Below are 72,089 nucleotides of genomic sequence, written 5' to 3'. Positions count from 1 at the left end.
TTACACTTTAACTTCTTTTCCTCGTTTGGATGTGAGCTTAAAGAAGAATCATTTATTCGACTACCTTTTCAATCTTAATTATATACGACTCATATACACGAGACTGTGATTGATGAAGCATGTATGACTTGTAATATGAACTTCAGGACGGAGACTGCCCAAGACTACGAGTAATCACATCGACATGCGAACAAACTTAGAACCCAATACTACTCCTGTAACCAGATCGCCCTACAGTCTAACACCCACGGAGATACAAGAACCATTCGGACAACTTAACGACTGCTCAGCAATGGAATTAGAAGACCAAGCTCCTCACCCTGGAGAGCTTCGGTCTTATTCTTCAAGAAGGTAGACGGATTGTTTCGTTGGAGCATCAACTAACGGAGACCTCGACAAGATTTCCATTAGAAATCATTACCCTCTGCCTCGCATAGATTAATTGGTTGACCAACCGCAAGGAACAAATTACCTTTTAGAAATGAACCTGAGATCCGAATATCACCAGTTGCGAGTGTTAGAGAAGGATGTCTCGAGGACAATCTTCCAAACTCGATGCGGACGCTACGAGTCCGTAGTGATACCCCTCGGATAAGACGAATGCACCTGTAGTATTCATAAACTTAATGAATAGGGTATGCCATCCTTACTTGGATCAGTTCGTCATTGTCTTTGTAACTGAATTACTTATCTACCCTCGTAGTAAGAAGGAAATCATAAAAAGCATCTACAACAAACTATGGAAACATTACGATCAGAGAAGCTCTACGCGAAGTTCTCTAAATACGAGTTTTGGAATTGAAGAGTCAAATTCCTAAGACACACTATTAGTGATGTGGGAATTCCTGAGGACCCTTCCAAAATCAAAACCGTTAAGAATTGGTCAGCACTGAAGACGCCTACGGGAATTCGCCAAATTCTAGGTCTCGCTGACTACTGTCGTAAGTTTGTTCAAAACTCCTCTCGAATTACGGAACCTCTTACGACTTTAACTCAGAAGGGAGTGGCCCTTGACTGGGAAGAGAAGCAAGAGGAACAAAACCTTTGGAATTCCAAGTGAGAGACCAAATTATTTTGGAAGTCTCACCCTGGGAAGGCTTGATACGCTTCGAAAAGCGTGGAAAGCTAAATCCAGGATTGTTAGGACCTCAGATATTCTTGCCAGAATCGGCCCTGTAACTCACAAATCCAACCTACCCCGCGAACTCAGTAATGTACATTTTACCCTCCACGTCTCGAACTTGAAAACTGTAACATCCCGATTATTGAATAAATAAATAAAGATTTATAGCTCCAAAATAAATAACATTTAGCGGAGTAAGGGTGTCAGGGAGCCAATTGATGTAATTTTGGATTTTTGGGGGTTAAAAGTGTAAATTCATGATTTAAATTGTAAAGATTTCGGAGGGCTGGGGCTATTTGGTAAGTTTTGGACCTTAATTGTAATGAATTTATGGAATCAGGGGCTGCAAGGTAACTATTGCGATTTAAATTGAAGAGAATTATGGAAGTATGGGCTAAAAAGGTAAATATTAGTTTATAGTTGAAGAAGGTTTTGTGGGGGAGGGCTGAAATTATCAAAAGGTCCAAAGTTTCAAATGTCACGGGATTAATTCCGTGTTTCTTTTCCATCTCACTTGGAGGAGGGTAACCCTAAACCTAAAGTAGAAATCACCGCAACCATCATGTAACCTCTCTTCAGCCGCCGCCGTGAGAGGCTCCAAGACCGTCGATTGCTGCCTCATCGTTGAAGCGTCGTTGAGCACCATCTCCTTTCTGCTGCTGGAGACGTAAAGGAACCCAAGGAGTTACCGAGACCGGCGGCTTTAGCCGTGTTCGTCACTGCACACGTCTGGCGTGACCTGAAGGCCCTCGGTAAGACCACCAGCCACCCACCTTCTTTCTTCTTCTTCGTTTCTACCGGATGGACGTCGTGGGACGTCGCCACTTGCTGTCGGTGACCTTATGGTTATGTTTCTGCTCATTCCGATTATGGCAGCCGCCGGTGAGGGTGGTTGAGCTATGTATGGTCGAGTACATGAGTTATTCTTGACATTTGTGGTGTTATATGAGAATTAATTGACTGGAAAATTGACAACCACCACCTCAAGGTGGTGGCTGCCACCTAGCTTTGCCTTCTGCCACCACCAGCCACCATGGGAGGTGTCTGTGTGCATGTATATTTTATGTTTGAGGTTGTTTATACACTCGTTGGGCCGGAACCACCACCACCACCGTTGCAAATGGTGGCTGCCGCCGGGAGCCGCCGCCGACCACCACTGCCCGAGGTGGCAGTGGGTGGTGTTGACCTAGTGGAACCCTAATTAGCCCAATTACTTAATATTGGGCCGGGTTGGCTCGTTCTCGGGTTAAAAACTCTAATTAGGGTTTAGAAAACCCTAATTTTGGGTTTGTTGATTTGGGCCTATTGGGACCCGCGTTTGGACTAGTGGACTGAAGATAAAACCCATGACAATTTTATTATATGATCTATTAGGGGAATAATGGACTTAATGGGTTAAGATCTTAATGTGTTAAGTGAGAAATACTTAACCATAATCGTCATTTTATGTGAAAACCCTAATTTTTTTACTTGGGCCTTGTGATTGGGCCTGCTTATTGGGTTTTAGTATTTGGGCCATTGATCGGCCATCCAAGAGCAGTCATGTGGACTATAATATTTAGATGGGCTTTAGGGTAAGGCCCATATAAGGGTTTGGGCCCAATTTGGAAAATTGGGCCATGGTGGGCCCAATGGACTCGAGTCATATATGGATGAGGTTGGTGGACCATGTTTAGACCTAATAATGTGAAGGTTGGTCATAGATGCTAATGGGTTTATTTGTGGGTTTGGCTTAGTGATAGAAGCCGGAGTGTAGCAGCAGCATTTATAGGATCTATTCGCCACCCGAGGTGAGTCTTCTCACTATACTTATCCGTGTGGTAATTTATGTGTGACCGGAGGGTCTTATTCGTGTTATTGACCGAAGGGTCTTAATTACCTTATTGACCGGAGGGTCCCAAAGTTAGGACCGGAGGGTCCACCAGAGTTGTGGGACTGGAGGGTCCCACTGAGACACATTGACCAAGAGGGTCTTACATAGTTATAGCCTCGAGTGGCTAATGAGTTGTATGAGGTATTTTAGGGAACTCACTAAGCTTCGTGCTTACCGTGTTATGTGTTATGTGTTTCAGGTGTTTCTCAGGATCACGGGAAGGCGACGGTTCGATTGTACACACGAGATAAAGAGTTATCTTTTGGAGGATCCTGGATTATTAATTTAACTATTATGGAATTGTGTTTTGTTAATTGATTATTAGGATTTTTGTGAAATGTATTATCGGAATGTTTGTAAATTAAAATGAAAAAAAAATGTTTGAAAAATCACGGTGTTACAAGTTGGTATCAGAGCCTTGGTTTGAGGGATTCGGATGCGCCTTCGGATATGTCTGGACTCAAACTGAGGATTTGAAAAAAAAAATTTCAAAAGAAACAATTTTTCTAAAAATGAGTAAGAGATTATAAGAGAAAACGAGGAAGAGCAGTGTGTACAATTAGCTAGAGCCCGAACGGTGATTTCCCAAAATACCCTTACTTTTTAGTATGAGATATTTATGAGATATGTTATGAGATATTATGCATGCTAGAGATAGGCTAGGTATTTCATATTTTCGGACTAGAGTGGCCTGATTTGTGATGCCTTAGCCTAGGAGTTGTTGTTAACTGTGATGCACTTTCGAGTATATGCTGAGTGAGAGTATCTAGCAGGAATCCTTTTATAGAGGGATTTGAGTAGAGGAGTAATCTAGGAGAGATACTTAGATGAGCAATTGTGGAGCCTATCGAGAGGGTAGTTAGATACCCACGAGGGGTAGAGTTGCAGGGTTCGGTGATATCTTTTAAGTATGAGTAGAGCAAGTGGAGTTATCACTTAGAGTGGGTTTTATGTGTTTATTCGATGCCCGAATGTTGCTTGCTTCGTGCTTTGTGGAACTCTCAATGATGGGAGTCAGCTACCAAATGAATGTGACGATATTTAGGAGGTAGATGACGGGCATCATGAGGAGTTTCTCAGCAGCTGATGGCGGAGAAGTGTGAGAACCTAGGAAGAGCCTAGGAAATGACCTTAGTCAGATGAGTACGCTGACAGAGTAGGGCATTTCGATGGGAAGCGAGCACGCGTGTGAGGAATGGTAATTGAGAAGGTTGAACAGCTACTTAGGGACTCAAGGATGGTCTGTGTAGAGAGTATGGGTAGATGTGGCAGGTAGTATGGGCCCGTACTACTGAAAGCAGAGGACCCATACTCGATGCAGGGAGTATTCATGAGGATCTAAGTAGCAGAATAAGAGGAGATGTCATGGTTCGAGTACCATGATAAGTAGCAGATCGAGAAAAGAGAACCTGGTTCGAGTACCATGATCCATAGCAGATTGAGAGGTGATCACGTAGTTTGAGTACCATGATTCATACTGATTGGTGCTTTAGAGTTTACCAGCTATTCCGTTGCGATTGGTTAGACCAAGAATAGGTACGATAGAATGTGGGTACAGAGGGCCATGGCGGACGAGTTTCAATGGGGTATACCTTGAGAGGGATATCGGCTTAGTTCCTGCGGTAACCCATTTTCGTTAATAGAACATTTTATTTTATTACTGTTATTAAGATTTCCGTTAACATCAGGGTTAGACAAATCAACTAATGATTTATTTTATTTTAGTGTCGAAATGAAATATATAAAAACACGTGTAATACCCTCAAATTTATTTGGGAAAAATTTTAGTTTGCAACTAAGTCGGGTTAGAACCATTTAATCGGGTAAAAATTTAAATTTCGTTTAACGTTGGTATGGGGTGGATCCCCATCTGGCCGCCAACCCAAGCCCTATATAAGGGATGAGTGGCTTTCCCCCCATGAACTTTTTCTCACTCTAGAAGCTTTCTCTCTACTTTCTCTCTCTACAAGTGGGTCTAGCCAAGAAACACCTCATTCAAGCTCCAAATCTGTAAGTAATCATTCCTAGCTTGTTTTGCTTTGTATTCATGCAAATTAGGGATTTAATCACCCAAATACCCCCAAAAACTAGAGTTTACGGTTGAGGAACACCTCCCAAAACCATAAACTCCCATAAAGGGGTTTTAAGGCCCCAAAATCCCACCAAACCCTTCTAATGCTTGTCTATGACTTGGAATCTTGCATGCATGAAATTAGAAACCCAAAACCATGCCTTTGGGGGGGGGGGGGTAAACATGAGTTTACGGTCCATGAAAATTCATGAACCGTAAACACCCAACAAAGGGGTTTTGATGCCCCAAAACCCTCCCAATGCTTTGATACTGACCTAGAAACTTGCATAAATGACCTAAGGACCCCAAATCACGAAATGGATGGAGTAACCATGAGTTTACTGCCGAAAAATCATGGGTTTATGGTAGTAAACTCCCAAGAACCATTCAAGAACCGTAAACACCCCAAAAGGGTGTTTTGATGACCCAACTCCGTATCTAGAATGACTTATGGACTAGGAACTTGCTTGGATGATCTAGGAACCCCAAAATTCAAAGTGGATGGATAAACCATGAGTTTACTACCATAAACTCATGGGTTTACGGTAGTAAACTCCCCAAAAAGGGTCCCAGGAGCATAAACTCCAAAACGTGGGCAATTCATGCCCTAACCACTTCCTAAACCCTTGAAATCAACCCTAGACCCTTCCTTGGTAAGGCATGAAGCTTAAAGGCACACAAATACACCCCTCCCATGAGTTTACGGCCGTAAACTCATGGGGGAATGGGTCCCTCAACCGCAAACTCACCTAAGGTGAGTAATTGAGGAGTAAACTCCATAGTGGGGCCTTACACTCCTTTCTTGCAACCTAATAGCCTCCTAGCACTTGACCAAAGAGTTTTTCTTCACATTAGGATGTCTATATGTGTTTAATTAGTGTCTTAATCACTAATTATATGTAAACATATGTCTTCATATGTTACTAGGGTCATAAAGTGTGTTCAAGTCTTCACTTGACACCAAGCACTCAACCGACACTTACACCCGATCCACTCGCTACAGGTGAGTTCATACCCCTTAATTAACCTTCCTAATATTTATTTTAAATGTTTTATGAGGGGATACAAGTTAAATACAACAAGTTATAGTATCAAATCATATGTGATTTATAACTTGAAATCAAAAAGGATTTTTCTATACTTTTAGCTACTTGTCAACAAAACTGTTTTAAATAATTATCAACGCACTTTCTACGTTAAATTGATGTTAAACTATTTTCAAACTATTTTTATACTACTTTTCTTTTAAACTATATCTACACCAATATGTTTATATAAGTAAGACTTGAAGGACTTAGGATCGATAGCTCGCCTTACTTCCTGTTCTAGTTTGATTGGGGTCTTAAGGTATACTGTTATCCGTCCGAATGTCGTTGAGTTCTTAGTTATATATCATATATATTTATGTTAGATATGAAAGTCTTCATATTATTCATTACCTTTGTAAATCAAAGGCACGCAATCCCACATTCTATTTAACTATAATAGGTATAGTTAAGACTACTGCTCATTTCCGCTATCACTATGATACTATAATTACTACTATTACGAGTAATGCACGTTAAAGAGAACACTCTATATACTATACTGGAAATTTCATTATACTATGATACAAGAGAATACAATAATCCAGAATGTGACACACTATCCCTCTATACGGCACTCTACTGTGCAAACACCGTGTAACCAGAGCTTCCCGAAGGGAAAGCAACCACTACATGTATAGATCTATACAGGACAGACACTATTACATCCCGACAGCTAAGTACAGTTCGAGCCGACTAGGCCCAGGGATGACGAAACTTCACTACGCTACGTATGACCGAAAAGGTCATCGGATACTCTACTATCACTAAGATTGGTTACATGGGAAACTACATTCATACCTAAATTAACACACTAAGAATTGAAGGCTAAACTAACTTCCCGAAGTGAATATATATACATATATTACTAAATTGAAGTTTGTAACACTACTATATCCAGCCGGCAGTAAAACTGCTAAAATAAGACATTATCTTTTCTCATTTACTTTACATGAATGAAGTCTATAATCTTATTTTCATGATTAACAGTCTCAATGGGAAAACTTTTACACACTCAAAGGATCAAACTTACAAATATGCACATCTGGAAAATATAGGATTTTCAAGGGATTTTACTATTTTCTAACATTAATCACAGCTTTACACTACAAGATTGTAAACACGTTTATACAAGCAACGACACTAAATTCTTATGAACTCACCAGCTTTATGCTGATACTCGTTTTCAAAATAATTTGTATTCTCAAGTCGGCAATAGACAGGTACAGATGCAGTTTTTGAGAAGACGGAGCGTATACAAGACTCGTCTTTATTTTTTATTATACTTTTGGTGTCTAACAAACTGTACAGAACACACTTGTATTACAATTACTATATTAATGCAATGGATGTTGTTGCTTGTTTTTACTATTATGCATTGTTATGATACTATACATGACGTCCTCCACCCCAGAACGTATTCCGCCGTTCTCGGTTTTGGGGTGTGAAAGATTGGTATCAGAGCATTGTTTATAGTGAATCAAGTATATCAACCCATAAAAGATATACGAACTATAAACACTTCGGGACTAAAACACTCTGACCAAGAATATATACTTTTAAATGCTAAAAGATTTAATTAAGTATATATATACATTCACCAATAGAAAGGGTCAGTATCATACTAGAACAGAACAAAAGTATTAAGATTGTTGAACAGCACAATTAGGCTTAGATACATATAGTCACATTTGGGTGGATGTAGCCTGATCAACTACATTTTTCTAGAAGTGACTAGCATGTTCCTAAGACTAATTGTGGTGTTGCAACAAGTCTAAAAACTTACCAACACTACCATAAGAACGTTAGAACAAGAATACTATAGGAGTATTCTACATTCTACTAACTACATATGTGATAACTAAAAGGGTCGTTACTAGTAGGGAAAGAGTTGCTAAGTGGATACACCACGGTTACATGTGAATAAGGCGTTGTAGACTTAGAATCTTTGACCTTTGCTTCATTTCCTGTTCTTGTTTGATTGGCGATCTGGAGTTAGGGTCGCTTATTCGAAGGACTATCTTGCTTCGGTTACATGTAATTGGTATGCACTATGCAAGTATTGGGTCGACTAATAACGAACATCTTATAAGTATCCTAGATTAGTACGACTATTAACCTTTCTTATCCTATCCTCGTGTAGATAGCATGGCTGGCTTCCACCTTCCTGTCGACCTGTATTATCCGAACCAAGGCAATGGAGGATGGCTCGATGAGGAGCCAGAAGATGATCACTCGATCCCTTTGGATGATCACCGTGCTGAAGGCTTTTCAGATGACTCCGACTCGGAGCCAGAAGTCAACAACCTTCCCCCAGTAGCTCCAAACCCTAACCCCCGTCCGGCATTTCAAGGTCCCACTCCCATGTGGGCAATAACCTTGAACCGATGGAGCGATGAACAGGGTCAGCCTTTACCTTTTAATGGAGACCGAAGCTTCTACAACATAAGCAAGGGAAGTTAAGCGGACCGAGTCTTGCCCATCATGGTCCGAAGGATTTCCAAGAACGTCGAGCAAGGTCAAGCAGCTATTTGCCAAGTTGTGGAAGTTGATGCCAACTCTAACCTCAACACTATTCGCATCCGCCAACTGGAAGAAGCTATGGATAGGACGAGGAGGACCAGTGAGGCTCTACAGCAACAGCTAGCTGCATCCCGAGCCGAAGTGAGGGAACTCCGGGCGCGTCAGAGAGCACAAGAAAGACATCTTCAAGAAGTTGTGCGCCAACTGGCTGATCTTAGGGTTCACCCAAGGGATACCCGTCGCCAGTAGAAGATGTCCACTTATCTCCCTCTTTTGTTTAAGGAGTAGTCTTTTCTTTTCTATGCTCGGTAAAGAACTTGTCTGTAAACATTCCTAACTTTGAAAGTACTTTACCTAGGCTCCTAGACTGCCAACATTTTCCCTTATGGTTTGATGTAAGGCCTACTGTTAGGTCACTTCTCCCGAACTTATATTACATCATTAATACCAGTAAAATTGGCAGTTACCTACTCTGTTACTATGACTCTCTCTGATTATTAGGCTATGTTGATTTAGCCCATGAAACACTCTTATCATACTTGCAATAGACTCTTACTATTGTCATCACCTCTATGAACTTTCAGTAAAAGATGCCTCCTCGCAAGCGCCCGAACAGAGGCAGACCTGCGACTCAAACCCCACCTCCTCCTCCACAATTCGATCCAGTGTTGTTTCAGACAGCTGTGACGGCAGCCATGGCCCAAATGAATTCGGCCGATGCTAGTGGAGCCGGAATGGGCACCAACTCCATACATGGCGAAATCCATACACGTACGCAGGGGTGTACTTATAAGGATTTCATGAACTGTAAACCAACATTTTTCAATGGGACCGGAGGAATCCTTGCTCTGTCCCAATGGATCGAAAGGACTGAAGCTATCTTCGAAATGTGCTCATGCCCCGAAGAAAGCAAAATAAAGTTCGTTGTTTCCACTTTCATTGAGAGGGCCTTGATATGGTGGAATGGCCATGTCAAATCACTCTCCTTGGTAACAGCCAACACCATGGGCTGGGACACACTGAAGGACCTACTGTTGAATGAGTACTGTCCTAGGGGCGAAGTTCAGAAACTCGAAGAAGAACTTTGGAATCTCAAGATGAAGGGGACAGACATAATAGCTTATACTGCCAGGTTCTGCGACCTGGTATCTATGTGTCCTAACATGATCCCTTCTGAAAGCAAGAAGGTAGAACGATACATCTGGGGTTTAGTGCCCCCGTATAGAGGGAACGTGTTAGCATCACGCCCTGCGACCTTTGACAGCGCCAAGGAATTGGCCCACAGGTTGATCGATCATGAAACTCCTTCCACTCCATCAACAGCAACAACAACTGCCACTGCACAGCCCAAGACATCCGACAACAAGAGGAAGCGGTGGGACAAAAAGAAGGATAAGAAAGCTCAACCCTTTTCCAAAAACCAACAGATAGTGGCTGTCCATGCTGCCACCACTCCTGCTACCCCTATACCAGCAAAAACCTATGTTGGAAACCTGCCCAAGTGCCCCAAGTGCCCCTTCCATCACAACGGCCCCTGCCGTGAATTGCACTGCACCAACTGCGATCGGAAGGGCCACATCGTCCGGTTTTGCAGATCCCAACCCAAACCTATCTCTCAAGTCCCCAACTCGGGAGTGAGCCAGGCCTGCTATGGTTGCGGTGAGGTAGGTCATTTCAAGAAAAATTGTCCGAAGGCCGAGAACACAGGAGGAACGGGAAGATTACTCGCTATTGGCCACAATGAAGCAGTAGCGGAACCCACAGTAGTCACGGGTACATTTCTTCTCAACAACTCTTATGCTTGTGTCTTATTCGATAGTGGCGCAGAAAGAAGCTTCATAAACCAAAACTGTAAACACTTACTTAAGCAATCCCTACAACCACTAACAGAAACATTCGTCGTAGAAATGGCTAAAGGAAAGACGGAGAGCTCTAACGAAATCTACATAGGTTGCACCCTCACGCTAGATGATCATTCATTCCCAATCGACCTCATACCAGTATCAATCAAGAGTTTCGATGTCATTGTGGGCATGGACTGGTTGAGTCTCCATCGTGCTGATATTTTGTGCTTCGATAAAGCAATCCGTCTAAATCTACTGAATAACAAAACTCTGTTAATCTACGGAGACAAACCTAGTACGAGCCTTCTCATCATCTCGAGTATCCAAGCCCAGAAGTACTTGCGTAAGGAATATCACACCTTCCTTGCACACGTTGTCGACACGAGCCAGAAAGCGAAAGATCTGAAAGACTTCCCCGTCATATGCGACTTCCCCGACGTCTTTCCAGAGGAGCTCCCAGGTTTACCTCCCAAACGTCAGGTTGAGATCAGAATCGACCTAATCCCAGGGGCTACCCCCATAGCTAAATCGCCCTACCGTCTAGCGCCTGTTGAGATGCAAGAACTGTTCGGTCAACTTAATGAGCTGCTCAGCAAGGGCTTTATAAGACCAAGCTTCTCACCCTGGGGAGCACCGGTCTTGTTTGTAAAGAAGAAGGACAGATCATTCTGTATGGGCATCGATTATAGAGAACTCAACAAGCTGACGGTTAAAAATCGCTACCCTCTTCCCCGTATAGACGACCTATTCGACCAACTGCAAGGGACGAGTTACATTTCCAAAATTGATCTTAGGTCGGGGTACCACCAGTTACAAGTGCTTGAGGAGGATGTTCCGAAAACAGCCTTCCGAACTCGTTACGAACACTACGAGTTCGTAGTAATGCTGTTCGGACTGACCAATGCGCCCACAGTATTCATGGATTTAATGAATAGGGTGTGCCTTCCTTACTTGGATCAGTTCGTCATCGAACTGATCCTGTCCTAAGGCCTCGCCTGTCTCTGGGCCTCGCCCTTGTCCTGCTACTGATGAGTCATGGAACCCCATCCATACTCCTGCTGATAGTGAGGTACGGGCCCAGCCCACCCTCACTCTTTCCCTAACTTGGGCCTCGCCCCTGATCTGCTGCTAATGAGATGTGGAACACCATCCACACTCTGCTATTGGTGAGTTATGGGACCTCGCCCACACTCACCTCCCTACCAGGCACATACAAGTATCACACAGACAACAAGTATAAACTATCACATAAACCGTTCCTTGGGCACCCGCCCGCTATCATTAGACCTCGTCCTGAATATCATACTAGCATGCTGCGCCTAGGGCTAACCCCCGGGTCTTCTACTCATAACTACATGGGTCGGCATTGTGGCCGTAGACCCATTCACACAAAAGGAAAACTCACTTGCACTGGATGAACTTGTTGATGATCCCACTAGCTGCTGCCTGGTAACTCTCTGAACTCCTGCTCCGCTCGCTCCCGGAGCTACCAATATCAATGCAACAATGAGTCTAACTGATTCCCGAAAGACAATCAAGTCAACTCTGGTCAAAGTCAAAGTCCTGGTCTAGGTAAACCCTACTGACTCGCCGAGTTCATATGTTCAGCGTCCTTCCATTCGCGACTCGACTCGCCGAGTCAGTCCATGACTCGCCGAGTCTACCGATTCCCGAGTCCTGGCCTGTCCAACTCAACGAGTCTCCATTCGACTCACCGATTCGAGTCTCAACGCAGAGAGTTTGGGGTTTCGCGACCTGACTCGCTGAGTCCAAGAACAGACTCGCCGAGTCCAAGACAACCTTCAACAGACTCGCCGAGTTGTTCTTCCAACTCGCCAAGTTCCTACCCAACTTCATCCGACTCGACGAGCTGTTCATCCCACTCGTCGAGTTCCTCCAAATCTTAATGCTACTCGCCGAGTCCACTCAAAGGACTCGCCAAGTTCATTCAGATCTTCATACATGCAGAGGACTTTTGAGTCATGTATGGACTCCAAACTGTAGATCTACCCTTCCCAAGCCTATTCCTCACGTAAAGTTGCAAACTTTACGTGTAGAGAAGGAGATCTAGGCTAAAACCATAAACTAGGGTTTAAGGCAAGGAGGCTCCATAGTCAACTCAAGGACAGATACTTTATGCTTCTCAAGACCATAATATCCTTAGATCCGAAGTAGCAACTTCAGATCTAGCTTCTAACTCAAAAGGATAGCAAATCATGGCTAAAAAGCCCCCAAAACTCACAACCATAATAGATCTAAAGGAGAGAAACGACTTATTACCTTCAATAACTCATAAAGTTTCCCTAATCTTCAGATCTAAGGCCAATCCTTGAAGCTTCAATGATTCCCCTCCTTCTTCTTCCTTCAAATCACCCAAAAATAGCTTGGAAGCTTGAATGAGCAACAATGGGGCTTAGGGTTCGATGTTTTGGGTGAAAGAGGCAGTAAAGGAACCCTAGGGGAGAGAATGAGACATTTAAATAGGCTCCAAGTCCCGGATTTAGGGTTTTCCTCGCCCAGACCAGACTCGCCGAGTCTCCTTGGCCGACTCACCGAGTCGGTCACTTACTCCTCAACCCGGATCCCGCTCGGACTCGCCGAGTTCCTCCTTGGACTCGCCGAGTCGTCCCTTAAAATTAGGGTTTTCTCCTTTCTTGGCCTTCCTGACTTTGGGTGTTACAACTCTCCCCCACTTAAACTAAGCTTCGTCCTCGATGTTTGCTATGGCCCACCGCCTGCGATCTGCCTCCAATACCCCACCAATTATTCCAACACTAGCTGCCTACCTTCGCTGGTCTTCTGCCCGGTCATTCTGACTAACATTAATCCTTGCGGATAATCATCTTAGGTCAACCCTGACCCTGAACATTCTGGAAACGCAACTTACTCAACTGACAATCCTTCTGGTACTCACCAAGTACTGCACTGAACCCATATGGGTTCACCCCTTCTTTCCTTGCGCGATTTCCTTGCCTCCCCAAGGCAATGCTCCATAACCAACTATTTCCTCTATCACTGTGAAGATCCTATCTTCACCAATCCATTACTCCTGCTACCTCCAGTACGGGTCATTATCGCCAGTATCCACTGGGCATATCTTTCTACTATAATTTGGTGTCGAGCACCCCACGATCAACTAACTGAATTTCACCATAGACTGCTTACCCGCACTGCTACTGACTGAAAATTCTACCATTCCTCTTCTGACTTCCAGATGAACGGTGACCACCCTGGTCCCTATCAACCTATCAATATCTGGATTACCAGCTCCCACCGGTAACTAGACCCAACACAACTCCTAGTCGCTCCCAGCGACTTCAAAGAAACTTCGACCACCTATAACTGCTCAATCTATTCCACCATACAGGCATTACAATTCCTGGGATCCTCGATCCCCTATCTTGACACTAAGGTCGCTACCAGGTCCCACCTGTGCTGCTAAAACTCACAGGCCTCGCCCACGGGTCTCACTCGCCCCTATCCTTCTAGTCCTACTTGTCTAGCCATTCTCACTCGGGCCTCGCCCATGGGTCTCACCCAACCATACTACTGAGCAACCCTGCTCTCAGGTCTCACCTATACTGCTATTTTTATACGGGCCTCGCCCACGGATCTCACCCAACTATATCCTGGAGCGGCCTCTCCCAAGGTCTCACCTCTCTAGGGCTATACATGCAAACTCCCTATCATTCTCATCCACTGCCCATTCCTGATCTCTATCTGATCACTAGGAGATAAAGGCCTCGCCCCAATTCCGCCAATCAAAGCTGCTAAGGAATGTTATGGCTTACCCACAGTCTTACATCACCTTCTATCACCGTCTACTAGTGAATGCTACGGATGCCCCGTAGTCTGACAACACATCCCACCACTGACTGCTAGTGAATGCTACGGCTTCCCCGTAGTCTTACAACACCTTCCACCACTTACTGCTAATACGGAAACACCCTGTGCTATCAGTTCTCAAGATCCTCCTTCTGGCTCGCTCGAGTCCTACAGGCGATCCTCCAACCTGAATTCCCAACCACATACTAACCATCACCAGTACACGCACTGGCTGAGGGGGAGTTTCTCAAACTCCTAACCCTGAACTCCTCAATCCATCAACGTTGTACCACTTCTTTTCCTTCTCGGAGGTTGCGCACTCATTCTGGATCTGCGTGCTCTTACCTTTGCACGCTCAGAGGATTCTCCCCCACTTCGATCCTGCTTAACCCTTGTTGCTCAATGCTCGAAAAGAAATCCCAATCCTCGATACCATTCCATAACCAACCTGCTGAGAAACCCCAAGCTTACCATTGCTAGGGATCTAACCAATCCATTTCCAAAATTTTACGGCTCCAAACTAGCGAGACATACCAAGTTCCTCCCAGGCATGCTACAGTTACTGCATCCTAAGCAACCTTCCCCAATAGAGCACATCCCTTAACTATCATTCAAATATCCAAGGTATGCAGATGGCATATAACTCGATCACGATCAAGCCGCACAAAATAAAATACTCATACCGATAATGATGCAGAACCATAACAATATAATCATGCACGAATAAAAGAACTGAAAATGGAAATCGCATACTTGCAACGTCCGATGCTGCTCGTGCCTCCAAGGTAGTCATCTGAAAAGCCCTGCCTCCTACCGCAGACGCCTCTGCACGGCCCTGACGGCCGTCTGTGATCCTCAAAGTTGCAGGGGCAGGTGCCATCACCCGTCCTGCTGAAAACAAACTGAGGCACTGGGCCTTCTTGTGGCCCCATTGATTGTAGTGAAAACATATCAAGTCTGATCCCTGTGTGGTGGTAGCAGTACAATCCCTGTTGAAATGACCAGTCCAACCGCACTTGAAGCAGCCAGACTCACCACCGCTACCACTCCGGCACGCGCCCCCGTGCGCCCTGCCACACTTCCCGCATCAGCTGCGGTCCTGAAAATCCCTCGATCTCGAATCCGATCCCTTGGGCCTTTTGCCCGAACTTGCGGCTACCTAAACCTCATCCGGCTTCCTCTTCCGGATCTGCTCCAAATCAATTTCCCTCTCTCTCTGGCCCGAGAAATCATATCTTCCAGCGTCTTACAGCCGGACCTGCTCACGAACTCCCTGATGTCAGCCCTCAACATCTCGTGATATCGGGCCTTCTTCATCTCCTCATCTGCGACATATTGCGGTACAAGAAGAGGCCTCTCCCTGAACTTGGTGGTGATCTCCGCCACAGTCTCAGTGGTCTGCGTCAAATCCTGATACTCTCGTGCCAACTGTTGCACCTCAATAATTGGCAAAAACTCCGCCCTGAACCTGGCCGAGAAATCGCTCCAAGTCATCGCGTCCAACGCGGCATCATCCCCCAGAGCATGACCAATCTCCTCCCACCAATCCCTCGCGCTGTCCTTCAGAAGACAGGAAGCGAGTCTGACCTTGTCCTCCTCGAGACACCAGCTCGTACGGAACGCGTTGGCAACATCAGCCAACCATCTGTTGCTAGCGATGGGGTCCCTAGCCCCATGATAATATGGTGCCCCGCAAGCCCTGAACTCTCGAAATGTCAAGGTACGCGCTCCCATCAAAGCCATCATCTCGGTACGGAAGGCTCCGAGCCTCTCATCCAAAATCTCCAATATACCCTCCTTGACCGTGCCAAAGATCACAGGAGTCTGGTCTAGTATGTTGCGCGTAACCTCAGCTGATATCAACTCCCTCATCCACTCCTCGAGCTGCTCGGCTCCTGAACCCGAGCCTGATCCCTCTCCGGCGCCTGGTCCGCTCACTGGTCTCTCTCGCAACGTCACCATGCTGAAAGAAAATATAATACATCCTTTATCAGAATACTTATCACTGCTACGAGACCAAACACACACCCTACCATCTTCCTGATCTTGTCTCGGCCTTTCCCGAATCGAGTACGGATCCTCTGCTTTCAGTAGTACGGGCCTATACTACCTTCCACATCTATCCGTACTTTCCTCAGGAATTGTTTCGACTCCACCAGGTCCCTTATCCACTACTACTGCTCCCAGCACTATCTCATCCTAGGCTTACCCTAGGGAAACCTCTGACTCAACTCAAACCAGTCCTCAGCTATTGAAAGTCTCCTTGTGATGCCAATTATCCATCACCTGGATACCATCACATGTGACGAGGCTCAGATAATCCTTCAATTAAAAGAGTCGTCCCTACAACGGTTGGATTCAAACAAGAGCTGCGCAATAGGACCAAATCCAGCACTCTGAGATTATTCAACCCTGATCATATGTGACGTGTCGTACCCACCTAATGGCTAACTCCCATCACTCAGAGTCCCACAATGCATAGAGCAAGCAGCATTCAGACAAAGGAAAATCTAACCATAACATACTCACGCAATCATATCCACATAGCAAGAATCTGAACTAGCATGCAACACAAACTCATAAACTCAGGCATAACCTAAACAGGCTATCCTACTACTGTCTAATCAGCACTATCATGCAGCTCAAAAGCACATATAACAGGCACATAACGCATCATCCCTAGATCCTTAGTCCTAATCTAGCATGCTGTTCTATTAACTGATAATCATAACATAAACTTGTATGGGTATTTTGGGGTACTTACTTGAGCTCGGCTGATTGCATCCACCACACCCCTTTTCTCTTTTCAAAGTTCTTTTCTTTCTGAATTCTTTTGCTTTTTTAAAACTGTTTCATTCTAAAAACTTCCTTTTTACAAAACTGTCTTCTCATTTTTGAAAACTTTTTATCCAACCCCTTAGTTTGAGTTCTGGCACACCCGAGAGAATACCCGAATCCCTCAAACCAAGGCTCTGATACCAACTTGTAACGTCCCAAATTTCAAGACTAAAAATTTTCTTTTAATAAAACATTACTTAAAGCAAAATCATCAATCCAAACATAATCAGAGTATTAATTTCCAAAACACATGTTCGTTATCAGAGTAAAACATTCCCAGGCTATCTAATCTATCGTGTGTGCCATGCGATCACCCTAAGCTCTTCCCTCCGCTACCGGAAGTACCTGAAACCAAAACTGAAAACCTTAAGCACAAAGCTTAGTGAGTTCCCAACCCTACCACATACCATGCATAACCACATACTGCACATATTGGGCCACGCCCGCTATCCTGGGCCTCGCCCCCTACACCGGGCCTCGCCCGCTACCTTGGGCCTCGCTCGATATAATGGCCTCGCCGCTCCAGGCCCCGCCTGGCTTCGAGCCCCGCTCGGCTACAGATCTATTTCACTTAGGCCTCGCCTGTCATAGGGCCTCGCCCGCCTGCAAATAATAGCACATAAACATATCACCACATCAGCTAAACACATACGAACTGATCCTGTCCTAAGGCCTCGCCTGTCTCTGGGCCTCGCCCTTGTCCTGCTACTGATGAGTCATGGAACCCCGTCCATACTCCTGCTGATAGTGAGGTACGGGCCCAGCCCACCCTCACTCCTTCCCTAACTTGGGCCTCGCCCCTGATCTGCTGCTAATGAGATGTGGAACACCATCCACACTCTGCTATTGGTGAGTTACGGGACCTCGCCGACACTCACCTCCCTACCAGGCACATACAAGTATCACACAGACAACAAGTATAAACTATCACATAAACCGTTCCTTGGGCACCCGCCCGCTATCATTGAACCTCGTCCTGAATATCATACTAGCATGCTGCGCCTAGGGCTAACCCCCGGGTCTTCTACTCATAACTACATGGGTCGGCATTGTGGCCATAGACCCATTCACACAAAAGGAAAACTCACTTGCACTGGATGAACTTGTTGATGATCCCACTAGCTGCTGCCCGGCAACTCTCTGAACTCCTGCTCCGCTCGCTGCCGGAGCTACCAATATCAATGCAACAATGAGTCTAACTGATTCCCGAAAGACAATCAAGTCAACTCTGGTCAAAGTCAAGGTCCTGGTCAAGGTCAACCTTCCAGGTCAACCCTACTCGCCGAGTCACCCTACTGACTTGCCGAGTTCATATGTTCAACGTCCTTCCATTCGCGACTCGACTCGCCGAGTCAGTCCATGACTCGCCGAGTCTACCGATTCCCGAGTCCTGGCCTGTCCAACTCAACGAGTCTCCATTCGACTCACCGATTCGAGTCTCAACTCGAAGGGTTTGGGGTTTCGCGACCTGACTCGCCGAGTCCAAGAACATACTCGCCGAGTCCAAGACAACCTTCAACAGACTCGCCGAGTTGTTCTTCCAACTCGCCGAGTTCCTGCCCAACTTCATCCGACTCGATGAGCTGTTCATCCCACTCGTCGAGTTCCTCCAAATCTTCATGCTACTCGCCGAGTCCACTCAAAGGACTCGCCGAGTCCATTCAGATCTTCATACATGCAGTAGACTTTTGAGTCATGCATGGACTCCAAACTGTAGATCTACCCTTCCCAAGCCTATTCCTCACGTAAAGTTGCAAACTTTATGTGTAGAGAAGGAGATCTAGGCTAAATACACCATAAACTAGGGTTTAAGGCAAGGAGGCTCCATAATCAACACAAGGACAGATACTTTATGCTTCTCAAGACCATAATATGCTTAGATCCAAAGTAGCAACTTCAGATCTGGCTTCTGACTCAAAAGGATAGCTAATCATGGCTAAAAAGCCCCCAAAACTCACAACCATAATAGATCTAAAGGAGGGAAACGACTTAATACCTTCAATAACTCAGAAAGTTTCCCCAATCTTCAGATCTAAGGCCAATCCTTAAAGCTTCAATGATTCCCCTCCTTCTTCTTCCTTCAAATCACCCAAAAATGGCTTGGAAGCTTGAATGAGAAACAATGGGGCTTAGGGTTCGATGTTCTTGGTGAAAGAGGCAGTAAAGGAACCCTATGGGAGACAATGAGACGTTTAAATAGGCTCCAAGTCTCGGATTTAGGGTTTTCCTCACCCAGACCAGACTCGCCGAGTCTCCTTGGCCGACTCGCCGAGTCGGTCACTTACTCCTCAACCCGGATCCCGCTCGGACTCGCCGAGTCGTCCCTTAAAATTAGGGTTTTCTTTCCTTTCTTGGCCTTCCTGACTTTGGGTGTTACAATATCTCATGGACCGAATCTGGACATTGCGTCACGGTGGCTTCAGAGACTTGGTCATGAAGGAAGCCCACAACACTCGATACTCCGTTCACCCCGGATCAGATAAAATGTATATGGATCTTAAAAAGTCATACTGGTGGCCTAACATGAAAGCAAAGATTGCTACCTTCGTAAGTAAATGCCTTGCTTGTGCCAAGGTCAAGGTCGAATACCAGAAGCCATCAGGTCTTCTACAGCAACAGGAGATACCGGAGTGGAATTGGGAGCAGATCACTATGGATTTCATAACTAAGCTACCCAAGACAATGGGTGGGCTGGATACCATATGGGTCATCGTCGACAGATTGACCAAGTCCACACACTTCCTGCCCATCAAAGAAACAGACAAGATGGAGAAACTCACAAGAACATACATTAAGGAAATCGTACGGCTGCATGGTGTCCCTATATCTATTATCTCTGGTAGAGAGAGTAGGTTTACTTCGAGATTTTGGCAATCACTGCAAAACGCATTAGGGACGAGGCTGGACATGAGTACAGCCTACCATCCGCAGACCGACGGACAAAGTGAGAGAACTATCCAAACCTTGGAATATATGCTGCGAGCCTGTGTGATCGACTTTGGTAAGGCATTGGATACCCACTTACCCCTTGTCGAGTTTTCCTACAACAACAGTTATCACACGAGCATCAAGGCAGCCCCATTCGAAGCCCTCTACGGCCGGAAGTGCAGATCCCCTCTGTGCTGGGCTGAGGTGGGTGACACTCAGTTAGCTAAAGGACACATTCCTGACAGTGCTCTCACGGGACCGGAAATCATTTGATAAACAACCGAGAAGATTGTACAGATTCGCGAACGATTAAAAGCCGCTAGAGATCGATAGAAAAGCTATGCAGACAAATGAAGAAAACCTTTGGAATTCCAGGTGGGAGATCGAGTCCTTTTGAAAGTCTCACCCTGGAAAGGCACGATACGCTTTGGAAAGCGTGGAAAGCTGAACTCAAGGTATATAGGGCCTTTTGAGATTCTCGCCAGAATCGGCCCCGTAGCCTACAAACTCAATCTACCCCGCGAGCTCAGTAACATACACTCTACCTTCCACGTCTTGAACTTGAAAAGTGTCTATCCGACGAGACTCTCGTAGTTCCATTAGATGAGATCGAGATCGACGAGAGCCTTAATTTCGTGGAAGAACCTATGCAGATTATGGACCGAGAGGTCAAAAGAACGAAACAAAGCCGCATCCCAATTTTGAAGGTTTGCTGGAACGCCAAGCGAGGACCGTAGTTCCACATGGCCGCCAACCCAAGCTCTATATAAGGGATGAGTGGCTTTCCCCATGAACTTTTTCTCACTCTAGAAGCTTTCTCTCTCTACAAGTGGGTCTAGCCAAGAAACACCTCATTCAAGATCCAAATCCGTAAGTAATCATTCCTATCTTGTTGTTTTGCTTTGTATTCATGAAAATTAGGGATTTAATCACCTAAATACCCCCCAAAACTAGATTTTACGGTTGGGGAACACCTCCCAAAACCGTAAACTCCCATAAAGGGGTTTTAAGGCCCCAAAATCCCACCAAAACCCTTCTAATGCTTGTCTATGACTTGGAATCTTGCATGCATGAAATTAGAAACCCAAAATAGTGCCTTTGGGGGGGAGTAAACATGAGTTTACGGTCCATGAATATTCATGAACCGTAAACACCCAACAAAGGGGTTTTGATGCCCCAAAACCCTCCCAATGCTTTGATATTGACCTAGAAACTTGCATAAATGACCTAAGGACCCCAAATCACGAAATGGATGGAGTAGCCATGAGTTTACTGCCGAAAACTCACGGGTTTACGGTAGTAAACTCCCAAGAACCATTCAAGAACCGTAAACACCCCAAAAAGGGTGTTTTGATGACCCAACTCCCTATCTAGCATGACTTATGGACTAGGAACTTGCTTGGATGATCTAGGAACCTCAAAATTCGAAGTGGATGGATAAACCATGAGTTTACTGTCGTAAACTCATGGGTTTATGGTAGTAAACTCCCCAAAAAGGGTCCAAGGACCGTAAACTCCAAAAAGTGGGCAATTCATGCTCTAACCACTTCCTAAACCCTTGAAATCAACCTTAGAACCTTCCTTGGTGAGGCATGAAGCTTAAAGGCACAAAAATACACCCCTCCCATGATTTTACGGCCGTAAAATCATGGGGGAATGGGTCCCTCAACCGCAAACTCACCTAAGGTGAGTAATTGAGGAGTAAACTCCATAGTGGGGCCTTACACTCCTTTCTTGCAACCTAATAGCCTCCTAGCACTTGACCAAAGAGTTTTTCTTCGCATTAGGATGTCTATATGTGTTTAATTAGTGTCTTAATCACTAATTATATGTAAACATATGTCTTCATATGTTACTAGGGTCATAAAGTGTGTTCAAGTCTTCACTTGACACCAAGCACTCAACCGACACCTACACCCGATCCACTCGCTACAGGTGAGTTCATACCCCTTAATTAACCTTTCTAATGTTTCTTTTAAATGTTTTAGGGGGGATACAAGTTAAATACAACAAGTTATAGTATCAAATCATATGTGATTTATAACTTGAAATCAAAAAGGATTTTTCTATACTTTTAGCTACTTGTCAACAAAACTATTTTAAATAATTATCAACGCACTTTCTACGTTAAATTGATGTTAAACTATTTTCAAACTGTTTTTATACTACTTTTCTTTTAAACTATATCTACACCAATATATTTATATAAGTAAGACTTGAAGGACTTAGGACCGCTAGCTCGCCTTACTTCATGTTCTTATTTGATTGGGGTCTTAAGGTATACTGTTATCCATCCGACTGTCATTGAATTCTTAGTTATATATCATATATTTGTGTTAGATATGAAAGTCTTCATCTTATTCATTACCTTTGTAAATCAAAGGCACGCAATCCCATATTCTATTTAACTATAATAGGTATAGTTAAGACTATTGCTCATTTCCGCTATCACTATGATACTCACTATAATTACTACTATTACGACTAATGCACGTTAAAGAGAACACTCTATATACTATACTAGAAAGTTCATTATACTATGATACAAGAGAATACAATAATCCAGAATGTGACACACTATCCCTCTATACGGCACTCTACTGTGCAAACACCGTGTAACCAGAGCTTCCCAAAGGGAAAGAAACCGCTACATGTATAGATCTATACAGTACCTAAATTAACACATTAAGAATTGATGGCTAAACTAACTTCCCGAAGTGAATATATATACATATATTACTAAATTGAAGTTTGTAACACTACTATATCCAGCTGGCAGTAAAACTGCTAAAATAAGACATTATCTTTTCTCATTTACTTTACATGAATGAAGTCTATAATCTTATTTTCATGATTAACAGTCTCAATGGGAAAACTTTTACACACTCAAAGGATCAAACTTACAAATATGCACATCTGGAAAATATAGGATTTTCAAGGGATTTTACTATTTTCAAACATTAATCACAGCTTTACATTACAAGATTGTAAACACTTTTATACAAGCAACGACACTAAATTCTTATGAACTCACCAACTTTATGCTGATACTCGTTTTCAAAATAACTTGTATTCTCAGGTCGGCAATAGACAGGTACAGATGCAATTTTTGAGAAGATGGAGCGTATACAAGACTCGTCTTTATTTTTTATTATACTTTTGGTGTCTAACAAACTGTAGAGAACACGCTTGTATTATAATTACTATATTAATGCAATGGATGTTGTTGCTTGTTTTTACTATTATGCATTGTTATGATACTGTACATGACGTCCTCCACCCTAGAACGTATTCCGCCGTTCTCGTTTTTGGGGTGTGACATCAGTTCATTCATGAGTCTATACTAATACAATACATACTATATGAAGAGATACAATACACGATAACATAAGAGAACACACAATAAAAAGAAACAGGGAGGAAGATACAATACACGATAACAGAACAAACATAATAAGGTGTTATAGCATGGAACAATTACAGGATCTAACTATACCAATGCATCACTAACGCATTGTTCTAAACAAAAGGTGATAGTTATATTGCGTATACATGATCATATAATCTTAATGTGGATGTTCACGGCTTGGAATTATTGCAGGGGTCGCATTTGGTTCCCAGAATCTCTTGACAGGGAGAGCGTTTAGTATGGGATCTAGCCATCACATTATACCTTAATACTCAATTTAAGGCAATTAGTACAATAGTAGTCACTTTATACAATACTACAGTACGTACACTTTACAAACGACAAATACAAAAGGATACGATTTAAATAATTATATTATTTTCCTTATTACCTTTATTTTGTGACACATTCACATAAACGATGAGGTAGACTATAGTTTTATAATAATAGTTATACTGGGGAAAAACCGTCACATTTGCAGTGATGCATACTTTCAAAACAGTTGGGTCTTGGTAGAAGACTAATTTTTATACTAGTAGGAAATATGGGATTTTCTAGAGTTTTCAAACGTTTATAATTACTTACAAACATTTTCACTAATACAAACTTTTCTTCAAAAATTTACAAGTCTTTTCTTTATAGTTTCACAAATCAAAGACACATAAATACTTATGAATTCACCAGCTTTATTGTTGATACTCGCTTTCAAAATAACTTGTATTCTCAGGTCACAAATAGACAGGTACGACGACCAGGTTTTGTGAAGATGGAGCAGTCAAGACTCGTCTTTTATTTTGATTATTCATTACGTTGTTTTATACAATGAAAGAATACACTTGTAATTAAAATTATACTATTAATGCAATGGATGATGTTGTTGCTTGTTTACTACTTTTCATTGTTGTGATACTTTACATGACGTCCTCCGCCCTAGAACGTTTCCGCCGTTCTCTGTTTTGGGGTGTGACAAATATTTTCTGTTTAATTGTGAAGCGTTTATATTTCAATATTACTCAACTACATTTTGATTGTGAATAGGTAAAAATATACACAAAATGATTTTACCCTTTTTTGAATTGAAATAGGATGAAATCAATGCAAAATGCTATAAGTGTGAATCTATTGTTTCCTCTAATGATGTTTTCGATTCGTATAAAGTTGGGCTTGGCAAAATAGAAGCATACATTCAGTCCAAAGTACATAATAATATGTTAAAACAAATGTTGGATGATAAAGATAAAGAACAAATTAAATCTAATTTGCCGCTTAACCACACGCACTCCATTAATCAATGATAATTATCGAGACATCCATTACCACCCTTTGTTAGTCCTCCAATAGTGTGATGGTTAACCACACACACTCCACTAACGACTTATAAAGTGTAATGTGAAATTTTTTGGATTAGCATACAAATTCACATTTTTCCTAAAGTAACTAAGAGTGGTATTTTTAAAATAGTATAGTTACCTTCTATCGTTATACTTTTAATGAGATTTATTTGTCTTATCAAACCCGTTCGGCTAACAACTTTCCACCATACAAGAGAGCGGTGGATAAGAATAAATACCTAATGGTTGTCATTTTATAAGTCACTTCCTTAAACTCCTCTTATAGTATGGATTCGTAAATGAGGCGTACTAGTGGTTCGACTGACTTTCCTTATACATATAATATATATTAAACTTTTAATTATAAACATAGTATAAGGTGTATTTTAAAACATTTTAAAATAGCATGGGTTTATCTTTTAATAGATTAAACTTTTAATTTAATTATATTTAAACCATTTTATGGATTCATTGATTATATTTTAATTATTAACTTAATTAAATTAATAATAGTATTCATAAGGATGTATTTTAAACTTTTCAAAATACTAGGGTTTATTTTAATTTTGAAAATTAAGAAATTAATTTTAATTTAAAAGTAAACCAATCATGAATTCAAGATAAGGATATCTAATTACTTAGATAATTATTCAGTTTTACTTATTTAAAACATTATTCAATGTAATTATCCTAATCAAATCATGAGATAAGCAGGAATCCAAATTTTGTGGATCTGACTGTCCAACACGTCGTGGTAAACAATTACCATGCCGTGGTGGCGGAACAGGACGACGATTATGTTTTCTTCTCTTTGTTCAAGTTTAACCATTGTATCAATTCAACAGAAAACTAAACCTATGCTCTGATACCACTTATGGGTATTATGTAATCCATATAAATCCTATGTGTACATGCAACCCTAAAAATTGATCTATGTTTTCTCTAATTGAACATACAACTTAAACAACAAAATATAAACCCTAGAACACTAGTATATAATCAAAAATACATAATTAGGGTTATAACAATCATTCCTTGATTGTTATATAGTAATAATAATGTAAATCCTTGTGTTGTTGAAGCATTGAGAGCAAGCGTCACAAATGTTACGCCTCTAATGGTTCACACCCAACACTAGCAAAGGAAGATTATTGAGAAGGAGGAGATAGGAAGAATTTTCGGCCTAACCCTCTAAGGAATAGCATGGCCAAAATTCTTAGGGTTGAGGTTGTATATATAGTGTAGTCAGGAAACCCTAGATAAGTCATAATCCAAGATTATCTTAAACCGGGTAATTATTCACTTTCTTGTTTATCCACAAGGGATCATTCTAAAAGCCCTTAGGCTTCAAGAAACCGTCCAACCCATATGGAGGGTTCTAGATTGCCTCTTGCTCAACTATTGAACAATTGCACTTCAGTCCCTGCACTTTTAATTAATTCCTCTAATCTTAAAATTAATTCCAATTAATTTCTGATTAAATATTAATTAAATATTACTATTTCTAATTAATATATTATTTTCACAATATATTAACAAATTATTTATTTCAATAATAAATCAAAACTCTCTCAATAAATATTATCCTGTCTAGTTACTAATCTTGAGGGCAACCCAAAAGGATTGTACTACTATCAATTTAAGTGTATACCAATTATAGTTACGGACTTAGAAACCTAATCCAACACCATTTGGATTGTGAGACTGACTGAGATGGACATGGGAAATGGATTTAGGAGCATATGCATTGCATTCCTCCTAATGTTGTGAACTTAATATGTTGATATGTTTTTCCCAAATCTATTATATTACTTTGAGCCCGTTATAAGGGTATTGAGATGTTTTGTTGATTTAAACTATTTCGGGGGTTTAACTTTGAGTATGGATGATAACCATCATCCTTTACTCTCGAAGAGTTGACATCAGGTATTCTCACGATGCATTCTCACACCTTACACTATATTTGACATGTTGCTCTAGTTAGAGATAAAGGAGGCTTGCATACTTAGAAGATGATATTGTTTGTAATATCATACTTTTACTTATGTTTTGAAATTGATTGTAATATGCTCGCTATATTTTAAACTAAAATTGAATTGGGACAAAAACGTTTATCCATACATGTTTAAAACTTAAACTCTGATTTTGAAATGAAATATTGATTTTAAAACAATTTTAAAATCACTTTATGCGAGAGATGTTTCAGAAATACACTTCAATCTGCTAATAATCTTCGCTATACATAAAATGTACTTGTTGACGCACTTCCTAATCCTAAAACAAAAGAGATATATATATATATATATATATATATATATATATATATATATATATATATATATATATATATATATATATATATATATATATATATATATATATATATATATATATATATATATATATATATATATATATATATATATATATATGTTGAAGCTTGTCTTGATAACTTGAGATGTGTGAATACCGATAAGACTTGATCCATGGATAATAATATGTTTCAAATAAAAAAGTTACTTGATTAGCTCACAATATTATTTCGTGTTAGATTTTTTAGCATCAAAATAAAAATCGTGATGTTATGTTAAGTGAATTAAAGACTTACACCAACACAAAATCTTTATGTACGAAACTAATAATGTAGATTGCACTAACTAGTAACAAACTTTCCCATTTTTACCAAATTATGCAACACGCTAATTTTTTTACCAATAATGGCAACCAACTTGCATTTCGTTTTACCGATTTAGGCAACATGTAACATGAAACATATAATATGATATTGCATGTTTTGGTGAAATGGTAAAATGCTTTGTTGTTTGGTGCAATTTGCCCATATTAATATCCAAACTTCACTTACCGCTAAGCACTCGAGGAGACAGTTTGTTCAAGCCAACATTCTACAAAACTAAACATTTATATATCTATAAGAGAGGACGGGGTCAACGATCGGTTGGGAATGGGTTGAGGCGGTACCAACGGTACCGTAAAGTTGTGAACCCTTGATTCACAGTTCTAGCAGGCTAGAGCCTTTAATCGCTTGCAGCGGGTTAGAGAAGCAGTCTCTTTCTCTTCTCTTCTTACGTTGAATTGAAGGGTGGATCCTCTTGGAGGAAAACCCTAACTTGCTTGGAGGAGGAGAAAGTTGTTGCTATTGATTTTGGGAACTCAAAACTTAGTAATCATAAGTGTTTTTGTAATGCCATAAACTTTTTTAGGGTTATTCAGTTAGGCTGAATATTATGCTCAATAAAATAAAACTAATAATTTATCAAACTTCTATTGGGCCCAAGATATAAGATTAGAATTAGATCATTACATTGCAAGCTTTTTTTGTTTCAGTCTAAATATATATTTAATTAATTGTCCTTATTTCATTATTTTATAGCATTTGCGTTTCAATCCGACTAAATCTTTGACAAATGATTCATTTGTCTCTAGTAATTTTGTATGCTTAATTGATTGTGCTTGTACCAAAATAATTTTGTATATTTTTAAATTAGTTTTGTAGGTTTTTAATATTTTGTAAATTAATTTTGTATGATTATTATTAGTTTATATTTATTTTAAAATTAAAAATTAAGTGAGTTTAAAAAGATATGTATTCCATGTGTTGTGAGTTAGAAAAGATGAAAAAGAAAAGAAAGAAAAACTTATATGTGAAGATGATGTGGTGGTAACTTAAGTAGATTGGGAGTAAATGACACCTTCCACCCTAAGGAAAATTGTACCACATAGCAACCAACTTTGTTAGCTTTACCAAAATCGACAACATATTTTGTTAACCATAATACCAACCACATGCGTTTCTTAGCTGACTTAGTCAATATGTTACCTCAAATCTGTAAATACGATTACTAAAACAAACTCGATCAATCACATAAATGAACAATTATAATTTACATATGTGTACATAATGCTAATCCAGTGATAGCTAGATCAAAAAATTAATAAATAAATAAATATGGTCTTTTATCCACTTCAAGAATTAGAGAGAGAAAGAATAGCCTTCGGTTAGAGTCATGAAAAGAGTATTAATTAAAGATATTCACCCTTTGTGTTAGGCGGAGGCTAGTTCGAGATTCGAGTAGAGAGAAAGAATAGCCTTCGGTTATTAGAGTCATGAAAAGAGTATTAATTAAAGATATTCACCCTTTGTGTTAGGCGGAGGCTAGTTCGAGATTCGAGTACGAGGTTATTTGCTTGCTTGCAAGGTGAGTCTTCTCAATATACTTACCATGAGTGGTATCTCTTTGTGTGACTGAGATGTCCTATGTGTTTACATTGTGTATTGTGATAACCTGCATTATTTCTCTGTGATTTATGTTGTGTATTATTCAGAGCTTACAGAAATGTAGGACCGGAGGGTTCCATTGAGACACATTGACTGGAGGGTCTTACTGTGTTATAGCCTCGAGTGGCTACAGAGCTATATATGGTATTTTGGGAAACTCGCTAAGTTTCGTACTTACCGTGTTGTATGTTATGTGTTTAAGGTTTTCTCAGGATCATGGGAAGGCACCAGTTTGATTGTACACACCAGTGAAAGAGTTATGTTTTAAGGATCCTGGATTTTAATCAAACAATTTGGAGTTGAAATTTGTAAATTAAATAAATGAGATTTTTGTGAAATGTGTTATGAGAATTATATGAATTTAAATGAAAATTTTGTTTAAAATTTACGCTGTTACAACTTGCAGCGGGTTAGAGAAGCAGTCTCTTTCTCTTCTCTTCTTACGTTGAATTGAAGGGTGGATCCTCTTGGAGGAAAACCCTAACTTGCTTGAAGGAGGAGAAAGTTGTTGCTATTGATTTTGGGAACTCAAAATGTATTATTCATAAGTGTTTTTGTAATGCCCTAAACTTTTTTAGGGTTATTCAGTTAGGCTGAATATTAGGCTCAATAAAATAAAACTAATAAATTATCAAACTTCTGTTGGGTCCAAGATATAAGATTATAATATTTCGGTCTAAATATATTTTTAATTAATTGTTCTTATTTCATTATTTTATAGCGTTTGAGTTTCAATCTGACTAAATCTTTGACAAATTATTCATTTGTCTCTAGTAATTTTGTATATTTAATTGATTATCCTTGTACCAAAATAGTTTTGTATATTTTTAAATTAGTTTTGTAGGTTAATATTTTGTAAATTAATTTTGTATGATTTTTATTAGTTTATATTTATTTTAAAATTAAAAATTAAGTGAGTTGGAAAAGATATGGGTTCCATGAGTTGTGAATTGGAAAAAACGAAAAAGAAAAAAGAAAAATTGTACCACATAGCAACCAACTTTGCTAGTTTTACCAAAATCAATAACATATTTTTTTAACCATAATACCAACCACTTGCATTTCTTAGCCGACTTAGTCAATATGTAACCTCAAATCTGTAAATAGGATTATTAAAACAAACTCGATCAATCACATAAATGAACAATTATAATTTATATACGTGTACATAATGCTAATCCAATGATAGCTAGATCAAAAATAAATAAATAAACAAAATAAAAATAAAAAGATTACCCTTGAACACAACTTGTAACATGTGTATCTCGAAGACAACAACTTTCAAAACTTTGATATTACCAATACCTTAGTATCCACTTGCAATTGTATACATAGAGTGTCCAACATAAACAACATCAAAAAAAACACTTATCATACTACTACTATACACTACAACAAATACAATAATTAGCGGTTGTGTAGCAAAAAAAAATGGTGATAAAGCAATCGAACTATTGCTTCTAATATAATCACATGAAATTTCCCTGTACACTAAAAAGGGTAAAAATGGTAAATGTCATCCATGGGCCAAAAAACTTGTCATCCTTTCCCTTTCATCTAGAAAAATCTTTGCATTATGTTCCTTTGTTTCCCATTGGGTGTTGTCTGGATAAAGTAAATAATATTTAATAAAATATTTGAGAAAATGGAGGTACACCTGGCGAAATGTAAGAAAAAAATAAATGTGGGAAATTTGTAAAAAGATACAACTTAATGGGGAAAGCCTCATTTCCCTGACTTTGTCTATTAGGGCTAAATGCAAGAAATATTAACTTACTTTCATTTATTTGTGTATTATATAGCAGTCTACTTTTACTTTCTTTCTATGAAGGCGTTCTTTCTACATTAAGTAAGAAAAAGAAACACTGATATAAAGCTTACTGGATTAAGTCATGCCCCCCATCATTAAGGCAGAAAGAAAAGACAGCTTGCTTGGTCCAGGGGCTAAATAGTCATTTCATGGAACCGAATGAAAGTGATATTAGAGTATCCCATTCAAAACCCTTTGATAGTAATCGTATTGACGTGTTCTCCATGCATCTAAGCTGCTGCTAATTAGAGAAAGCACCAAGGACACACATTGCTGGAACAAAATATAACCAAAATAATATGTTACTTTTTTTTTTTTTTGAAAAAAAAATTTAAAACTAAAAGTAAATAAATATATAAATTTACTTCTTCTGTTAAACTTAAATGAAAACGTTTCCTTAAGTTTTGTACAGTTCTCGGACCACCTTTAAAGCATGGGAAACCTGAGTCCTGGAGAAGAAAGTGAAAAAGAATGTAAGGGCATTTACGTCTTTTTGCAATTGTTGTCCTGGTCCAATGCACGCCAAACACAGTATTAAATAGTATAGCATCCTACTTTTACTTATTTCTATTTCAACATTGTACTTTCTTTTTCTTTTTCTTATTAATGCTTGAAAATGTACCCATTATATTTTATAGCATTCTACTTAAAATTTATTTTTAGGACATTATATAATGAAAATGTTACCCTGATTTTAGTAGTGAAAATTGCTTTGTATTTTAAATTACATTGCTATAAATGGATGGATTTCTCAAATAAATGGAAATATTTAAAAGAATAATAGTAGGATGCTATTATAATAAACAAATGAATGAAAGTACATTGCTATTTATTGTATTTAACCCTAAAAATGATGAAGCTTCCATTACCTGCAACATCTCAACAAGTAGAATTATCTGTTCTGCATGTTTTCGGCATGTCAGAAACCCTTGGATGCATAAAACCTGATTTCCGATTGGAAAATCACCAAAAACATGAAAATATTTTCTGAATTTAATTTATAAAAAAAGAAAAAAAGACAAATACTATACTTTGAAATAGTCGAAGAACTCGCTCGAAACTCCCTCAGCATCCGAATCCATAACCTAACACAAAATGACAAAAAACCAATGTCACTCAAAATCACTACATAATCTTATAGGCTGTGTATTATGAGAAGGGTATTGACGTCTTTTTGCAATAGTAGTTACTTACCTCAAGAAGTTCACGTGTTAACTTGAAAGGTGCGCTTTCAAAATTTACACCCCCGGGTGAATTGGAGAGCATGAAGCCAAAGTCAATGTGTATAAGATGACCTTCTTCATCAAGCAAAAGGTTGCCATTGTGCCTATCTTTCACCTACATGTGTTGAAAATGCAAAACAATTTTTTTTCAACAAAAGAATTAGAATTTAAAAGGTAAAATCACAAAAATCATTTCCTACTCATTTATCAATTATGTAAACCACAACATTCCTAGATTGCAAAAGTGGAAAATAAAGCAGTGACAAAAACTGGTGTTAACTTTGATAACTATTTTATTTTGTATATTAAATTTGTAAATAGCTATGGTGATTATTGAGTTGAAAAACAATGATTACTAGTAGTTTTTAGTTATACCTGTAAGAGGTAGCAAACCAGGGAGTATCCAGCCATACTTTCCACAAAGTTCCTCTGCAACAAGAATTTAAATTCCATGATTATGTTTGGTGTGTGAATGAAATGAACCTCTTATATAAAAAAAAACATTAAAAAAATAATATCATTTACCTGTGAAAGCTTATAACTTGGAGAATTTTCTTGATATTTGGCAATAAAAAAATCACGTAAGCTTGTGATATCAGGATATCTGCTTTTGATAGAATGAAGTGAGGCCTACAAGGAGCCAAAGAGCAAATTATTTAATAAAAACAATAACTTAAAACTTAAATAATAAATAATAAATAAGTTTAGTAACATTAATTACAGTATCTGGAATCGTTTCAATTAGAGCTGTGTAAGAAGAAGTCACTAGAACTTCATATGGTCTCAGCCAGAGAGGTAGTCCAGCTTCCTGGAATATATCTGACATAAACACTATATCTTATTAAAAATTATTAAAAAAATATTTAATAATTTTCCACATATACTAATTTTGTATGGAAAATTAGTCTCGTTCCACACTGTATACACCATATTACATTAGAAGCTTACAGATTTAAAGTTGGTTTTTTGTAAAACAGATTATGCACAAAAATTGCTTGTAGATTTTTTTATAATTTGTTATAAAAAATTATAAGATTAACATACATACCATAGAAGTGAGAAATAAGTTGCACAGCTAGATGTTCCTGTCTACAATCATCCCCACTTTTCACAATAACCTAAAAAATAACAAAACTGAAATAGATTAAGAAGAAAAGTTTAAATCTTTTATGGATTCCATTCATGGATTCACAAAGGATTTGTTTAGGAATGGAATGAGTCATCACATAGACTGAATATTAATTCATATGATTATTTTATACTATATGTGAATACAGTATATTGTTTTGAAACTTTATTTCTATATGTTGTTATAATTATCTTAACCAACTTTTATTTATTTATAAAACAAATCTATGAACTCAATCTTAAACCCAAAAAAAGTCATAATTAAAAAATTAATATTGTAATTTATTTAAAATTTTAAAAGTTACCTACCGAGACCAAATCCCAACCAGGAAACTTTCCATATACTGAAGCCTGGCGAATTCTATCTTTCTTTGCCTCCCAAAGTTCACCAGATAATACATCCTGTTTTCAAATAAAAATCTCTAAAACATTTATATATATAAATTTCATGCCAAATTTAAAAAAAAAAAAAAATGTAATCTCTCACCTTTGACTCTGCTTCTGATGACTCTTGACTAGACCTCTTTACACAAAGTCCAGGAGGTACTCCTCCTCTTAATGCAGCAGCCTCCAAAAAAAATAGTTTAAAAAATTAGTCAACACTCCATTTTGTTTCCTTTCTTTTTTTTATAGAGAAAGGAATAAATTTTATGAAATGGAATCACAAAGAAAAAGAATTAATGGAATGGAATCGGTCATCACTCATCACATTCCATTATAGTGTTTGGTTGATTTGAAAGAATGAAATATTCAAGCATGTTGTTTACTATGCTTAACTAGACACCCAAATGAAATTAAATTCACAAATCAAGAAAAAAAAATGTTATTATGTAACAAAGAAATGTGTTTAATATCCATTTAACATATATTATATATATTTAACAACTACTCAAATGAAATTACTTATCACTTTAAAAAAATTTGCGTATTAAAATATATAAAACTAAATTGAATAACTACCATGAAATCTCAAAATTAAACTAATAATGCAAATATTTTTAGAAAAAACTACCTTAACTTCCTCAAAAGCTACCATACTAGGGACCCGGCGGTGCTCCCGCCTACGTGGCGGTTCCTGAACCGCTATGTCATCCATGTGGACCCCAGGGTCCGCTTTCAACTCAACCCTCACCCATTCCACATCATCACCATCTTCATCTCTAGTTTGACCACATTCATGGTCAAACTTTGACTTGGATATTTGATTCTCCACTAAAAGACTCACATGAACAAACTTTGCATTTGAATCCCACAAGCTACTCATGGCTTCATCAATAGCTTGTGAAGTGGTTCTTGAAATCTTATTAAAACTAGAAAGATACATATCTTGTCTATTTGGTAACGGGTTAGCCCACGGAGGGCGTTTTGGTAAATTTGCATCTCCGTTAGCTAACGGGGTTCCACCCTTGGAAAGTTTGTGGTCCTTTGTGTTGCTACTGAATACAAAAAAGAATCATCAATAACAATGAAAGGGTTGAAGAGTGTGTGTGTGTGTGTGTGTTTACCTTGAGGTTTCACTTTTTAATACTTCAACACATATTAGATAAGGTGCCTTATCCCTAGAGTTAAGAAGAATGGCTTCATCTTCTGGTATGTGAACCACACGATACATTCCCTTCCCCATGGGAAAGCACAAGCCTATCATACAACCAAATATTGTAAAAAATAATTATTATTATTTTAATCGTACTAATCAATGGGGAACAAATTGCAAATGACTATAGTTTACAAAAGATCTTAAATTTTTTGCATTCATTTCTTTATACAATTCATTGAAGTTATTTCATAGTTTATATAAGTGTGTGCGTGTATATAGATACATATCCATATCCATATACATACATATGTTCACATAAATGATTGTTATTTGTAAATGGGGAGAGAGAGAGAGAGAGAGAGAGAGAGACCTCCACTACTTTGAGCTGCAACAACATGATCATTGATATCAGAGAGTGACTAAAACAGACATAAAGCAAAGATTTAGTATATAGGAAGCAATGTTTTGAAAACATATAACAAAATTGAGAAGAAAATTAAAAGGAAAGATGAAGCACAACCTCACAAAGAGCACTTTTGCGTTCTTCAACTGGAAAAACATCTACCAAACAATATGATGTGTCACACAAGGATTGAACAAACTCAAGTGACTCATGATATGTTCCTTTACGAAATTGTGAAGGATTTGTATTTGGCAATGGAGGTTTAGGATTGGATCTATCATGCTTTTGCTTTGGTGAACCAGGTTGCTTCTGCCAAAAGAAACATTACATATATCAAATGCATATTCAAGTTTATTAGTCAAAAAACCAATTGCTTCTAAGTAGCTATGTCAAGTAATTACTAAAAAAAATAGAAAATAAATTTGCAAGAAGATAATGGCAGAACTTTGTAGATAGTATTAAAAGATTCAAAGGAGCAGAAACCTCAAATTATTGATATACCTCCTTGTATTCCTCATCATCATTAGCAGCAATATCTTTCTGTTTGTCTTCAAATTTCTCTTTAATAAACTTATTAAAATACCCTTCTTTATCATCATCACCTTCTACAGACTCCAAATCGCCTTTGCTAAATATTCTTTTTAAAAAACTATCTGAGCTTGATGTCACCTCATTCTCATCTTTACTATCTTTTAAAAACCTACTGAAAAAACCATCTTTCTCCTTGTCTTCATCATCCCTTTCCATGGATGTCCCTACATCCTCTTCTTTAGAGTCTCTTAAAAGTCTTGTAAAAAAACCATCTTTTTCTGATTCCTCATTATCTTTATATACAGATTTCCTAAAACGCAATGCATCCCGGACTTTTTGACTAGGAATAAATTTCTTGAACATATTATTTTCATCTTGGGATGCTTTACTACTACTACCTTCATCCTGCAAATTGTTCCCTGAAGAAGGTGAGAATGAAAAAGACTTACGAAACTGGTGAGATGATGTTAATGACAGTAACCGTTGCTTTGAGGAATGCCATCTGTTTAGTACTTTATTCTTTCCCAGATTGATAGCTGAATCATTTTGAAGTCTAACCAAAGGTGCCCATTCACCCATCAAAGTGGCAGCAATCTGACATTTCTCTTGGATTCTACCAATTCCTTCATTATCATCAGAATCTTCAAGCTCAGCAATAAGGAACCAATGCACTTTCAGTGCTATCTTAAGTGATTTTGAGCATATATCGATGACAAATTTATCAAGTGAAGGGCTAGGCTTGTGAACAAGCATGTAACAAATCTGAAACAAGTAGCTTTCAAGGCCAGATAATGGAAGAGTGTACATACGATTGCAGAGATAATCCCTAACCCCTGAGTGATCATGTTTGTAGAGATAACTAACAGCAATCCACTCAGAGAAGAAAGCGGAATCCAAAAATCGAATCAACCATCCGTTCTCCCCGACATTATCAATTGATTGATTGTTCCGCGTGATCTCCCTCGGTGACTCGTCATCTCCCCGAGTTAATCCCAAAATCCTCACCACCATTATCGAATTAAACTACCATACTCCTAAACCTACATTGAAAAACGACATCCGATCCTAAACCCTCAAAAACATTGATTAATTTCACAAGAAAAAACAGAATGAATTCAAAATTCTTGCAATGGCAGTTGTCTGCCAATCGTACTACCGATGCTGCAGAATTTTGCTCCTATGTTTCGATATCAGAGATTTTGAGATGGAATGGACGAAAAAATAAAAGGAAAACGGAGAGAGATCTGATGAACAGTCTTACGAGAAGAGTTTGTTGTATGCAAATGAGTTATTATTCGTCTGCAATGTTGTAATGCAAGTCACCTTTCTTCTCCATCGTTGTTTCCGTTGTTCGGGCATTGAAAACGGCAAGAACACCATTTCCCCTGTTCGGAATACAATTGTGTTTTTCAAATATGTAGCAACATATTTCCGCTAAACTTTTATCAAATAATTTCATATAAATTAGTAATGACATAAATGGTCCTTAGGGTTTATAAAAATATGTGATTTTCGTCTCATGCCTCTTTTTTTGTGGTTTGGTCCCAATGACTGACCGGTCTATGTGAAATTACTAAAGTATCCATACTTAACTTATATTAGCAATTTTATATTGATTTTGATTAAAACACTTATTAAATATGGAACCTACCGCCACCCCTACCCTCACGGCATCACATTCGGCTTCTTTCCTTGCAAGACCCTCATCATCTTCATTAATTGTCTCATAATCACAACCTTGTGGATTCATGTTCTTAATTATGCACTAATGGTATAAATGGAATTAACATAAAAAGTAAACACATACAAAATACTCATAGACATCAAGAATTTGTGAAGTAACTTCATTCTCTTAGGATTTTGAAACTATCAATGAATATTGGTTGTATTCTGACAACATTTAATGAACCAGCTTTTAGAGTCCTTTTAGAGTCCTTTGAAGAATAGTCAATCTAATAGTGGAAAACCGATTGAACGATCGATTCCCTCTTACCTTCTAAACCACCATGTGAATATTGTCGGGGATTGATGGAATCTAAAACAATTAAAGAAATTGTGGTGGAAAGAAAATTCTAGAATTTCATAACACCAAAAGGTGGATCTATTTAGATAAAGAGTGTCAACTAACAAAAACCATATGTTTTTAGAGTTAATACCCTTTAAACATGGGAGATCACAATCAAGATACATTACACATATTATGTATCTATATATTTCAATCCAAATAGTTAGTAAATAATCAACCAATAAAGTTTCTCTACTTTCTTTCTGCCTTCTTTGCTTGTATCAAACATAAGGGAGTTGGATGGAGAGGAGTTGCTAGGTGGATAGGTATGGATTAGGGTTTTGGCTGTTGTGTTGTTTATTCCATTATAACCATAATACCCCGTTGTAGCAGAGAAAAGAAAATAAGAGAATAGAAAGTAGGGAGAGAAAAGAATAGAAAGGAAAGGAAAAGAAATTTATCTTTTGTGTTCTCGAGTTGGAGAGAAGTGGAAGGAAACTTAAACATTTTTTTCTTTCTCTTCAAATCCTTTCAAATCGGAAGGAAAGCTAGGAGGGAAAGTGATCATTCTATTTCCTTCCACTTCTTTCCTTTAATAAAACTGGGGAACATCAATTTTTTTTATTTTTCTTCTCACTTACACCCATTTCTTTTCTTTTCTCTCGTTAAGTTGAACTCGAAAACAAAGTGTTAATACATGAATTATTGGATGAGGCTTCTAAAGCTCATTCTTAAGTATGCCCAATAATGTAAGGCCAATGATACTTATCCTTTAAATAAATAAATAAATAACTCTTATTTAAGCATCTAATGACCATTGTATTTAATTTTTTTTATAACATATAATAATAACTAAAATATTTATGTTTTTGTATTTTTTTAGTTAATAAATAGAATTTATGTTATAGACATTTATTATTTATTTCTTATATTTTTTTAATTTTAGTATGTGACTCCATAGTTTGACATGTAATCAATAGTACATTAATTTGTTTATATATTAGTCATTATTTCCATTAGTCTCTTATTCATATAAGAGAAAAGCAAACAATTGTACAAATAGTGTTGATCTCCTAGCAACATGTCTTTGTCGTATGAGTATTCGTTCCACAAAGCCAACATTAACTTGTACTATGGGTGATTGTGTTGTCATCTTTTAAAATCTCTTTGTTATAACATCACTGAACATGTGGCATGGAATTTAATCATTCTTATTATTCAACAACGGTTTTTTGATTTATGGACCCAAATAAAAAAGGGACTTCACTCTTGATAATCGGGGTACGGACATACAATAAATGTTATCTAATCCTACCGATGGGTCAAACTAACTAGTATCACACTCCAACTAATTAAGAGGAACATATCTCATATTGATTATACATGTTCCTTATATGTTCCATTTCATACTTGACTAGTTGTCATACCCGTATAATATACGGGTTGATTAAAACAAAATGGTAAATACAAATGATTAAACAAGCAGTTTTATTTAAATTTGAAATTTGAAATAAGTATAAATTAAAAAGAAAATGAAAAAATTAAATTAAAATTATGTGTTTAGTTGTAAGAACCGTATATTAAATGTGTTAATTATAACAAAATTTTAAATACGAAGGTTTCAATTGTAAATTTATTTAAAATTGAAATTGAAGTTTGAAATTTGAAATTTAAAATTTGAAATTAATATAGTTATTATGGTATGTTTAATTTATAGAAACTAAATTAATGGTATATATTCAATAATAATAAATGAAGTAATTGACAAGTGGAAAATAAATATCTGAAAATTATGACAAAATGACATATGGCATAATGAATGAGAGTGTGACAAGTGGCAAAAAAGCCTTCATTTATTAGAGAGGATTATAGCCTTTATAAGTGTTATGTTTGATAATAATGTTTGACTTTACAGCATAGCCGTATGTTTACTCGGAACCTACACATATCGTATGACAAAGGATACAAAAACTTAATGCATTCTTCAAGATTTGTTTAATGGCATCGACCCGTGAAGTCACATCTTGAAGTGTCAATCCAATATTAATACACCATGAATACATATGAATCTTGGGTCTTCTACTAAGATACATCCACCATGTGGATGTTTCCAAGCCTTCACATTAGTTTTATTTCATAATTACTCTTATAACTACAACAAACCATGGACATTTTAAAGAAGTATACAACTAATCAAGGAAATTAAACATATAAATACATGACACACTATTGTTTTATGAAAACTAATATACTCCCAATATATTAATTTATAACTAACAAACAAAATCGCTTAGCATTCCAATATCTAAATAATAAAATGCAAATAATAAATATTAGCACTGCCTAAGTTCAAATTTTACATTATGAATTGCGTGCTTTTGTTGTGGGCATGGGATTTATAAATGAATCTATTATGATTAGTTAACCTTTCAAGATTACAACCTTTTAGACTTGACAGCCTTACGAATGTAGTGATACCTCCTCTATCCTCTTCTCTCCTTAAGTCTTCTAATTGCTAGGTTTGGGTACAAACCATTAGAGGCACTAAGCTTTTGGTGCTAGTTTTTCTAAAGAAATCAAGAATTGGATCAAGGATTTATTTACAAATAATAAATCAAATGTATGTAAGCCCTAACCTATGAATTTCGATTTCAATAGGGTTATTTTAGGGTTGATGTTCATAGTTTATTCCTATCAATTAGAGAAACATAGATCCCTTTATAGGTTACATGAGAACTTAAAGGTTAAGATTTTCGCTTCATATGTATTTTAATAACATATAAAACTCATCAATTGTTTATGCATACAATGAGAATATTGTATGAAATAAGTGTAAGGTATGAGGTTGAAAAAGGATTAAAGCTTGCAGATTATATATATATATATATATATATATATATATATATATATGTGTGTGTGTGTGTGTGTGTGCTAGATTAAATTTTTTTGAATAAAATAAAGACTTGAAAATGGTCAAATATAGAAAAATCTAGAAAATATAAAATATTGTTTTGATATTATTTCATTAGAATTGTGTTTGCTAGTGTTATGTGGGATAACTTGAAGCGAATTCTAAGGTTTAGTTATGTCAATATGTTATAGTATATTTGTGCCTTCCTAGTTTTAGTGAAATTGTAACGCCCGTAGATCAAGGCTAGTCAATTTAGAGACGATAAGCATCAAAAATGACTTTTTTATGGAAGATTATTTAGAAGGATTAATCTTAACTAAGTTGTAGTATATGTTACAAGGATTCCGTACATATAAAGAATGCCAAAATCCGAGTTATAACGAAGAAGTTATGACATGTCGAAGTTTCGCGACAGAACCGGCATGACCCAGCGCGACCCAGCGCGACGTAAATAGTGAATTTAAGGTAGATAGATATCTATCCTTAGTGATCTAAACGAGATTCGAAGATGTCTGCGATAGTAGTCCAACGATAAAAAGACAGACGAAAACGGAGTTCAGGTGAAAGAGTTCTGAATTTCGAACGGAGTTTTCCTGTCCCGGCCTACTAAAGATAATATATTTATAATATATTAAAAATAAAGTCAAAATTAGCCAATGGAGTCTAAACGAGAGTTGTATAGCATAATCTCATCTACGCGTCGATATAAAGAACGTCGAAAACGGAGTTCGTATGCGAAAGTTATGAATTTCTGAAGTTCGGGGCGCGAAACCCCAAAATTGTCAGATACCACGACGTGGCAAGCAGTGCCATGAAGTGGCAAGTCTTCTGACACCTCCGGGAGTCCCCCAGATGCAACTTGCGATGACGCATGCAGTGACGACCAAGCCCACAACGTGGCAATGGCATGTTTTGCCCTATAAATAGATTTGAAGGGCCAGCCGAGTTTGGTTGCTCATTCTCTCATCTCTCAACCATATTACCTCGATTTACATGCAAAGAAGTACCCCCGAAGCCCCAGTATCATCCCGAGACCCGTAGCGAGTCCCGAAGCCCGAAGATCCCGAGAAGTGCAATTCCCGAGCCGAAGCTCTGCCTGCGAGGAGCCCGATTTTTGTGAAGATCTTCTAGATCTACCGAAGAATACTACTTCTGCAAGTCGTAGTGTTGTCCGATCATCTTCTGATCAAGTGAGTGTATAGTCCCTTTCACAAACACGATTTTAATACAAGTATTGTTTGAATGTATTAAGTATATGTTTTGTGTGAGTGTGTGGTTACTTTCTTCTAACACATAAATATAAAGTATTTGCTATGAAATACGTGCTATGTGTTTATATATTGTTTGTCTATTTGAGATGGGCATAGAATTGATGTTTTATACAGGTGTTAAATGATTTAAACTGTGTAAGTATTTGTATCTACGAAAATGTTGGGTAGAACATGGGTAGATGGGATAGTTGGTGACTATGGAGTTAGCACCTATTGTATAAACCTTGGTGACTATGGAGTTAGTGCCTACTGTATAAACCTTGGTGACTATGGAGCTAGCGCCTATTGTATAGACCTTGGTGACTATGGAGTTAGCGCCTACTATATAGACCTTGGTGACTATGGAGTTAGCGCCTATTGTATAGACCTTGGTGACTATGGAGTTAGCGCCTATTGTATAAACCTTGGTGACTATGGAGTTAGCGCCTATTGAGTAAACCTTGGTGACGATGTGACTTCGTGCCTGTTAAGTGAACCTTGGTGACTATGGAGTCAGTGTCGCTTGAGTAAACCCTGCGACTATGGACTTAGCGTCTGATAGCTATGGATTTAGTACCTGATAGATAAACTTTGGCAGCAATGGACTTCGTGCCAATTCCTTAGGTCAATCCTTAGTAATGAATGAATGAAGGATAGTTGATTCTTAGGGTAAACCTTAAGAGTAAAGAAGATAATGGGGATGGGTAATTGGGTTGTTTGTTTAATGATTGAATATAATAATTGTATTATTGTGGGTTGAAAACCCTATATGTTCACCAGACTCCCAAGCCTGACCCACTCAATTTTCTTTGTATCACAGGTATCGATATGAATGCTGCTTTGCACTGAGAGATTAAAGGAGATGTAAATCAATAGTGTAAATGAATGTATGTTATGTTTATGCTTATGTGTCTGTATCGGAACATGACATCCCGAGGTTTTATTATTAAATAAAAAAACATTCTCTTTGAGAAATGTTTTGATAAATCATTATCATATCTTGTTTTGGGACAAATTCCGCAACCGTTTTCTTTAAAAGATTACTCTGATTTTAAAAACAAAGCATAAACAAATCGGTCTTTTCTGGCCGTGAAATTGGGGATGTCACAGAAATTGTGGGACAAAAATACAAACTTGTGTAGCTTGAAGGATATAATATGTTTTGCATCGTGTATTGAAATATACACATGGAAATTTATTTTAGTCATTACATATTAGACTATATCATTAGACAATAAAGGTTAAAGTTAAATTTTCAAGCTTAAGCATATGTTTTTTTAGTTTTTTAGGATAGAAAAAAAAATGAGTATTGAAAAAAAGTGAAAAAAGTTGTGAAAAAAATGTCAAAAATATTGAGTGAATAAGAGCTTACAAAGTATGAAGATCAAGAATCAAGAAGAAATATAAAAATCAAAGTTGCAAAGATCGGAAAAAGTTATAATTGTCAAGAGCTTCAAAGTTGTATTTTTATCTTGGCACAAATATATACATTGTGGCAAGACATAATTGATGAATTCAATATGCGTTAACTTGTGTGATGTTGGCGAGCAAAGTTTTGATGTGTGGTATTGAAATAAAATCATAATAAATATATATTGCTTGAGGACAAGCAAAACATAAGTATGGGGTATTTTGATATGACCTTATTTAACTATCTAGTTTAGGCCGTTATCTTAATAAATTAATATAGAATGTTATATTTATATATATATATATATATATATATATATATATATATGATACTTAATATGCTTTGAAATGTTTAATCATATGTAAAATAGAAGTTGAGATGCAAATGAAGAGAATGGAGCTAAAACATATGAAAAACGATGAGAACGGGAAGCCAATAGTAAAGTGTGTCGACCTTCTATACCAGGCGCATCATGCTCTTCATAAAAAGAAGATTCTATAATTTCTTTTCTCTATAAGTCTACAAGTTCTTGTGCCAGCTCTGTAGGATGCGCGTATCAGCTCTGTACGGCAGGGAGTACGCTGCGCGTACCAGCTTTGTACGTCAGGCGTACGACCATCGTGAAGTCATCAGGAATACTTGATCACTACGCCGTGTGTATTGGGATTACGCCCAACGTACGCCCCAGTTTCACACTCCTCACATTTTTGGTCTTAATCAGCTAAGACACAAGCTCATATTGCAGATTTGATCACACTAAAGTCTCTTAACCCATAAAGTCAGTGACTTTACACCTTTGCATGGTTGTAAAGGTCACCAACACTCAAAACACCCATCCCCTTTCCTTATTAAGTTTTTAACTCATGCATGGCTCATTCTTAACATCCAATATTGAGTCTTTATAGCTCTATATCACCATATACACTGAAAAGGGGTAGATCAAGGTCTATGGAGCTCCTTTACTCATAAAGTCTCCACCTTTGGGACTAAAAACCCTAAATACTCCAAAAGGAAGAACCAAGACAAAGAATCAGAAAGCATGGAGCTTTATACCTTTTTGTGAAGCTTCTCATGTAGCAAAGCTCAGATCCAAACTCTTAGGGCTCTTACTCCTTCTTCTCCAAGCTCTTTCTTCACCTCAAAAACACAAAGATACACTCACAAGCTCCTAGATGCACTCTCCAGCTACAAGGACGAAGATTTAGGGTATGGAGGTTTTGGTGTTTGGGAATGGTGGCCAGAAATGAGGCCGTCATGTTCTTTAAATAGGGAGCTTGCTAGCAATTAGGGTTTCATTCTGAGCCTAGTACGCCCAGCATACCCTATGGTACGCCCGGCGTACTAGGTGACCTCCGCGTTAAGAACACGCTCACGAGTACGCGCAACGTACACTCACGTACGCCTAGCGTACTCGTTTATCACATAATCTTCTCAAGGACCAAGTTTGATAACTTAAGGAAAGATGAAGGGCCAAAGATATATACTTGATCTCGGGATGTTACACCAGATCTGAAACTCATACCCTCTGGGCAAGCTTAACTCGAGAATGGCCCTCGTTTTGCACCAAAAAGCCCATAAACTCACATAAGAAAAGATCTAAGGAATGGAAATCCAAGGTAGAGACTTTTTACCTCCTACTGGATGCCAACACGATGTAGATGATGGATCTACAAGATTTCCCTCGTTCCAAGCCTCTAGGTCCTCAAGTCTCTTCAAGAATGCTCCAAAAACATGCTTTTGGCCTCACACACACACACACTTAGCTTGCTAGGGTTACTCTCTGGACATGAAAGGTAGTAAGGGAGGCGGGGTAAACGACTTAAGGTCCTTTAAATAGACTGCACATCCGAGAAATTAGGGTTTCATCACTCAGCCTTAACTCGTTGAGTCCATCCCTCCAATTCGACGAGTAGGCTTCCTAACCCACGCATCCTGATCAACTCCTACACAACGAGTTGGGGCCAACCAACTCGTCGAGTAGGCCATTCAACTTGCTCTAAATCCTCAAGTTCCACATCCAGGAATCAGAGGTGTTACAGCTCATTCAATGTGTCGAGCGTATTCCCGTACGCGAGTCGTCGCATTATAGATGTGCATTTTTACAATGAAATGAAGCTTCTCTAAAACCTTGTACCCACATTATTTCAAAATACATATATATTATTTTCGTATCTTCAAATATACACATATGAGGAAGTGTTCACTCACCCGATATTTTCTTTAAAAAAATGCTTGTCACCAAAGATTACATTATCTATAAAGTAATTATGGACTAGACGTGTTTTGGCAGCTTCATGATCTCTCCTCACAAGAGTTCTTGAATTGCTACACACACTTGAACTTATAGTATTTTAAAGAAGTGTGTTTGTCATTCGAGTAAGTGCTTATAAAAAGTTGAACGTTTACTGTTTTAGAGTCGGATGAAGATAATAAAATATAATTTATTTCCATAGCATATTTGTTGCGCACATGATCATCGAAACTAAATCATGAATCTATTGAATTTGAGAGAATTAGAGGGGTTTGGAATGAAATTTGAGAGAACTAGAACGAAATTGGTAGTAGGTGTGGTTTTAGAGTGGTAGAAATTTGTTTATATAGGTAATAAAATGGAAAAAAATGAAGTTGATCAAAAAGAGGAGAATTGGGAAATATGGAATGGCTTACCCAACCCATAAATCTCTCACTTTTGTGGTACCAACCACCGATGAAATCATGTAGACTATGATAAATTAATAAATGATTAACAATTCATATTAAAAATAAATGATACAAATAGTGGGACATGGAAAACACGAAAGTTAAAAAGAGAGAGATCCTTCGAGAATAGTCATGAATTAAACTTGTTACTTGGTATTCTAAGGTGTCACACCCCAAAACCAAGAACGGCGGAAACGTTCTGGGGCGGAGGACGTCATGTAATGTATCACAACAATGCAAAGTAGTAAACAAGCAACAACATCATCCATGACATTAATAGTATAATTTTAATTACATGTGAGTTCTTTCATAGTATAATTCTACAAAATGAATATTCAAAATAAAAGACGAGTCTTGACCGCTCCGTCTTCACAAAACCTGGTAGTCGTACCTGCCTATTTGTGACCTGCGAATACAAGTTATTTTGAAAACGAGTATCAACAATAATGCTGGTGCGTTCATAAGTATTTATGTGACTTTGATTTGTAAAACTGTAAAGAAGGACCTATAAATGTTTGAAGGAAAGTTTGTACCAATGAAAATGTTTGTAAGTGATTGTAAACGTTTGAAAACCCTAGAAAATCCCATATTTTCTACTAGTATAAAAAGTAGTCTTCTACCAAGACCCGACTGTTTTGAATGTTTTCTTTTAGAAATGTAATATTTTCCCATAAATGGGTGGTAGTTTAAAAGTCCCAAAAAATGAACTACCATGGTGTTTTTCATTGCCTAAAATAGTAGATTTGTGTACGTATAAAATCGCTAAGGTATTTGATAACCCCGTAAATCAACGTGTTTTTAATACTCCATGTGAGTTTTATAACCATGCTAATGACCCAGACTGCCTGTAACAACGTTCTTCAAGCGTTGGAATGTTGTGACGTTTGTCAACCCAGACCTGCCGGTCTAACTGTAGCTAACAGTTTAGGTGCGGGATTGTCAATCCCGTATAGATCTATACACAAGTATCACGCTCTCCCTACAAGAGATTATGGTTTATAATACTGGACTTGAAATGCATACTTGAAAGTACGCGAAGCTGAAATGTCTCACAATTCTTAGTATTAAATAGATTTACATATGAAAGTCCACTTTGTTTTTGTATATGAAAGTATTTCCTTGATATAGTACTTGTAGTATGTAAAATTTCGTGAATATCTAGTACACTATCTTATGTAATCATATCTCTTGTAATTGTATGTCTTGAAATTTTATGCCTTGTAATTGTATGTAATCGTATCTCCTCATATAGAATGTAATGTATTAGTATAGACTCATGAAAAAACTGACTCATGTGTGATTCCTTGTACTTGGAATGGTAAGTAGTATCTTCTAACTATACCTATTATAGTTACTAGTATTGTACGTGTATAACCGAAGTATGCCTTTGCTACCCAAAGGTACTGAACCAACTGATGGAAGCTTTTATGTCTATATATGTATACATGATATATATATATATATATATATATATATATATATATATATATATATATATATATATATATATATAGGCATGCATTTGACAACAAAAATATAAAAGAAGTTTTGTAAAACCTTTGAAAAGTTTAATAATTAAGAAATGATGACTTGATGTCAGTTTATAAAAACGATTTGAAAGTAGTTTGTTTGATAAGAACAATTTTAAGTATAAGAAGACCTTTTTTTGAAACACGATTCTAACAGCGTTTGAAAGGAAACATAAAGTATGTAAGCCAGTTTGATAAAGAGTTTTTAACATGTAAAAATGTTTGTTGTAAACTATACCTATTATAGTTTTTCCAAACGTTTGTTTCGTTTGTATAGTGAACCCTAGTGAAATGCTCACTTGTTATATAAAGTGTAACTTTTGTAGTGACATAAATGAACACATATACTCAAAGTATAAATAAAGTGTTTGATTCGTATATGTACAACAGCATATTTAATTTCAAAAGACAAGATGTTATCGTGATATATTTGCGTACGAGAGTTTCCATGTAGTAGTTATGAATCTCATATGATTTACTTGATAAAAAGAGTATATAGTGAAGCTTTAGGTTACACACGATAATAACCGTGTGTTTACTTGTATTCCCCCCCCCCCCTTAAAAGTGTATAAAAAGCATTGATAACACATTTGAAAGTGTAGTTTATAGGGGTATGAACTCACCGAAGAAAGTGCGACGATTCGAAGAAAACGAGCTTTTTCTCAGGCGGCACTTCGACCGGAAAGTGGCGAGATTCTCGGGAATCTCGGGGCTTCGGACCTTGCGTCGTGTACTAGGGGTGTATCGGTACTTTCGGGTGGTTTAGAGGGGCTTTAGAGGGATTCCAAGGTGAAAGAAATGGGTAAGGAAGCAAATAAATCTGGGCAGCCTCGTATGATCTTTATAGGGTGCTGAAAGAGGGATTACGCTGGGCGTAGTTTTGGAGTACGTTGGGCGTAATTTCGGAGTACGTTGGGCGTACTCGTTACGCTGGGCGTAATTTTGGAGTACGCTGGGAGTACGCAATGTCAGCGCTTACCGCATCCTCGGGCAGAGCATTGGATGGGACCCGGAGCGACGTGGACGAACCGAGGCCTAGCACCTGAGTACGCTGGGCGTAAATCGTCTTGGTGTGTGTGCCTCGAACTTGTAAAATCCATAACTTTCGCATACGGGCCCCGTTTTTGACGTTCTTTATATCCACGCAAAGGTGAGAAAATACTCTACAACTTTCATTTAGACTCCGCCGGCTAATTTTGACTTTATTTTTAATTATATTTTAATTAATAGGCCGGGACACGATAACTTTGTTAAAAATCCATAACTTCTTTATCCGACGTCCGTTTTTGTCTGTCTTTTTACCATTGAACTACTATTGTCGAGACCTTCAACTCTCGTTTAAGTTGTGTCGGCTAAAAATCGCTCGATCTCTATTTCGAGTTTTTAGCTGTCTACCGCTATCACGAAACTTAGAAAATTTGTAACTTCTTCATACGATGTCCATTTTGGGCGTTCTTTTTATGCATGATCACGATTTAACGTAATCTACGACTTTCGTTTAGATACCTAAGGCTCAAAATTATTGTATTGAAACTTCGCGTTTTTCGCTTAATCGGTGTTGACTGGTTTTGCCGAGAATCTTCGGTTGGTCATAACTTCTTCGTTATAACTCGGATTTTAGTGTTCTTTATATGTACAAAAACTTGATACGATTCCTACCAATTTATTTAACCCAAATAAGATTTTAGGAAGGTTATATTTTGGCCTAAATTTGACTGATGTTACATTTTGTTGTCTCAAAATATCGGGTTGTCACATCATCCCCTTGTTAGAGGGAATTTCGTCCCGAAATTAGAGTTTAAGCAGAATTAATAATCATGCTACAGATAGAAGTTTTATTTGCTACTCGTGTTCTTTAGTGAACTCTGGTCCTCGCATGGCCTTTCAGCGAACCTGTAACGACCCAATTTTCAAGACCAAAAATTTTGTTTTAAAAACATTACTTTAGAAAATATTAATAACTAAAAACATCGTTTGATCAACCACAACATAAAGTGAACCATGTCTGAAAACCAAAACATACAACTAATCAAAATATCAGAGTATCAATCCCAGTGAAGCTCGTAACTGCGGAAACAAGAGAGTGTGTGTGTGACGTGCTGCTACCGTGCCGGCTCCTTTCCTCTAGCTGAGGAGGTACCTGAAACCAAAACTGAAAAACGTAAGCACAAAGCTTAGTGAGTTCCCCTATAATACCCCATACCATGCAAACATATAACAACCAATGTTCAGCTAGGAGTTACGGGCCTTGCCCACACTCGGGAAGATACGGGCCCTGCCCACACTTCGCTAGCCGGGAGATACGGGCCTCGCCCACACTTGTGAAGATATGGGCCCTGCCCACACTTCGCTATCTGGGAGATATGAGCCTAGCCGACACTCCAACCTCGGAGAGATACGGGCCCTGCCACACGACCGCTAACCCATAACATACAAGTATCACGCAGACAACAAGTATAAGCAACTCTATCATATTAACACATATATCATACTTGACTAAACCCAGAGATACGGGCTCGACCCACACTCTAGTACTAGCATCTCGCCTACACGGGTTGGCCTTGGTGCTTTAGACCCGTTCCTACTGGAAGGGAAACTCACCTCGAAATAGTTGCTGGTCTGTGTGGGAATTGATCACCTACTACTGCTGCTGCTGCTCCGGAAACCCTCCGGCTGCAATTCCCACAATATACTCAATCAAACACTGCTTACTGACCTTTGGGTAAAATGACCATTTTACCCCTGACCTTGCCCTAAGTCAAAGTCAGAGTCAACTTTCAGTTGACCTGACTCACCGAGTTGGCTTTCCAACTCGCCGAGTCCCTACCCAAACGGCTGTCCTGAATCCCGATCCTACCCGTCGAGTTAGGCGACGACTCAACGGGTTCACCTTCTTAACCAATATTCAAGTCCTTCATCCTACTCGTCGAGTTGTATGAACAACTCGTCGAGTTCATCTTCATCCGATGAACACTTATGCTAAGACTCGCCTAGTTGTATGAACAACTCGTCGAGTCCATCTTCATCCGAAGAACACTTATGCTGCGACTCGCCGAGTTGTATGAACAACTCGCCGAGTCTGTTCTTGATCTAAGGAGATTGCCTTGAACTCGCCGAGTCAGGGCATTGACTCGCCGAGTACCTCCATAGATGAGTTTAGCTTCCGACTCACTGAGTCACACCCCGTGACTCACTGCTCACTCGACACTACGAAAAGGGGACAAACTCGGAGACTCGCGAACAGACTCGCCGAGTCATATGAACGACTCGCCGAGTTGTTTCCATGCACCCACTAAATACACGGATTTGCTCGATTCCAGTCCATGCCATTCACAGATCTGGACTTCTAGGACACGAATCACACGTAAAGTTTTCAACTTTACGTGTGGATATTCACCAATATGGATTTTAGGGCTCAAAATGCCTCAAAAGGGTAGATCTAGGGTGAACAAGCAACATGGGGCCATAAAGCTAACAGATCTGAGCTCCTGGAGCTCAATCTTACCTAGATCTAAGGGCCAATCAGCCTATTACGAAATAATTTGCACATACAAACTTGGGGTTTGGCTCAAGAATGACTTACATGAAGTAATAAGCATAGAAACAGGGGAAAAACGGATTATACCTCAAAGGAACTGCTGAAGGAGTGCAAAGATGCCTGGATTCCTTTCCTTCCTCTTGATCTACTTCCCCTTTTTCCTCAAAACCTTCAAGAACACACACAATAGCCTCAAACTCTCAAGGAACAAGCTTAGAACGAGGGTTGGGAGCTCTGGGGAGAGAATGGGGGTTGGCCTGGGCGGATAAGTCCTTTAAATAGGGTGCAAACCCCTGAAACTTAGGGTTTCATCCAACAGTTGTGACTCGCCGAGTCCAGGATATGGACTCGCCGAGTCGCCAACTTAAACGTGTCCCGGGTCCCGCATCCACTCGGCGAGTCGGACCTATGACTCACCGAGTCCAAGGCTAAAAGAAAGGAAATACTCAAATAACATTGACGTACCAGGAACCGGGTGCTACAAATCTCCCCCACTTATTTTAGGCTTCGTCCTCGAAGTCTACTGCTCGATCCTGAAACAGCTCGGGATAATGCTCCATCATCTCGTCCACCGACTCCCAAGTCCATTCCGAACCCTTGCGGTGCTGCCATTGCACCTTCACTAGCTCCACCTTCTTGTTCCTCAAATCCTTCGACTTCCTGTCGAGGATTGCGACTGGGCGCTCAATGTAATTCAGGCTGTCATCAACCTGAATATCCTCCAAAGGTACTACTGCAGAATCGTCCACTAGGCACTTTCGCAACTGAGAAACATGGAAAGTGTTGTGGATCTGGCTGAGCTCGGCTGGCAGATCCAACCTATACGCTACCTTGCCCACCCGGGCTACGACCCTGAACGGTCCGATGAATCGCGGGCCCAACTTGCCCCGCTTCCTGAATCAAATGACGCCCTTCCAGGGCGACACCTTCAGGAGAACCATATCCCCGACTTGGAACTCCAAATCGGATCGACGCTTGTCGACATAACTTTTCTGCCGACTCTGAGCAGTCTGAAGCCTGCTCCGGACCTGTTGGATCCTCTCGGTCGTCTTGAGCACCACTTCGGTGCTCCCCATGACCCTCTGGCCAACTTCACCCCAGCATATCGGGGTCCTACACCTCCGTCCGTACAACATCTCGAAAGGAGGGCGGTCGATACTCGCGTGATAGCTGTTGTTGTAGGAGAACTCAGCCAGGGGAAGATAGGTATCCCAGCTACCACCAAAGTCTAGCACGCATGCTCACAGCATATCCTCCAGAGTCTGGATGGTCCGCTCGCTCTGCCCATCCGTCTGCGGGTGAAAGGCAGTGCTAAAATGCAGACGAGTGTCCAACTCGTCATGGAATCTCTTCCAAAACCTGGAAGTAAAACGTACATTCCTGTCCGAGATCACTGATACTGGAACCCCATGCCGTGCCACAATCTCCCTGATATAAATGTCGGCCAATTTCTCGGCTGATATGCTCTCCTGAATCGGAATAAAGTGAGCACTCTTGGTCAATCTATTCACGATGACCCAAATCGAAACCACTCCACGTGCGGTCCTGGGAAGCTTCGTGATAAAATCCATCGTGATATCTTCCCATTTCCACAGTGGAATATCCAACGGCTGCATCTTGCCATGCGGTCTCTGATGTTCGGCCTTGACCTTCCTGCAGGTCAAACATCGCTCGACATACCATGCCACATCCCGCTTCATGCAGGGCCACCAATAGTCTAGAAGAAGATCCCTATACATCTTCGTCGCCCCGGGATGAATAGAGAATCGGGAATTGTGCGCCTCCTCCATCAAAATCTGGCGCATGCCTCCGTGATACGGTACCCACACCCTACAGTGTAGTGTCAATAGCCCTCGGCTATCATAATCAAAGGAGGAAACCTGACCCACCACGCGCTCGCTCTTCCGATGCTCCTCCTTGATAGCCTCCTGTTGAGCCTCCCGAATCTGCTCCAACAGGGGAGTCACCACAGTCATCCTCATACAAACGTCCCTGGTCGGTGCCGCCTTGCGGCTAAGCGCATCGGCCACCACATTGGCCTTCCCTGGGTGGTAAAGGATCTCACAATCATAATCCTTCACCACGTCCAACCATCGACGCTGCCTCATGTTCAGATTCGGCTGATCCATGAGGTACCTCAAACTCTTGTGGTCCGTGTAGATGGTACATCGAACCCCGTAGAGGTAATGCTGCCAAATCTTGAGGGCAAAGACCACCGCCCCCAACTCCAAATCGTGCGTCAGGTAGTTCTCCTCGTGAGGCTTGAGCTGCCTCGAAGCGTAGGCAATGACATGCCCCCTCTGCATCAGTACCGCGCCCAACCCAGAAATGGACGCATCACAATAAACCAGAAAATCCTCTACGCCCTCTGGCAGGGCTAAGATCGGCGCCTCACACAATCTCTGTCTCAGCGTCTCAAATGCAGCCTACTGCTCGGGTCCCCACCAAAAGACCACGGCTTTTTTCGTCAGCCGCATCAGGGGTACGACTATCTTGGAGAAATCCTGGATAAATCTCCGATAGTAGCCTGCCAATCCCAGGAAACTCCGAATCTCAGATGGAGACTTCAGAACCTCCCATCTCATCACGGCCTCGACCTTGGCCGGATCGACCAGAATCCCGTTCTAGTTGACGAGGTGTCCAAGAAATTGCACCTCGCGCAACCAAAACTCACACTTGGAGAACTTGGCATACAAGCTCTCCCTCCTCAGGGTCTCCAACACCTCTCTCAGATGCTCCTCATGTTCCTCTCGGGTCTGGGAATAAACCAATATATCATCGATAAAGACTATCACAGACCGATCCAGCATCGGTCTGCATATGCGGTTCATGAGGTCTATGAACACGGCAGGAGCATTGGTGAGCCCAAACGGCATCACCACGAACTCATAATGGCCATAGCGCGTCCGAAAAGCGGTCTTCTGCATATCTTCCTCCCTGACCCTCATCTGATGATAACCCGAACGTAAATCAATCTTGGAGAACCAAGATGCTCCCTGAAGCTGGTCAAAGAGGTCATCAATCCTCGGAAGCGGGTAACGGTTCTTCACCGTTACCTTGTTCAGCTCCTGATAATCTATACACATCCGATGCGACCCGTCCTTCTTCTTCACAAACAGAATCGGGGCTCCCCAGGGTGAACTGCTCGGACAAATAAATCCCTTGTCTAGCAGCTCCTGCAGCTGTGTAGACAACTCCTGCATCTCGGGAGGAGCCAACCTATACGGTGCCTTGGCTATCGGAGCCGCACCAGGAACAAGGTCAATCCGGAACTCCACCTGTCGCTCCGGAGGTATCCCAGGAAGCTCCTCTGGGAAAACATCTGCAAAGTCTCGGACCACCGGAACCTCGCTCACTGTCGCCTTACCCGCCTCCCGGGTATCCATCACATACGCGACATATCCTGCGCATCCCTGCTGAAGGTAGCGCCTAGCCCTCGCTGCTGAACATACAGCGGGTCCATACTGAGGCCTCTCACCATGAATCACTAACTCTCCCCCGCTTGGGGTCCTGACCCGCACTAGCTGTTGCGCGCAATCTATCACCGCCCCATTAGGGCTCAGCCAATCCATGCCTATAATCACCTTGTTCCGACGCAACGGAATGGGAACCAAATCTACCACATAGCGCTCCTCGAACAAACGCAGCACGCAATCTCGAAATACCATCGATGCTCGCACCGATCGATCGTCAGCAATCTCCACCTCCAAAGGGCAATCTAACTCGCTCGATGACTCGTGAAACTTCTTGCTAAGCGCAAGGGAAACAAATGATCGGGATGCACCCGAATCGAATAACACCTGAACTGGGAGGCCGTTCACATGGAACGATCCTAATGCATACATAAACATACAGAGCACATATCAATAACATAACATCATAAAAATAAGATAGAGGGAAAGAATCATACCCGTCACCACATCGGGTGCGGCGCGTGCCTCCTCGGTAGTCAGCTGGAATGCTCGGCTCCTCACCACTGGAGCCTCTGCCTTGCCCTGCCGGCCATCCGTGATCTGCAGGGTCGCTGGAGCTGGCGCCTTCACCGGCGCTGAAACTATCAACTGGGGGCAATTGGCCTTCTTGTGGCCCCTCTGGTTGCAGTGAAAACACAACAACTCCGATGTCTGAATAGCTGAAACTAGAATAGTACAATCCCTGCTAAAGTCCCCTGCCTTGCCACACTTGTAGCAGCCTACTGATCCCATCCTACATGCCCCCACATGCGTCCTGCCACATTTCCCGCAGCGGCTCGGTCCTGACTGGCCTTTCGGCCTACCATCTGATCCCTTGGGCTTCTTCCCCGAAGCCCCTCCTGCCTGACCCTCCTCTAATTTCCGTTTCCGGACGTGCTCCAAATCTATCTCCCTCTCCCTTGCCCTGGCAATCATAGAATCCAAGGTAGGGCAAGCCGAAAAACTAACATGCTTCCGGATGTCAGCTCGTAGCATATCATGATAACGAGTCCTCTTCATGTCCTCGTCACCAGCATACTGGGGCACCAATAAAGCCCTCTCCCGGAACTTGGCGGTGATCTCCGCCACAGTCTCCGTCGTCTGCCTCATGTCTAGAAACTCCCTGGCCAGCTGCTGAAGCTCGACAGCCGGCGCAAACTCTGCCCTGAACCTGGTCACAAAGTCCGACCAGGTCATAGCCTCGATAGCTGAGGCTCCCAACGAGTCGCCCACTGACTCCCACCAATCCCGGGCTCGGTCCTGTAAACATCCTACTGCATACCTCACCTTTGACCCCTCGGGGCAGAAGCTAGTCAACTGGGCAGACTCGATGTCTGCAATCCATCGCCTGGCAGCAATGGGGTCTTTCACCCCATGGAAATCCGGCGCACCACTGCCCCTGAAGTCCTTGAAGGACAGCGTGCGAGATCCTGACTGGCCAGATGCCATGTCGCTCCTGAATGCCCGAAGGCGATCCTCCATCAACTCGATGATCCCTTCCTTGATCGACCCGAAGATAATGGGAGTCGACTCAAGGATATCCCTGGTGATCTTTGACGCGATGAACTCGCGTAGTCCCTCATCAACCGGCTCGGAACCTGATCCCGAACCTGACCCCTCTCCTGAACCGCCATCTATCGGCCTCGATCGTAGTACCACCATTCTGCAATACATAAATGACAATCATTAGTGATACTGACACTCCTTGAGGGATCATATCTACCACAAGTTCCCTGGTTTCATCTTGGCCTCCCTTGGTTCGGGTACGGATCCTCTGCTTTCAGTAGTACGGGCCCATACTACCTTCCACATCTATCCGTACCTTCTTCAAGGTATGCCTTGACTCCACCAGATCCCTTTCACTATGGCTGATCACTGCTATACTCATCCTAGGCTTGTCCTAGGGAAACCTCTAATTCCACTCTAACCAGTCCTCAGCTGCTGCAGGCCTCCTTGTAATGCCAATTAGCCATTACCTGAATACCATCACATATGACGAGACTCAGATAATCCTTCGAGTACCCGACTCGTCCCTACAACGGTTGGACTCAAACAAGAGCTGCGCAGTAGGATCAAATCCGGCACTCTAAGATTATTCAACCCTGATCACATGTGACGTGACGCATTCGCCTAATGGCTAACTCCCATTATTCAGAGTCCCACGTAGCACGAAGCAAGCAGCATTCAGATAAGGGTAACAATCTCAATTAACTCTATCTACTTTCAGGAACTGAGCTAGCATTAAGTGCTAAGCTCATACTACCAGGCATAACCTAATCAGGCTATCCCACTCACAATCTACTCAATAACTAGCATGCAATTTTTCATACAACCGAAACACATAAAGCAGGCACATAAGGCATCACTCCTAGATCCTTAGTCCTATTCTAGCATGCTGTTCTACAAAAGCTGATAAACATATCATAAACTTGTATGAGTACTTTGGGGAATACTTACTTGAGCTCGGCCAGTCGCGCACATCACACACTTCGTTCTTTCTCAAAACTCTTTTCTCAATTTTAGAAAACATTTTCTTTTAGAAAATCTTTTAATCCCTCGATTTGAGTTCAGACACTCCCGAGGGTGTGTCCGAATCCCTCAAACCAGGGCTCTGATACCAACTTGTAACGACCCAATTTTCAAGACCAAAAATTTTGTTTTAAAAACATTACTTTAGAAAATATTAATAACTAAAAACATCGTTTGATCAACCACAACATAAAGTGAACCATGTCTGAAAACCAAAACATACAACTAATCAAAATATCAGAGTATCAATCCCAGTGAAGCTCGTAACTGCGGAAACAAGAGAGTGTGTGTGTGACGTGCTGCTACCGTGCCGGCTCCTTTCCTCTGGCTGAGGAGGTACCTGAAACCAAAACTGAAAAACGTAAGCACAAAGCTTAGTGAGTTCCCCCATAATACCCCATACCATGCAAACATATAACAACCAATGTTCAGCTAGGAGTTACGGGCCTTGCCCACACTCGGGAAGATACGGGCCCTGCCCACACTTCGCTAGCCGGGAGATACGGGCCTCGCCCACACTTGTGAAGATACGGTCCCTGCCCACACTTCGCTATCTGGGAGATATGGGCCTAGCCCACACTCCAACCTCAGAGAGATACGGGCCCTGCCCACACGACTGCTAACCCATAACATACAACTATCACGCAGACAACAAGTATAAGCAACTCTATCATATTAACACATATATCATACTTGACTAAACCCAAAGATACGGGCTCGGCCCACACTCTAGTACTAGCATCTCGCCTACACGGGTTAGCCTTGGTGCCTTAGACCCGTTCCTACTGGAAGGGAAACTCACCTCGAAATAGCTGCTAGTCTGTGTGGGAATTGATCACCTACTACTGCTGCTGCTGCTCCGGAAACCCTCCGGCTGCAATTCCCACAATATACTCAATCAAACACTGCTCACTGACCTTTGGGTAAAATGACCATTTTACCCCTAACCTTGCCCTAAGTCAAAGTCAGAGTCAACTTTCAGTTGACCTGACTCACCGAGTTGGCTTTCCAACTCGCCGAGTCCCTACCCAAACGGCTGTCCTGAATCCCGATCCTACCCGTCGAGTTAGGCGACGACTCAACGGGTTCACCTTCTTAACCAATATTCAAGTCCTTCATCCTACTCGCCGAGTTGTATGAACAACTTGTCGAGTTCATCTTCATCCGATGAACACTTATGCTAAGACTCGCCTAGTTGTATGAACAACTCGTCGAGTCCATCTTCATCCGAAGAACACTTATGCTGCGACTCGCCGAGTTGTATGAACAACTCGCCGAGTCTGTTCTTGATCTAAGGAGATTGCCTTGAACTCGCCGAGTCAGGGCATTGACTCGCCGAGTACCTCCATAGATGAGTTTAGCTTCCGACTCACTGAGTCACACCCCGTGACTCACTGCTCACTCGACACTACGAAAAGGGGACAAACTCGGAGACTCGCGAACAGACTCGCCGAGTCATATGAACGACTCGCCGAGTCGTTTCCATGCACCCACTAAATACACGGATTTGCTCGATTCCAGTCCATGCCATTCACAGATCTGGACTTCTAGGACACGAATCACACGTAAAGTTTTCAACTTTACGTGTGGATATTCACCAATATGGATTTTAGGGCTCAAAATGCCTCAAAAGGGTAGATCTAGGGTGAACAAGCAACATGGGGCCATAAAGCTAACAGATCTGAGCTCCTGGAGCTCAATCTTACCTAGATCTAAGGGCCAATCAGCCTATTACGAAATAATTTGCACATACAAACTTGGGGTTTGGCTCAAGAATGACTTACATGAAGTAATAAGCATAGAAACAGGGGAAAACGGATTATACCTCAAAGGAACTGCTGAAGGAGTGCAAAGATGCCTGGATTCCTTTCCTTCCTCTTGATCTACTTCCCCTTTTTCCTCAAAACCTTCAAGAACACACACAATAGCCTCAAACTCTCAAGGAACAAGCTTAGAACGAGGGTTGGGAGCTCTGGGGAGAGAATGGGGGCTGGCCTGGGCGGATAAGTCCTTTAAATAGGGTGCAAACCCCTGAAACTTAGGGTTTCATCCAACAGTTGTGACTCGCCGAGTCCAGGATATGGACTCGCCGAGTCACCAACTTAAACGTGTCCCGGTTCCCGCATCCACTCGGCGAGTCGGACCTATGACTCGCCGAGTCCAAGGCTAAAAGAAAGGAAATACTCAAATAACATTTACGTACCAGGAACCGGGTGCTACAGAACATTTCACTATCGGGGGACGGCTTTGTTTCTTTTGCTTGCCTTCATTGGGGTGATAACTCCTCTTGGTCGAATGTATGTTGAATGTTTTTATGGTCTATGAACATAGTACACCTTGTACCCTACAAGTAGTGTCTCCAGATCTTTAGAGCAATTACCGCTGCTCCTGACTCAAGATCATGTGTTGAATAGTTAAGTTCATGTGTCTTAACCTGTCTTGAGGTATAGGTAGTGACCTTTCCTCTTGCATAAGAACACAACCAAGCCCTTGGTTGGATGCATCGCATTACACCACAAAATCTTCTATCCCCTTTTGGGAGGGATAATTTCAGTGCGGTGCACCAGGCTTACTTTAGCGTTTGGAACGCTCTTTCTTGTTTACAGAACAGTCTGGTGCTCCTCATGGTGAGAAACTTGACCTAAAGAATCTCCTTCTGAGGATTTTGTTAAGCTCACTAGGAAGTCCTTTCATCTCGGTTGGAGCTAGACAATAAGGTGATTTGGCTACTGGGGTAGCCCCTGGAACTAAGTCGATTCTGAATTCGACTTGACGCTGTGGTGGTAATCCCGGTAGTTCTCCTGGAAATGTGTTGGGAAAGTCGCGTACTTTTGGGATGTTCTGAATGTCCTTCGTTCCTTGGCTTGCATCGACGATGTGTGCAAGGAATGTGTGATATTCCTTTTGTAAGCTCTTTTGAGCTTAAATACACGAAATGATGCGAATGTTCATACTTGCTTTGTCTCCGTAAATAACAAGAGGTTCTTTGATAGGGAAGTTAAGATGAACTGCTTTCCCAAAGCGCTTGATATCGGCTTGATGTATACTCAACCAATTCATACTGATTATGGCGTCAAAACCTTGTGGTTGATTAGATGCCGTGAAGATCTAAAAGAAAGTATGATTACTCATGAATTAAGTAAAAAGGATAAGTATTTCTAAGTTTATTCTCACGGAAGCACGATCACTCACAGTCTTGGGTTGTCTCCGTCCTGAAGTTCATAGTAGAACTCATACCTAGTTCATCAATCAAAGTCTCGAGTATACGAGTCGTATATAATTAAGATTGAAAAGGTGGATCTTTGGCTTGAACTTGACGTACTGCACGAGTGGTACTTCGGGGAGGTTTGCTGAGGTTTCTTTGGAAAGGATAAGAAACATGAGGTACTCTATGTATGAGTACTTCGGTGTTCTGGAATGACAGCTTCACTAGAAAGACGTTTTCGGAGAAAGAGAAGTACGCACGAAACTAGTATTGTGCGGATCGAATTGACTCAAGTTGTATGATAATGTCAGACTTACTTAGAAGTAAACAACATTAGATTTGAACATAAGGCGTTACAGATAAAACACAATGGTGCAAATCTTAACAGGGTTACAGTACTTTAGAGTAACTATAGGAATATTGTTGCGAACAAAGTATACTACAAAAGACTAGTATACGCAGCACGAGGGTCCCTTAACCAACGGGATCTCGCAAAAGATAAGACTCTAGTTGCACTAGTTTTAAATAGTTTATAAGTATGTTACAATGAACGCCTTAATTACTTTTACGTGGGTCCGGAGTAGTCTCTCCTGCAGCAGTGATCCTTAGTATTTTCCCGTCTGCGCTGGAGTTCTTTGTTATAGGACAATCCTTCTTGAAGTGCCCTATCTCACCGTATTGGTGGCATGACTGGCTAGTACTAGCATTGGTGGTGGGAGTGAGGTGTTTAGTGAGAGTTACGTGGACACGGGTGCCTTCCTCATTACTCCACTTTGAAAATTTCCTCTTAAAGCATCCAGCTTTATCACTACTTTTGTGTGTAGGGTTGGTCCCGATGCCAGGGACTGGAGGAATGGGTCGTGCCAGTGCTGAAGGGGCAGGAGTTGCCACTTGCTACCGTTGCATGGCAAGTCTTTGGAATCGTTTTTGCTCACTTCTGGCTTGGTGATATCGTCTCCTCTTTTCGGTCTTACGGCTTCGCAAGTCTGTGACTGTTGTCATTTGTTGACTTCCCGGATTGGTACTACAATTGGAACTCTCGACTCCTTTGTCAGTCCTGTTTGTGTTGCCGGAGTTGATGTGTGTAAGGAAGATTGTCACAGTAGCTGCTACTGCAGCTTGTAACGTAGCGGCGTCGATATGGAGGATAGGGGTTTCGTTGCTCGGTTGATTGTTTACGGATGACGACATGATTCTGTAACACGAAAGATAAGGATTTTGTGAGCGATTGGAAGTATGTTCATGATGGTTTGACCTACATCCCTATGATGTAGTCCTAGTACGGATTAGAAGTATGTTCATGATGGTTTGACCTACATCCCTATGATGCAGTCCTAGTACAGAGTAGAAGTAAGTTTGTAGAATGGTCTCAAGACACTTGACGTTCAACCCAGGGTACCATCGGTTGGTAAATAACATGATTCAACCTTTGAAAGAGAATTGGGAATGATCCCTGAGTTAAATTACCCTAGTTCAAAAACTTGACTAGAGTGGGTTTCAGATAGATCCCAACGAAAGTATGATGAAAGTATTTGAACAAAGAGTGACACCGAAGTTAGCCGACTTTCAATATCGATATTCATGACATAATAAGTTTGGGAAAATTGATCTTGAAGAAGGTCTTACATCATATTCGAAGTAGAAAGGTTTTGGCCGCATACAGGCCTAACTTATAGTACAAGATAGTTACATAGAAAAATGCTACATAGGACATATACAGGAAAACGATTCCTTTAAACAAGGAAGGAAAATAAAGCATTTCTTACTGGCGGCGGTCATCCCTTTGGTGAACTCTCAGTTCAGCCAATTGATGTTCCACTATCAAGCAGGTGTCTTTCGTACACTCTCTGGCGTACTCGTAGCTCTATGATTTCGGTTCGCGTTTCAGCTAATGCTTGTAGCAGGGTCTCATGGTCTCTCTCAAATCTCTCACGAGTGTTTTCAAGACGATTGGTGCGGATGGTATGCATTCTTGCATTGGTATTTAATTTATTTGATACAATGGAGAGTCGTCCTGCCCTGAATTTCGTTTGGGGCAACTTTACGGATCAGGATTGGTAGAACTCTATCTGCTGAGCTCCCCTTAAGTTGTAGCAGTTTTGGTCTCCTTTAAACGGCATAGGTTAATCTTGCTCTTCGCTCCATGTTTCCAGGCATTCTACCCAAGGAGGCGTCGGGCCATGAAGAGATGGACGAGGGTTAGGGTTTGAATTTGGAGCTACCGGGGGTAGGTTCTCATCCTCGAGTTCGGAGTTATCATCATCTAAAAGGTCTTCAACATGGTGATCATTCAAAAGGGATTGGATGATCATTCTCTGGTTCTTCTCTGAACCATCCAACATCACCTTTGTTCGGGAAGTACGGGTCGTCGTGGGGATGGGGTCCAACTATGTTATCTATGCGATAATTGGGGTATAAGAATCTAACACATAAGTAGTTTATAGTAATACACAAAATACTCCTATAGTATTTTAGGTTTATGTTCTATTGTTCTCATTGTGGTATTGTGGGTAAGTTTTTAGACTTGTTGCAACTCACAACCACACTTAGGCACATGCTAGTCAACCCTCGGATAAGATAGTTGATCATGCTATTGTTGGCCTAGTGTCTAAGTCCATAACTATTTTGGTATGTACTTGACCCGATTATGAGCATGGTCCTTTTGGGTTGCCTTCACCATAACAATATGTAGGATGATTTAAGGAGAGAAAGGTTTAAATATGATTTATTAATATATTATGAGAATAATATATTAAAGGAGAAATCATATTGTTTAATTAATATTAGTCAATAATTAATTAAGAATTAATTCTATGGCTAAAAGAGATTAATTAAATTTAGGGGACTGGACTGCAATTATTGGATAATTGAGTTATTGGGCTAAGGAATGCTAAAGGAACAAGGGGTGAACGAAATTATGATGGGAGCCCATCATATTTTCGTCCATGGCCTTATCCAGAAGGTTCCATGGGCTGCTTAGAGTTTAAGCTGTCCATTAGAGTTTTGACTGAAACCCTAGCAGCCCACACAAGTATATAAAAGGACCCTTTAGGCCCTAAAAACGTGTGGAACTGATTCTCTAGGGTTTCTAGTCATTTTTGGGCAGCCTCCTTTCTTCTCCTCTACATCCAAGTTGTATATGGTGTTTGTGACTCCATTAGAGGTGCAGCACTTGAGGCACTAAGCTTTTGAAGCCAATCCAAGCGAGGAATTGATTGTTATTGCTATATAACAATCAAAGGTAATTATCTAAGCCCTAATTCAGTTTATAATATGTTAGATCTAAGTTTATTAGTCTTGGATTCATTGCATGTACAATAGAGAAACCTAGATCCAAGCATTAGGGTTTGTATGAGCACATAGGATTGTTTCTTATGCATAAAACCCATCAGCTATATCATCCCAGTTTTGACTATATGTCTCTAAGTCTACTTGTGCTGCCCAACAATCGTAATACTTTTGTTCTGTCTTAGTGACACTGATTTTAGTATGATTACAGGCACATATACTTACTTAAATATTTTATTATTTAAAAGTATAGACTCTTTATCAGAGTATTTTAATCCATATTGTATTTATAGTTTGTATATCTTTTATGGGTTGATATACTCAATTCACTATAAACAATGCACTGATACCAATTTGTCACACCCTAAAACCAAGAATGCCGGAAACGTTCTGGGGCGAAAGACGTCATGTAATGTATCACAACAATGCAAAGTAGTAAACAAGCAACAACATCATCCATTGCATTAATAGTATAATTTTAATTACATGTGAGTTCTTTCATAGTATAATTCTACAAAATGAATATTCAAAATAAAAGACGAGTATTGACCGCTCCGTCTTCACAAAACCTGGTAGTCGTACCTGCCTATTTGTGACCTGGGAATACAAGTTATTTTGAAAGCAAGTATCAGCAATAATGCTGGTGAGTTCATAAGTATTTATGTGACTTTGATTTGTAAAACTATAAAGAAGGACCTGTAAATGTTTGAAGGAAAGTTTGTACCAATGAAAATGTTTGTAAGTGATTGTAAACGTTTGAAAACCCTAGAAAATCCCATATTTTCTACTAGTATAAAAAGTAGTCTTCTACCAAGACCCGACTGTTTTGAATGTTTGCTTTTAGAAATGTAATATTTGCCCATAAGTGGGTGGTAGTTTAAAAGTCCCAAAAAATGAACTACCATGGTGTTTTTCATTGCCTAAAATAGTAGATTTGTGTACGTATAAAATCGCTAAGGTATTTGATAACCCCGTAAATCAACGTGTTTTTAATACTCCATGTGAGTTTTATAACCATGCTAATGACCCAGACTGCCTGTAATAACGTTCTTCAAGCGTTGGAATGTTGTGACGTTTGTCACCCCAGACCTGCCGGTCTAACTATAGCTAACAGTTTAGGTGCGGGATTGTCAATCCCGTATAGATCTATACACAAGTATCACGCTCTCCCTACAAGAGATTATGGTTTATAATACAGGACTTGAAATGCATACTTGAAAGTACGTGAAGCTGAAATGTCTCACAATTCTTAGTATTAAATAGATTTACATATGAAAGTCCACTTTGTTTTTGTATATGAAAGTATTTCCTTGATATAGTACTTGTAGTATGTAAAATTTCATGAATATCTAGTACACTATCTTATGTAATCGTATCTCTTGTAATTGTATGTCTTGAAATTTTATGCCTTGTAATTGTATGTAATCGTATCTCCTCATATAGAATGTAATGTATTAGTATAGACTCATGAAAAAACTGACTCTTGTGTGATTCCTTGTACTTGGAATGGTAAGTAGTATCTCCTAACTATACATATTATAGTTACTAGTATTGTACGTGTATAACCGAAGTATGCCTTTGCTACCCAAAGGTACTGAACCAACTGATGGAAGCTTTTATGTCTATATATGTATACATGATATATATAGGCATGCATTTGACAATAAAAATATAAAAGAAGTTTTGTAAAACCTTTGAAAAGTTTAATAAATAAGAAATGATGACTTGATGTCAGTTTATAAAAACGATTTGAAAGTAGTTTGTTTGATAAGAACAATTTTAAGTATAAGAAGACCTTTTTTTGAAACACGATTCTAACAGCGTTTGAAAGGAAACATAAAGTATGTAAGACAGTTTGATAAAGAGTTTTTAACATGTAAAAATGTTTGTTGTAAACTATACCTATTATAGTTTTTCCAAACGTTTGTTTCGTTTGTATAGTGAATCCTAGTGAAATGCTCACTTGTTATATAAAGTGTAACTTTTGTAGTGACATAAATGAACACATATACTCAAAGTATAAATAAAGTGTTTGATTCGTATATGTACAACAACATATTTAATTTCAAAAGACAAGATGTTATCGTGATATATTTTGCGTACGAGAGTTTCCATGTAGTAGTTATGAATCTCATATGATTTACTTGATAAAAAGAGTATATAGTGAAGCTTTAGGTTACACACGATAATAACCGTGTGTTTACTTGTATTCCCCCCCCCCCCCCCCCCCCTTAAAAGTGTATAAAAAGCATTGATAACACATTTGAAAGTGTAGTTTATAGGGGTATGAACTCACCGAAGAAAGTGCGACGATTCGAAGAAAACGAGCTTTTTTCTCAGGTGGCGCTTCGACCGGAAAGTGGCGAGATTCTCGGGGCTTCGGACCTTGCGTCGTGTACTAGGGGTGTACCGGGACTTTCGGGTGGTTTAGAGGGGCTTTAGAGGGATTCTAAGGTGAAAGAAATGGGTAAGGAAGCAAATAAATCCGGGCAGCCTCGTATGATCTTTATAGGGTGCTGAAAGAGGGATTACGCTGGGCGTACTCGTTATGCTGGGTGTAATTTTGGAGTACGCTGGGCGTACGCGACGTCAGCGCTTACCGCATCCTCGGGCTGAGCATTGGATGGGACCCGGAGCGACGTGGACGAACCGAGGCCTAGCACCCGAGTACGCTGGGCGTAAATCGTCTTGGTGTGTGTGCCTCGAACTTGTAAAATCCATAACTTTCGCATACGGGCCCCGTTTTTGACGTTCTTTATATCCAAGCGAAGGTGAGAAAATACTCTACAACTTTCATTTAGACTCCGTCGGCTAATTTTGACTTTATTTTTAATTATATTTTAATTAATAGGCCCGGACCTTATGGTTTCTCATTCAAATTTATTAAAAGATACTGGGATATCTTAAAAAATGACATCATGAATGTTGTAAAACACTTTGAAAATTATGGGAACATTGGTAGAGGCTGTAATGCATCCTTTATCACCCTTATTCCCAAGATAAAAGACCCGATTACTTTCAGTGACTACCGACCAATAAGTCTTATTGGTTGTATGTACAAGGTAATTGCAAAGGTGATGTCCATTAGATTAAAAAAGGTCATTGGGGAATGCATAGGTGAAGTTCAAGCAGCCTTCATCGAGGGGAGAAACATATTGGAGGGGCCTCTAATAATCAATGAAATGTGCTCCTGGATCAAGAAGACAAAGGACAAGATGTTACTCTTTAAAGTAGATTTCAACAAAGCTTTCGACACGGTGAATTGGGAATATCTAGATCATATTCAAATGCAGCTAGGCTTTGGGGAACAATGGAGGGGCTGGATAAAAACTTGCTTGAGATCCTCGACGTTGTCAGTCCTTGTGAATGGGTCTCCAACAAGCGAGTTTGAAATGAGGCGGGGATTAAGACAAGGTGATCCCTTATCGCCACTTTTGTTCATAATCGCGATGGAGGGGCTGAACATCGCGATGAAGGAGGCTTGCGATAAAGGCATCTTTAAAGGAAAAAAATCCCAAACAAGGATTCGTATGTTTCCCATCTGTTTTATGCAGATGACGCACTCTTCGTGGGGGAATGGGGTGAGGAAAACATAAAAAATCTCGCAATAATTCTTCGATGTTTTCATGTAGCATCAGGCCTAAGAGTAAATTTCAAAAAGTCGAGAGTACTTGGAATCGGTGTTGAACATCAAGAAGTAGCATCTTTGGCTGAGCCGCTTGGCTGTGAACCCTCCCGACTGCCGTTTTCTTATCTTGGTGTCCCGGTGGGGGCAAATATGAAGCTAAATCGCCACTGGAATCCTGTGATTGAAAAATTCCAATCAAGACTGAATGTTTGGAAGTCGAAAACTCTTTCCTTTGGGGGAAGATTAACGCTAACAAAGGCTATCCTTGGCAGCCTTCCCACCTTTTATTTTTCATTATTTGTTGCCCCTGCAGGTGTCATTAAGAAGCTGGAAAGAATGAGAAGGAGATTTCTAGGGGGGGGATCGATTGATAGAAAAAAAATCAATTGGGTATCGTGGGAAAAGGTGACAGCACCTAGAGAAGCAGATGGCCTTGGTTTGGGCTCTCTAAAGGCACTCAATTTATCACTAATTGTAAAATGGCTATGGAGATTGAAAACGGATGGATCAAGTCTATGGAGCAAGGTCATAAAAGGAATACATAATTTGTATAATAAACCTGCAGACCATATTTCCAAAAAAAACCCTACCTGGAGTATGGAATAATATCGCTGGAGTAAGGGGAGAGCTGGAGAAAATTGGAATTGATCTAAATGACGTAATATCGAAGAAGATTGGATCCGGTGATGATACGATGTTCTGGCTCGATCGGTGGACTGGAGGCAATACCTTAAAAACATCATTCCCTGAGATGTATAAACTGGAACGTCATAAACATTGCAAGATTAGTGATCGGTTATATGACGGGCGATGTAATTGGAACTGGAAAGAAATACCAACAACTATGGAGAAACTTCATGAGTTTCATATGCTCATTAATGGAGTCAATATGTTTCAGCCACTGGATCAAAAGCGACAGATGGGTATGTAATTTGTCGAGTGATGGAGTATTCCACGTTAATGTTCTCAAAACACAGATCGACTGGAGAAACATGATGCCAGGGGAAGTATCGATAAAGTGGACTCATGAAGTCCCTTTGAAGGTCAATTGTTTCATATGGAGGGCAAAGCTCGATCGACTCCCAACGGCACGTGCGTTAACTAGAAGGGGAATCCAACTCATGTCTGCCTTATGTCCCTATTGTGAGTTGGAAGAGGAGGATACGGTACATGCACTATTCCGGTGTCCACTAGCATCAAAGGTATGGGAATATGTAGGTCATTGGTGCAACATTCCTCATCTCCAATTTCAGAACGCTGAGGAAATGGTGAAATATGTAACACAATGGGGTACATGTTCAAAGCAAAGAAAAACTCTAACTAGCATATGTTATGGGACTGCATGGAGTATCTGGAAAGCTAGGTGTGATTGGATCTTTAAAAAACAAAGAACATCACCACCCAGACTAGCAGATTCGGTGAAATCCATTGTGTTTACATGGATTAAGCATAGGAGAGACCGATGCAACATTAGTTGGATAGATTGGTGTGTTAGTCCTTTTACCATTATGTAATTTTGCTCTCCTTTCACCTTGCTGGAGCTTTGTTTGCTTTCTTTTATAAAATTATTTGCCGGTCCCAAAAAATATACATGAAACCATGTATGGAAAAATTCAAACAAATGATTGATTTAGAAGTAATAAACACAAAAAAATAGGACACATCATAAGAATCCTTAAACAAATGAGAATCCATTCAGTTGAACAAGATTATTTGCTCATTCATTACACAGTTAAAATTGGTTTGTCAATTCCAAATATGGGTATAAATTGGTTTAATAAGTTTATGTCGTTGTTTGATAAATGAAGTTAATAACATCAATCAATGTAAAATGACATTGATATCAGAAGAATTTTATTTTTTTAGACTTACTTTTTTGTTAATATTTATATTAAATGATGTAGTTTTATGATGTTTATTTATTTATTTACATGTTTTTACATTTTGAATATATGTAATCAGAAGCTTTAAAAAAATGATGTTTCTAAAGATTAAATTGATTTAATCTTTATTTTTTAATTTGAGAGTATTAGCTTAGTAATATTATATGGCATTTTAGATTTTAGATGAGTTTAATATTAAACTAGGTATGACATCCGTATGTTATATGAATTTGATAAAAAAAATTTAAATAAAAAATTTAAACAAAAATTTATTTAAATTTCAAATTTTGGATTTGAAATTCAAAATTTAAAATTTGAATTTAAAAAGAAACATATTAAATATTAAGAGTAGTAATATTGTAATTTATTGATTATTTCAATTACCGCAATTATTAATTGATGTTTAAATGTGATGCGTTAATTAACAAAAGATACAAAAAATTGAGAAAATGACAAATGGGAAAAACATTTAATCAAAAATATCAAAAAATAACATGTGTCCAAGTTAATAAAAAAAATAATACGTGACAAAATAATTTTTATTTATTATTTATTAGGATGGATTGATTTAATCTAATTAAACCGATAGTTTGGATATATTTAAAAGTTTTAAGAATATTAATAAAACTGTCTTTTTTATTTTATCAAGTGACTTGAAAAGATATGAGTCCGTATCTGTTCGAAGAAGAAGACACGTAGTCTTTAAAAAATGTTGATATACACAAAAACAAAAAATTCTTATTGAAAGAATAAACAAAAACCTAAGTGATTAAATTTAAAGGTCAATCCATACTACTTATGTAATAGTAAAGGGATCTGTTTTGTAATTTTTCCATAACAAGAAAACCTCCACCTTCTTATCTCTACTTCTGTTTCTGTCCAACGGTTTTCCTTTCCACCTGCAGTAGCAGGAGGAGGATGTATCTCTCGTGGCAACTGCCTACTACCCCCTTTAACCCCTTGTCATTATCAATAAAACCCTACAAGTATATTCCCTCTGTTTCTTCTACTTTCTGTTGTCTTTCAAATGGAGGAGAAAAGGTTAATTCCACGAAAAATGGATATGGTGGTGGTGGAGTTCATGTGCCGAGACAGAAGTACATCGCGATTTCGAAATCGGAGCTCTTAGACGCCATTGTTACGATGTTTGATTCACGGAAAGAGAAAGATGAATTCCTTTTAATGTCCTCGTAAGTTGGTTCTGAAACTTTGTAGTCTGATTTTAGCTTTTGCTGCTGCGATTGTTATGATTATCAATTTCGAAATGAAATTGTACATAATTGTTGCGACAATTTACTTGGTACATTTTAAGAATCACAACACTGATAGTGGAATCTGATACTTGTTAATATTCCAAAAATATATCATTTAGATTTTAGTTTCTCCCAATGATATAATTAACCAGTTAGTTTCAATTTCAGGTGTCTAGACTCTATCTTACATGCAGAACATAAAAGCATTTTAGAGGAAATGCGAACCGATTATGATCTTACTCATTCTGCTAATCATAAATTAACCAATCGTGAAGATGCTACTTCTGAAGGAAAGGATTTGGCCATTGACTTGTCAAACATTTTAGGATATTCAACCAAAAATATAGAAACTTCTCAAGACATTTCCAGGTTTGTGAATGTCATGTGAGCAATCAAAACATAAAAGAAACAGCAATGTGTGATTTAGTTAAATTGATTTATTTGAAGTTTGGATGTAGGGTTCCAGTTGACACACGCTTTCAGCGTGCTTTCATTCAGCTACTATACAATGCTGAATTTGAAGAATTATCGGCTGCTGATTTGATGCTGACATCAGCATTAAATACTGATTATCTACTCACTCTCCCAGTTTATGTTGATTGGAAGAAAGCATCAGAGTCTAAAGCAATCATTTTCAGGTCAATTCTCTGATTTTATCTTTATTCTATGGTTCTACATCGACAAGAATCACTCATAATTATTTTACTTCACAAAAATGTCTAAGACATCGAGTGTTTGCTTTTGCATTCATCAATTTCTAACAAGTTTTGTGATTACATCTAACTTGGTTTCAGGTTTATTCTTGTGGACAATGTATTGCAGGTATATGTTCACCCATATGTACTGACCTTTCATCATACAGGAGAGGATATGCAACAGAGAGGCAAAATGGTCTTTTAATAGGTGAAAAACTGGATTACTTGCAATCCAAGCTTCTTCAAGCACTTTTCTTTGGTATCTCTAAACCATTAGGGAAAATCGGCATCTGGTTTGCTCAGGTAATACTATGCCTAAAAGCATCTGCAACCACTTTTATTTTATATGCTTTTTTTGTTTAGAATATAATAATATTACAATTACAAATTTCATTGTTGTAGGCATTTGAAGATAGCATCAAGGGACAAGATTTAGAGGTTTGGATCAAAAGGGTGAAAGTTTGGTTGAAGGAAGTGTCTGTTTTTAGAAAATCATACATATTTGATGAACAAATGGATGATGATGATGTAATAAAAGCACAAGGGGTTGAGGAAATGTCAGATAAAGAGCTTCCCATTTGGATTGCTGCTCAAAGGGCTGTAGCTCGTTATGAAGGAATCTTGTCATCAAGTGGGCCCCGTGGCAGGCTCTTGAGGAAATTGCTGATGTGGACAGGACTTATACCTTCCATGCCTGAAAAGATATTTAACCTTGAATCTGATATTACTTCATCTGAATCGTATTTGAGGTTTTTTTTTTTACTTAATACGTGTTTGTTAATTTGGATAAATGATGTATTTATTCTAGGAATAATATAAAAAGCTCATTCCATTCCTACATTGAATTATGGAATGTAATGCTTCATTCCATAATGATGATTTTTTAATTTTATGTTGAGATTTGAGAAAGAAAGTAATATAAAAAATTGTTTATGCAGACCAATTTTCTTGTCAAGGATATCACTTAGTGACATATGGGAGCCTGCTTCAAGAAAATTCTGTGAAAATAATCCATGGAAAATGTTGAAGACTG

The 72,089-nt window shown here is 39.6% G+C and overlaps 2 protein-coding genes across 4 annotated transcripts in view; one reads left to right on the top strand and one right to left on the bottom strand.

The window, feature by feature from the left end:
* Nucleotides 1-30,412: 30,412 nt before the first annotated feature.
* LOC111897585 (phosphatidylinositol 4-kinase beta 1) lies at nt 30,413-37,192 on the bottom strand. 3 transcript variants are annotated; one of them, XM_052764267.1, is made up of 18 exons: nt 37,041-37,192; nt 35,750-36,819; nt 35,366-35,557; nt 35,216-35,264; nt 34,814-34,946; nt 34,321-34,744; nt 33,796-33,876; nt 33,618-33,710; nt 33,229-33,298; nt 32,902-32,999; nt 32,706-32,810; nt 32,556-32,609; nt 32,152-32,295; nt 31,989-32,042; nt 31,827-31,901; nt 31,323-31,406; nt 31,029-31,230; nt 30,413-30,752 (listed from the first exon to the last, which is right to left on the bottom strand). In XM_052764267.1, exons 2-17 carry the CDS (start codon nt 36,788-36,790, stop codon nt 31,129-31,131), a joined length of 2,799 nt encoding a protein of 932 aa, XP_052620227.1. In that variant the 5' UTR covers nt 36,791-36,819; nt 37,041-37,192; the 3' UTR covers nt 30,413-30,752; nt 31,029-31,128. The 3 variants fall into 3 exon arrangements, with proteins under 3 accessions (XP_052620227.1, XP_052620228.1, XP_052620229.1); XM_052764268.1 differs by having other exon boundaries at nt 30,413-30,804; nt 35,750-37,192; XM_052764269.1 differs by having other exon boundaries at nt 34,321-34,741; nt 35,750-37,192.
* A 32,748-nt stretch (nt 37,193-69,940) lies between these two features.
* LOC111897571 (uncharacterized) overlaps nt 69,941-72,089 on the top strand; it is a 5,296-nt gene continuing 3,147 nt past the window's right edge. Inside the window, exons 1-6 of the mRNA XM_023893524.2 lie at nt 69,941-70,298; nt 70,530-70,730; nt 70,820-70,999; nt 71,224-71,359; nt 71,459-71,805; nt 71,995-72,089. The exon at nt 71,995-72,089 is cut by the window's right edge and continues 35 nt beyond it. Of these exons, the coding sequence (XP_023749292.1) occupies nt 70,027-70,298; nt 70,530-70,730; nt 70,820-70,999; nt 71,224-71,359; nt 71,459-71,805; nt 71,995-72,089 (1,231 nt within the window). The 5' untranslated portion in view covers nt 69,941-70,026. The remainder of the gene's footprint in view (nt 70,299-70,529; nt 70,731-70,819; nt 71,000-71,223; nt 71,360-71,458; nt 71,806-71,994) is intronic.

The sequence above is a fragment of the Lactuca sativa genome, chromosome 5 (genome assembly GCF_002870075.4).
Source record: "Lactuca sativa cultivar Salinas chromosome 5, Lsat_Salinas_v11, whole genome shotgun sequence".
In the NCBI taxonomy this organism is placed as follows: domain Eukaryota; kingdom Viridiplantae; phylum Streptophyta; class Magnoliopsida; order Asterales; family Asteraceae; genus Lactuca; species Lactuca sativa.
Note: the sequence above shows the minus strand (reverse complement) of the source record. Positions and strands in the feature narration are given on the sequence as shown.

Bases quoted from the DNA above. Each gene is read 5' to 3' on its own strand.
- LOC111897585 (XM_052764268.1), bottom strand. From the start codon at position 36,790: ATGGTGGTGAGGATTTTGGGATTAACTCGGGGAGATGACGAGTCACCG. The intron at 33,299-33,617 runs GTAGGTAACTTT...GTTATTTTTTAG, and splicing joins CTGGTTGGGATTTGGTCTCG to GTTATTGTGAAAAGTGGGGA. The intron at 31,231-31,322 runs GTAAATTTATAT...ATTTTGTTCCAG, and splicing joins ATTTAAGTTTAACAGAAGAA to CAATGTGTGTCCTTGGTGCT.